This window comes from Pinus tabuliformis, chromosome Q (genome assembly GCF_031772625.1).
Source record: "Pinus tabuliformis cultivar Carrire ecotype Pingquan chromosome Q, CPIR1, whole genome shotgun sequence".
In the NCBI taxonomy this organism is placed as follows: Eukaryota; Viridiplantae; Streptophyta; class Pinopsida; order Pinales; family Pinaceae; genus Pinus; species Pinus tabuliformis.
This window is the reverse complement of record NC_142296.1, coordinates 507,727,741-507,799,829: the sequence shown is the minus strand read 5'-3', so window position 1 is coordinate 507,799,829 and position 72,089 is coordinate 507,727,741.

The window sequence follows — 72,089 nt, the reverse complement described above, 5'->3', positions numbered from 1 at the left end:
ATTAGCGTCTCGATTTCCATGGACGTTCATGGCTTCTCCATCCCCTGGGCACAGTGACAAATGAGTTTATATAAACTTTTTCAGGCGGATATTACAATGAATTAGCCATTGGCCCAATGGTAAAAATTTTGAATTATAATGAGGTCAGGTGGTCAAACCCCGACCCCTCCATATTTACACGCCTTTCATTTTTTTAAAATTGCATTAATATTTTTTTTAGGGGTCGGGTCCGCATTGGGCGGCCCGCCCCGTAACCTCCACAGCACATTGGTATTAGGATTGGGCGGATTATTTGTTGGAACGATTAGCGTATTTCATATTGGTTGGGGTGTATTGAATGGGTTGTACATGGGGCCACCCGGTGGGGGTCATCCCACGTGTGCTGGGCAGGTTCAATCCCCGTCGGCCTTGCATCAATCATATGGCATACGGTTAGGGTGGTTTGGGGGTGTGGGTTGGGTCCACCGGAGGTGGCCCGCCCACCCCATATAGTTTATATGTATGGTGTGCGGTGGTTGAGGGAGGGTTCGAAGGGGTAATGGCTACCGACCCAAATTAACATTGATTTATGTGGTTGGATGGGGAGGCCAGCGGGGGTCATGGCCCGTCAGCCATTTTTAAATATGATTTTGTTATTTAGTTTGGCGGTGGCAAGGGTGGTGGCTTGCCACCTCATATATATACATATATATATATATATATATATATATATATATATATATATATATATATATATATATATATATATATAGATATATATATATATATATATATATATATATATATATATATATATATATATATTAAATATGGTATATTTTGATTTTGTCTAATATAGGGGATATTAGACAAATTAACGATCCAACAAATTCGCCCACTTTCGGGACCTAGGTTTCATGCCCCGGGGTCGGTCAAATTGTAGGAAACTTAAACCTGGCCCACGACCCAACTTTGACCAAAACTTCGACTGGCTCGTTCTCCCTCATACGAGCTCAAGTTGACGAACCGTTCACACCGCTACGATCAGGACGATAAGATCTACGCTTTGGTCCTGGTTCAAAAGCATTCTAATCACTTTTATTTTTTTGAGCTTCCATAAGCCCTCTTTGTCCTGTGTGTGTCTCTGGAGCCACCTGGATCAGTTAATAATTTAAATTATGGTCATATATGTATCATAGCATTTGTTTTTAATTTTGTAGCTATTCCATCTATAATTATGTCTAATGAATTATCTTGTGTTCCAATGTTAATTGGTGATAATTTTGAAAACTGGAAGGATAAAATTATCCTTACAGTAGGGTGCATGGACTTATATTTGGCACTCCATGAGAATGAACCACCCATTGGCTTTGAAATATAGTATGCCAACAGAAAGGGCCTTATATGAGCAGTTAGAGCAATATAATCACTCAAGTTTACTGTTTATCAAGAACCATGTTGGAAAAGGTATTAAGGTTCTTTTCCAAAATTCTCTAAGGCAAAGAAATTTAGTAATGTTGTTGAACATCAATACATGATTTTTGAAAAGGTGTTAGCCATTAACCTAATAAAAAACTATCATCAATGACACTATTCAGTAATAAGGGAGTACATGAACACATTATGGAAATGAGAGATATAGTTGCTCAGCTGAAATCTTTAGATCTCACATTCTGAGACTCTTTTCTTTTCCAATTTGTACTCGACTCCCTGCCTATAGAATATGGGCCATTTAAGATTTCTTATAACACACATAAGGATAATTGTCAATTAATGAACTATTGATCATGTGTGTTCAGGAGGAAGGGAGATTGAAGTAGGAGAAACTAGAAAGTGTTCATCTAGTGACTCATGGAAATGTGTATTCAGGGAAAGGAGAGGGTGCTCACTATAAGAAAAATCATAAGAAGATGGAAATTGGTAAATTCGACAATAAGGATACCATAAAAAAAAAATTGCAAGAAAGGACACAATTAAGAAACAATGATCCTAATATAAAGTTTGGCTTGAAAAGAAAGGTAATCTTGTTCCTTTACTATGTTATGAATCTAATATGGTTGATATTTTTCATGACATTGACTTTGATTATACAATCCATATTTCTGATACCAGGTAGGATTTAATCAACCAAACGAAACAAATGGAAAGTTAATTCTTCATCTATTTAGGAAATAAGATGAGTGCACATGTGGAATCAATTGGGAACTTCAAACTTATCCTAAAATCTAGCTTTGTTTTAAATCTTGAAAGGACATTTTGTTCCTTATTTCACTAAGAACCTTATTTCAATCTCCAGACTTGTTCCTCATGGATTTAGTTTCAATTTTATTGGTTTTACTATTAGTTTTATCAAAGACTCACTTGTTGTTGGTGATGGAACACTTGTTGATGGTTTATATAAACTCCAATTAAATCTTACTTTTGATTCCAATTTTTTAACTTTGCATGGAATGTTAGCATTAAGATTGGTATTATGAATGAAAAATTGATGACCTACCAGGTCTATCCTCCATAATCAATAGCCTTAAAACACTAAGACTACACTACAAGTCTTAACAAAGAGACTTCAACCCTTCCTATCCCTCACTCTCTGATTAAAACTGCGCTCATATCAGTTATACATAAACAAGGAAGGATTGGTTTTCAAAGTTTACCAAGTGCGATGCTTATGTAGGCTAATGCAACCCTTCTCTCACTTGGCACGACCTATCTGTCTCAGGTGTGACCTTTCTGTTCCTGGGCGACCTTTCTATTCCAAGCGTAACCCGCGGCGTGATTCTTCTGTTTTTCTGGTGCGGCCCTTTCTCAACGCATTCAAAATTCTCTGGAATTCATTCTTTGATATTCTAAACCAAAGGACAATCAGAAGAGGTGATCTTGACTCAATAAGAACTTCAAACGATTTAGCTTCAACCTTTTCACTGACTTATGACTTCCTCTAACGTTATCTCCAGATTTTCAATGAGTCTTCACTGAACAATTTCATTTGATTTGTGTATGGATGGCATCAAACTTATAAGATTCAAAATATCAAATTTTGACCCTGATTCGCCCAACGTTGAAACTGGATCTAGTAGTGTTACCCTTCTAGTTGATTATCCAACGAGCTAGCATCACTTTTCAAGCGTCAATTATTTATGCTTCTAGGAAAATCTAGAGTATAATTTTCAACAATTGAACGATGATTTGCAGGGATTAATTGAACTCAACATGGTTCAATTGACACATTGAAAATCTATTTCTGGGCATCCAACATAGATAACACATAGCACATTTAAAACCCATTTTTACTTGTCCCATAGTTAATCAATGTTTCTGGCACTTGGATATTTGCAGTGATCTTCAATACCGAAAAGGCAACTTCGATTTGCCACAATTCCACTCATCTTCTTCTGTCATTCTTGATATCAATCCATGCATTATTGACCTAATTTCACACACCTTATGGGGTGTTCTCTGTCCTAGCCACTTTCTCCTCACTACAGATTGAATTCTCAACTTGATTGCAAATATTGATTGCTGGAATTGACAATCATATGCATCGTAAGTTACAAACTAGCCACTCCTTCAGAAACAATTATTCTATTGACAAGATAAACCAGAGATATTTGCCATACCATAAGCACATAATTTTCCATCTATTAATTGAATTCAAATATACATCAAACTTGACCAGATATACCATGTGGGCACACAGCTCTGGTCTCTTCTATTCATGCTCATTCCACACACACCTCTTCTCTACATGCCCCTTAGGCTTACAATTATAGGAACAATTACATAGATATGGATCATTCTGGTTCCTAGTTCTTCTCCATAGATCTCTCAACTAGTTCCTAAAATCTCTTAATGATCTCTTGAGGATCTCAACAACGGTTCTATATCTAAATTTTGTCTTTATGAGCAGATTATACCAAATCTCTCAATCTACTTTTAACTCAACTAATTCCTATTCTAGGATCTCCTAATCTCCAAGATTTTTATGAGATCTTCACAAGTCTAACATCTCTCATATTCTCACATAATTGAGAATATTTACATTTAAAACCTCACACGCATATTTCTCACTCAAATTATTAAAAATATACAAAATTTCTTATTAAGAAATCAAATTCATTATCAAACATTAGATCCCCTAAGTCAACCAAATGTACAATGATTTTCTTGAGCGGGATGCTCCTGCATCAGAAACCCACAGTAGGGAAAAAAATCATAGACTCATGTCTATGAGGTCTGACACTTTTTTGTAGTAATGTGACAGCTACAAATCTTAATGACTGACTACCTCCAGGATCCCAAAATTTGTTTTGTTGTTGGTCCTTCAGTCTTTCTTCTTCATGCTTCTGTGTTTTTATTCCTGTCATCTTTCTTTCTCCTGGTCTCCAAATTTTATGTTGTAGCCTTCCTTTCATCCTCTTGATCAATTCTATTATCATCATTTTCTTTTTGCTATTGTTTATCTCCTTCACATTCAGGTACCTTTTGTTGGGTACTTTTCATCGTCAGCTTCTTTAATTATTTTCAACATTTAAATAATAATCATTTTGTTGAAAATTACTTATAAGAATTTTAAAATTATTATTTTCCTCTTCATCATACTTCATTTCATAAAAATTTAAGACACTAAAATGTCTTCTTCCCTGTTGATTTAAAACAATTTTTAAAGTTGTTGTTGCTCATAATTTTATGCAAATTATCTTCATTTGTACCACTATTGTGTGGTCCTACAATCTGAGGTTCCTTTTTGACACAGATTATTCCAACAATCTTTCTAGCAAATCTATTTCAGCATCATACCTCTCAATCATAACATCTAAATGCTTTACTTCATCTGTTCTTAGAATGAAATTCAAATTTTGTTCTTCTTCCTCTCCCTCTGTCTTCATATCAGTTGTAGATGGTTTTCCTACACCTGTAACAAAATCTTTACACAAATGATCATATTTTAGAATATAAGGCTTTCTAGCCTCATTTCATGTTTCAGACTTCAAATCTCTTCCAACATCTTTGTTATTCTCTCCAAAGATTCTTCTTTGTTCTGGTTCACATATGTGATCATCCTTTACCTTTGTTTCCTTCTCTAATTGAACTGAAAACTCAACTTCATGGAATGTAAAACAATCATCCCAATTTCCTTCAAGTTCACAAAGAACATTTTGTTGACCATAATTTCTTTTTGGATTTTTTCTATGGTCATTAGTTGTCATAGTTTTCTTCTCATTCTTAGCAACAAACTCAACATTTAGTATTGTGCCTGCATACATAAACAAGCTATCAGTTTTAAAAATACAAGACCTTTTAGCCTCATTTGAGCTTCCAGCACCAATCTTTCACAATGGACTTTCTGGGTTTCAACAAATCTTCTTGGCTGTGACTCAATTCCTTTGAGTCTCTCCTTCTCCAACAAAGAAATATGTCTTTGTTCAAGTTCTCTAAACTTGTTTATCAGCTTGGCATTCCATTTCTTTTGCAATAGGTTCCATTTGACCCGTTTCCTTATTCTCCATCCATATCTTTGGTCTTCATTCTATTTCTCTTGTAGCCATTCCTTTAGCATATCCAACTGTGCTCTTATCACTGCAAAACTTATCTCACGATCTTCATTACTCATCTTACCTTTATGGCATTTATTTAAACATTTTCTATGATCCTCCATGATCGTTTTTCTCATGATCTCATCTTGGTGATCTACAATTATCCTTTGCTACTAAATACCCTATCAAGCTTCCTCTCTGAGCTTGATCTCTTCCTGGGTATTCTCTCTCTTGGTTCACTCTCTTGAACTTCTAGAGGTTCTCTTCTCTTTTGCACTTAGTCACCTCTCTCCTTTCTTCCAACCTCCAGTTGGATAGGTTCATCATCATCATCATCAAAACTTTATTGTTCTAGCTACAATCATTAAAGCATCCTCATATTGTTACTTGTAATCAGTGATTCATCAATAATTAATAAGAAGACCATACCTCATTGTCCAATCTCTGTTGCATACGTTGTTGTTGTAGTTTCCTCTTCTACTAATTCTACTTTTACTGTTGCAGTCATCAATTCTCTTTATACCTCATAACAATCTTCTCAATCTGTCTTTAAGGAAAATCTAATCTACTTTCTCTCGGAGTATATTTTCCTTCCATCTCTCTTCACTGTTTCTTCAAGCTTAAATCATGAAATCGTCAGTCTCCCAGATTCAATAACAGAACAATATTTACCTCAATCAGATTCCAAATCTGATTCCTCTTCTTTTCTTCTTTGCTTCTGCTACACCTCTGATTCTCTAAAAGCTTCTTCCTGCTCTGGCCTTTTCAAATGACACAACCACAAAATCTCCATACACAAGACTCTTCTTACTCTAATACCAAATGATGGTAGAGTAACTGCCAATACTTTGTGTTCAAACTTCTATCTCAAAATCGTTTTGACTAGGCGCGACCCATGGTGCGACTCTTCTATTTTTCTGGCGTGACCCTTTTTCAATGCATTCACAATTCTCTGTCATTCAATATTTGCTCTTCTAAACCAAAGGACGATCAGAACAGGCGATCTCCACTCAATAAGAACGTCAAACGATTTAGCTTCAACCTTTTCACTGACTTATGACCTCCTCTAACGTTATCTCCAGATTTCCAATGAGTCTTCGCAAAAAAGTTTCATTTGATTTGTGTATGGATGGCATCAAAATTATAAGATTCGAAATCTCAAATTCTGACCCTGATCTGCCCAATGTTGAAACTGGATCTGGTAGCGTTACCCTTCTAGTTGATTATCCAACGAGCTAGCATCACTGTTCAGGCAACAATTATTTATGCTTCTGGGAAAATCTAGAGCATAATTTTCAACAATTGAACAATGATTTGCAGGGATTAATTGAACTCAACATGGTTCAATTGACACATTGAAAATCTATTTCTGGGCGTCCAACATAGATAATGTAGAGCACATTTAAAACCCATTTTTACTTGTCCTACAGTTAATCAATGTTTCCAGCACTTGGATATTTGCACAGATCTTCAATACCAAAAAGGCAATTTCGATTTGCCACAATTCCACTCATCTTCTTCTATCATTCCTAATATTGATCCACACATTATTGACCTAATTTCACACACCTTATGGGGTGTTCTCTGTCCTGGCCACTCTCTCCTCACTACAGATCGAATTCTCAACTTGATTGCAAATACTGATTGCTGGAATTGACAATCATATGCACCGTAAGTTACCAACTAGCCACTCCTTCAGAAACAATTATTCTATTGACAAGATAAACCAAAGATATTTTCCATACCATAAGCACATAATTTTCCATCTATTAATTGAATTCAAATATACATCAAACTTGACCAGATATACAATGTGGGCACGCAGCCCTAGTCTCTTCTATTCATGCTCACTCCACACACACCTCTTCTCTATAGGAACAATTACATAGTTATGGATCATTCTGGTTCCTAGTTCTTCTCCATAGATCTCTCAACTAGTTCCTAAAATCTCTTAATGATCCCTTGAGGATCTCAACAACAGTTCTATATCTAAATTATATCTTTATGAGCAGATTATACCAAATCTCTCAATCTAATTTTAACTCAACTAATTCCTATTCTAGGATCTCCTAATCTCTAAGATTTTTATGAGATCTTCACATGTCTACCATCTCTCATATTCTCACATAATTGAGAATATTTACATTTAAAACCTCACACACATATTTCTCACTCAAGTTATTAAAAATATACAAAATCTCCTATTAAGAAATCAAATTCGTTATCAAACATCAGATCCCCTAAGTCAACCAAATATACAATGACTTTCTTCAGCAGGATGCTCCTGCATCAAAATCCCTCCATGCTTTGGCACAGGAGATTGGGACACATCTCCATACAGAGAATTATAAGATTAATAAATGATGGAGTCTTTGAGACTCTTGATATCTCTGGTTTTAGTGTTTATGTGGATTGCATAAAGGGAAATTAGACCAAAAGAAAACCAAGAAAGGTGTCAAGAGGAGTTCGAAAATATTAGAAATTGTACATACCAATATTTATGGACCATTTCTGACTCTGTGTCTAAATTTTCAAAAATACTTTATCTCATTTATAGATGATCATATGCAATTGATATATCTTTATTTTCTATTTGAGAAAAGTAAGGTATTAGATGCTTTCAAAACTTATAAGGCAGAGGTAAATGTTATGAATATATTATATAAAATACTATAAATAATAGTAATCGGAATAATTATTAATTCAATAGCAATTAATTATTGAAGAGACATGTCCCAAAGGATATGACTATTTGTGAATGGGAACCTTGCCTAGTATATAAGGAGGACCTTCATTTGTAACTAGTCATATTCTTCATTCATATATTATACAATATATTCTTTATTCCTAAAATGGATTCTTTTATTGTATTCCAAATATCTTGGAATATTTGACGTGCGTATACAAAACTTGTTCATTACAATGGTACCAAAGTTATTCGACCCTCTAACTTCTCAACCACTGCATAGAGCCATCCCGATCCAGCCTTTGGCCATCAACCCTTTGTTAAGTTCATTGTCGTTGTGAATTGAGGCTTTTAGCCATGTAAATGGTTGGAGGTTCTCCATTATGTCGTTAGGGCCTTGGCCCTTGGAGGTTCTCCATTATGTCGTAAGGGCCTTGGCCATTAAAAAAAAAGAGGAGAAATAAAATTAAAAAATTATATATATATATATATCTATATATATATATATATATATATATATATAACAAAACAAAACAAACCTGAGTTGCTCAAAGTCGCTACAGACCGTCGTCAATTGTGGCCACTGTACATTGATCATAACCCTGTCATCCTAGGCTGCCATCATGGTTGCAACTACCACTCTCACCACATTTCGCTGCATTCATTTATCGCCATTGATATCGTCCTCCCCTTAACACTGCAACACTTGTATGATGCTTGTATCGTCTAGTCTTGTCCACACACAATTGTGATTAATTCAGTGTAAACCAAGTCGAATACCCTTCCATTGACCGTTGTCATCCGTCGTTATGTTGTTGCTACATTTTTCCTAAGGTCGCATCATAAAATAAATCGTGGGTACTAATTGGGTGGGCGTGATTGTATGTGTCTATACATTAATCATAAACTAATATTTTCAAAATAATTAAATTTTATTTATAAAAAAAATGGTTCGAAGATGACATAAATAGAAATACATCGAGAAAAATGACAATTCCTGAGCTGCCTCCTGCGGCGTCCCCGCCTGGTAGCCTCCTGCTGCTGGGCTCGCCCGTCCCTGCCCCATCCTTCCTGAGCTCCACCCCGCTTCAGCCTGATCGTTGCTGCTCCTTGCTGTGCGATTTGAGTAGCTGCGCCTAGCCATGGCGCCCCCAGGGGGCCCGGACCCTTTGGATCCTCCTCTGCCCCCACCTCCGGAAGTGACAGCATTCAAAGCAATGATCGCTTCGAGCTGCAAGAGATCGCCCTCTGTCAATCAGCAGAAGTTCGTCAAGAAGATGGATTCCATCCCCACGGTAGCCCTTCCTGAAGAAGAAACATGCAAAGCAGCTTTGAACCTCGCTGAGAGAGGCCTCATAGGCCAGTTCACGGGCCTCTGGCCTTCACCCAAGTCGGTAGAGGACTGGACACAAAGGAACTGGAAGCCGTTAATCAAAGAAGGTATAAAAAGCTACTTCGTAGGCAAAGGCTTTTTCATCTTTGTATTTGAAAGTGTAGAGGACAGAAGCTTAATCTTCAGAAACGGACCTTATTTTATGGGCCCCCAAGGGCTATACTTAAACAAATGGTCGCCAGACTTCGACCCAACCCAGGATGTCCCATCAGCTGTACCGGTGTGGGTGCGGCTCCCTCATCTCCCCTTACACTGCTGGAACCAGAAGTCACTCCAGATCATCGGCAATGGATTAGGGAAATACATAGATCAGGCGGTAAGAAAAGATCAATATTCATGTGCACGCATCTGTGTCGAAGTCGACCTGGAAGAGGGCTTGCCGGAAGCCATAAAACTTACAGTCGCAGGCTGGACGCATGTCCAAGAGCTGGACTATGAACAACTGCCATTTAAATGCAGACACTGCCATGGCTACGGGCACTTCGCCAAACACTGCAAGAAGAAGGCAGAAGAACAACCAGACAAACAGAACGGCGAGCAATGGATTCAAGTACAAAAAACCACTAATCAGAAGAAAGGCAACGGGAAAGGCACTCAGAGAGAGACTCCAAGCAGCTCCAATCCCACTCAAGAAAAGATCTCAAATGTTAAAGAAAAGAGCCAGAGCAAGACAGTCACAACAACCCCGGAAAATGTGGACCAGATCGACCCTCCCATCAACAACACAGAAGATGTAGAAATGGCTCACCTGGAAGCCCCCCAAGGAAGCCCCTCCAACCCTTCATACGCAGAAGTAGCAAGGAAAAAACCAGCTGAAAGCTCTGACTCCTCGGATGAGGAAACCCTCGAGCAACCCACAAGAAAAGTTGGAAGGAAATCTCGTAGAGAAGCAAGGGAAGAGGAGGCGGAAAGGCTCAAAACTCAAGGGAGCCAGCCTACAATAGAGATGTCAATCGGGAGAAACTCCAGGAACAGGCCCCCAAAGGGGGGCTCCCACCCCACCCCTGGTAAATAATGCGCCTCATCTCTTGGAACTGTAGAGGTCTGGGAAACCCCTCGAAAGTAGAAGCGGTTAAGGATCTCCTTAAAATAGAACCCTCAGACATTCTAATGCTCCAAGAGACTAAGATAGAGGGGAAAGCCCTGCTAGACATCAGCAAGAAGAAATGGAAGAAAAGTACAGGAAGAGCAGTCAGCGCAAGAGGCTCATCAGGAGGGCTGGCAACTCTCTGGACAGAAGACCTCTTCCAGCTGAACAAATACCATGAGACCCAGCACTGGATCTACACGGAACTTACGCACTGCACAAGTAAGTTAACCATCTCCCTTTTCAACCTTTATGTACCTGTTCTGTATTCTGAAAAGAGGGACTGTTGGAAATCTCTCACTGAATTCCTTGAGCAGCACTCCCCTAGTAATATCATTCTTGCTGGGGATCTAAATATAGTATTAAAAGCAAAAGAAAAAAGGGGAGGTACTAATAACAGAGACCCCATGCTCCCCATGGTGGAAGACCTCATCCAGCAGTGGGATCTCCTCGATTTCACTCCGGTCAAAGGGTCCTTCACATGGTCCAACAACAGAGTGGGTGAGGACCATATCGCTGCTCGACTGGACCGTTTTTTAGTCCAAGGTACACTGATGATGAATAAGAAGATAATCACCACCAAAATACTGCCCAAACTGACCTCAGATCATAAGCCAATCCAGCTTATTCTGGAAGATGAAGAAGATCTCGGCCCAATCCCCTTTTGATTCAGCTCTCTTTGGATAGAAAGGGAAGACTTCATAGAAACAGTGAAAACTGCATGGGCAAAACCAGTCACAGGATCCTCCAGTTACGTGTGGGAACAAAAGCTCAAAGCCACAAAGCAAGCCCTGAAGGATTGGATTAAGAAACCGGTTCCAAATCCAACCAGCCAAAGAAAAGAAACTGTACAGTCCCTTGAGGCCCTGCAAGCAGAAATGGAAAGAGGAGAAATCACCCCAATGCTCCTTGACAAAGAAGTCAAAACTCAATGCTCAACATATCGATCTCTCCGGATGGAGGAAGAGTATTGGCGAACTAAGTCTAGAAGTCTGTGGCTGAAAGCTGGTGACTGGAACACCACTTTCTTTCATCGCCAATATCGAGCAAGACTCTCCAGAAACCATATTTCTGAAATAACAACCTCAGAGGGGCAGATCTGCAAAGGGTTCAGTCAGATAAAAGAAGCAGTCGTTGAACATTTCAGACAGCTCTACACCGCAGATAACCATGTCAATGAGGAGGAAACTGCTGACCTCCTCTCCAACATCCCTCATCTGGTCAGCCCTGAAGACAATTCCGTTCTCATCAGCCCCATCACTGAAGAAGAAGTCAGCAAAGTCATTTGGTCTATGGATCCGGACAAGGCCCCTGGGCCTGACGGATTCACCATTCACTTTTACAAGACCTGCTGGGATATTATCAAAACTGATCTGCTAAAAATGGTAAAAGGCTTCATGGGAAAAGCCAAGGTAGGGGGAGGAACCAACTCCACTTACCTCGCCCTCATCCCAAAAGAAACCAACCCAGAAACATTCTCCAGATTCAGGCCAATATCGCTTTGTAATGCCTCATACAAAATTCTGGCAAAGCTGCTAGCTAACAGGATCAAGCCACTGCTCAACAGGCTGATATCTAGCAATCAAGGTGGCTTTGTAGAAGGCAGGCACATCTTAGATAATGTCATCCAGGTGCAGGAGATTATCCACTCAAGCAATCAGCGCAAAGAAAAAGGCATGCTGATAAAACTTGATATGGCCAATGCCTTTGACCGTGTCAACCGCTCCTTCCTCTACAAAGTCCTCCTCTCCTTTGGCTTTTCCCCTCATTTTGTCAATCTTATCTCTGCCTGCACCCACAACCCCTGGATTGCCCCTCTTGTAAACGGCCGACCCTCCTCCTTTTTTCAAGCCCAGAGAGGCCTCAGGCAAGGATGCCCGCTCTCCCCTTTCCTTTACATCCTGATGGCAGACTCCCTCAGTAGAAAGCTAGCTGCCGAAAAAGCCTCAGGCTCCCTCCCTGGCCTCAAACCCTCCTCATCCTCCCCAGAACCATGCTCTCTTCACGGACGACTCCCTCCTCCTGGGAGGTGCCTCAGCCAAAATATCCAAAGCCTTTGATTCTGTTCTCAATTGCTATTGCAGGGTCTCGGGAGCCTCTATCAATAGAAAAATAAAAATAAAAATAAAAAGCGAAGTCTATGGCTGGAACATTGGGCAGCAGGAGCTCACAAGTATCTCCAACCTGATAGGCTTCAAAGGACATGCTAAATGGGAAAAGATCAAATACCTTGGCCTCCCCATCACAAACGGCTTCAACAAGAGGTCGTTGTGGACTGAAATCATCAGCAAAATAAAAACAAAAATTACAGGTTGGGGAGGATATTGGCTTACAAAAGCAGGCAAACTCATCCTGATCAAGACTGTCTTATCGGTGCTCCCTATCTACCAAGCAGCCTTCCTTCTCGCCCCCAAAAGCGTAACAGATCAAATCTCTAAAATCCTCAGGGAATTCCTTTGGAAGGGTGGGAAAGGAAATCAAAACAAGTTTCATTTAGTGAAATGGGACGTGGTCAAGTGCCCAATCTCTGAAGGAGGCCTCCAGATTCGTGATCCAGCATTAGCCAACCTGGCATTGGGAGGCAAGATCATTTGGAAACTCTTCAAAGAGCCCAAACACCCTGTCAGCGACATGCTGAAAACAAAATATGCGCATAACGTCCAGCTCAGAAATATCCAGACAGCGCATTCAAATCACTGCTCCCAGGTATGGAAACTATGCAGTAAAACAATGAGTTTCTTCATGCGCAGCGCGTACAGGATCCCAGGAAGCGGTAAACACACAAATCTGTGGCAAGACAGAATCATGAATCGTGACCCCCTTGCGGAAATTGACGAAATAACAGAGTTAAAATGTTGGCTTGAACGCGCAGGTATAAAAAGCCTCTACGATCTGTCAAACTGGGATTGCCACGATAACTGGAAAAGCTGGGATTTCTTTGGAATTCCAGAGCGATTATATCAGCAGAAGAGCGTCCTAGAAGATCTGCTAGAAGACGCAGCCCCAGTGAACAGAAAGATGAAGGATAGCTGGGGATGGGGGCGTTCAGGAATTTACACAACAGCCGCAGCCTATAATTCCCTTCAACCAAACAGGAACAGCAGTAAACCGCCAGAATTCTGGAAGAAAGTATGGGAACCGTTAGCGCTACCCAAAGTAAACTTTTTCTTCTGGACGCTGGTCCACAACAAGTTGCTAACTGGAGACAATTTGATGAAGAAAAGCATAGCAGGGCCGCATAGATGCGAGTTGTGTAGAAGGAGCTCAGAAACAACCAGACATCTCTTTATGGAATGCAAGTTTGCCAAAGAAGTATGGGGTCTCATTCTACAAGAGTTACAAATCCCAGCCCCCTCTTATAATTCTGTTGCTGATCTATTCGACTCATGGAATCAAAGCTACCCCAGCAAAATTCCCAGCAAGTCCATCTGGAGAAAAGTCTGGAACGCTATCCCCAAGTTTGTATGCTGGCAGATTTGGTTGACCCAGAATGACTTGATATTCAATGACAAGCAGCAAACTCCTTTCGTGGCAGCGGCAAAGGCCAAATCCCTTCTCCTTGAAGCAGTCCATCAGCAACATTCTCCAGAAGATTCCTTGCTCCTCCCCGAAGAAGAGAGGTGGCTGGGCCCCCTCTCCCCTCATCCTTGGAAGCAGTTAACAGCCCCTCACTCAGCGAACCCGGAATGGCGCAAAAGGGACTCTGAATCCAACTTCCATGAATGGTGGCATCAACAAAAAACAACCACGATTTTCTTTGACGGAGCCTCCAAAGGCAATCCCGGGACAGCAGGAGCCGGAGGGGTCATCTATGCCCCGGATGGCACTAAAAGGGACAGTTTTTGCTGGGGCATCGGGCAGAAAACCAACAATCAGGCAGAGATTCAAGGTCTCCTTATAGCTTGTCAAATAGCTAGAGACAGAGGTGACAAAGAATTCCAAGCATTTGGAGACTCAGAGATCTTAATAAAAAATTTAAACACGGGCAAACTGTTTAACAATGCATGCCTCAACAAATCTCTAAACAAATTAAAGAGCGTCCTGCTTGACTTTGACTCCTACAAATTCCTTCATATTCTCAGAAGCCTGAATAGTGAAGCAGACTTGATGGCAAACAAAGGCTGCATGTTGGGGAAAGGACAACTCCTCATAAATGGCGAAAGCTCTTATCATCCCTGTAATCCATGAGGATCCTGAATATGGTATCAGCTTAAGAAACAGAAATGGATGTAATGTAATGATGGCCGCCATGGCGTGAGACCATTCTATTCCTCATATTAATAAAACATACCCGTTTCAGTGAAAAAAAAAAAAAAAGCTTTGAGGACAAAGATTTTCTGAAGAGGAACACAATGTTATGAATATAATAATAATAATAATCAAAATAATAATTAGTTATTGAAGATACATGTCCCAAAGGACATGACCCTTCGTGAATGGGAACCTTTCCTAGTATATAAGAAAGGCTCTCATTTGTAAACAACCATATTCTTCATTCACACATTATACAATATATTCATTATTCCTAAAATGGATTCTTTTATTTTATTCTAAATATCTTGGAATATTTGATGTACATATATGAACCATATTCGTTACAGAGAAATAAACGTAAAAAGTAATTAAAATCATGAGATTAACAGAGGTGGAGAGTAGAGGTACACAAGCATAAGACAAAAACCATGTCCATTTACGAAATTTCATAAGGAACAAGGTATTGTTTCTCAATACATGATGCCCAACTCACCATATCAAAAAAATTTAGCTAAAAGGATAAATCATATGATAATGGACATGGTGAGGAGTATGATTAGTAACTCCACTTTCCCATTATCTATATGGAGTGAGGCTTTAAAACCGTTGTATATATCCTAAACAAAGTTCCCACTAAGGAAATTCCTAAAATTCCTTTCGAGTTATGGAATGGTTGGAAATCAAGTTTAGGACATGTACACATATGGGGTTGTCCTATTGAGGTCAGGATATATAATCCATTAGAGAAAAAGTTGGACATAAAGATAATTAGTGGTATTTTCATTGGTTTTGTAGAAATGGCTCCAAAAGGTTCAAGCTTTATTGTCCTTCCTATAAACCTAATATCATTGAAGCAAGAAATGCAAGGTTTCTTGAGGATAATGACATTAGTGGGAGTGAGCAACCTCAAAATTTAAATTTTGAGGAAATGTAGGCTCTGGTTATCATACCTACAAATATGGATTGGTTAATTGTACTTCAAGATAATCCACAAAATGTCATTATGGAAAAACAACAAACTAATGAAATTCCAACCCATGAGGATAAAGTTGTCAATTAACCTATTATTCAAATACCACAAAATGTGGATGAAGAGATAGGATTAAGAAGATCCTCAAGAATAAGGAAACCTACAATTTATTTTGATTATGTTGTGTACCTACAAGAGTCTGACCAAGACATTGGAATTGAAGAAGATCCAATCTCGTTTTCACAAGCCATGAGCGAAGGAAACTCTAAGCTCTGGCATGATGCTATGTTAGAATACTTGGATTAAATGGTTAAGAATCGTGTATGCGATTTAATTGAATTTCCTAAGGAATCCAAATCCATTGGCTATAAATGGGTCTAAAAAACCAAAAAAGACTCATCTAGAAATATAGAATGGTATAAATCCATACTTGTGGCTAAAGGATTCATTTAGAAAGAAGGTATTGAATACCATGAGACCTTCTCTCCAGTGTCTATAGAGGACTCACTTTGGATAATCATCACATTAGTAGTTCATTTTGATCTAGAGGTACATCAAATGGATGTGAAAATAGTGTTCCTTAAGGGGGATCTAGAGGAAGAGGTCTACATGAGTTAGCCTAAAGGGCTTTGCTTGAGATAAAGAAAAAAATTTGGTTTGTAGACAAGAAAATCCATATATGGGCTAAAAAAATATTCACATCAATGGTATTTTAAATTTCATGGTGTCATTTCTTCATTCGGTTTTATGGAGAACATCATGGATCAATGTATATACCTTAAGGTCAGTGGGAGAAAATTCATATTCTTAGTCCTATATGTGGATGATATTCTACTTGTCAATAAGGATTTTGGCTTGCTACATGAGGTCAAATAGATTTTTAAATAGATTTTGATATGAAGGATATGGGTGAAGCCTCTTTTGTCATTGGCATAGAGATTCATAGAAATAGATCTCGAGGGATATTAGGGTTGTCTCAAAAGTCATACATTAATAGGGTTGCAGAAATATTTCACATGAATGAGTGTTAACCTTAGTGAAGACAATTGCTTTGCATCTGCAATCAGAAGTCTAATGCATGCTCAAGTTTATACAAGACTAGACATTAGATTTGGAGTAGGAATGTTAGGTAAATATCAAAGTAATCCATGTATTGATCATTGGAGGGGTGCAAAGAAATTTATGTGGTAGTTGCAAGGAACAAAAGACTACATGCTCACATACAGACGATCAAACCATTTGGAAGTGAACGAGTGTTTAGATTCAAACTATATAGGATGACTCAACTCTAGAATGTCTACATTGGGGTATGTATTCCTACTTGCAAAAGGTGCCATCTCCACGCCATCTCATGGGGAGGAAAGAAACAAAAGTTGATCACTTCTTCAATTATTGAGGCAGAGTATATAGCATGTTATGAGGCTAGCTCATAGGATTTATGGTTATGTAATTTCATCACAAGGCTTAGAGTTATAGACTCCATCTCTATGCCATTAAGGATTTACTGTGATAATTTTAATACCTTTCACTTCACCAAAAACAATAAGAACAGTAGCTAAAAAAACACATTGACATAAAGTACATTGTTGTTAAAGAATATGTTCAAAATCATGAGGTGATTATTGAGAAAATTGGTACTAAGTCAATGATTGTGGATCCCATTATGAAAGGGTTACCACCTAAGTTATATGGAGAACATGTGGAGCATATGGGACTCATTAGCTTGTTTCATGCTTGATTTGTTATGTACATTTGAGATTCCATTTAGTTTGATAATTGCAATTATGTTTTCAATTATTCCTAATATATATATATATATATATATATATATATATATATATATATATATACTCAAATTTGTATACATAAAGGAGTAATGAATGACAAATTTTCCATTGGGAAAATAAAGTTGGACCTTAAATGGGCATTTTGTTGCACATTCATAAAGAATTATGCCACATAAAGTGTTTATTTAGAGGGAATCAATGATATTGTAATACATGGAAGGTAGTATTAGTTTAATAGATTACTATTACCACCATGATTTATTCATTGAAACTATTTCTTGATGATGCCAAATACATCCATTTATCCCTAAAATTTGGTGGCCTAACTTTGATTTGAATCAAACTATGCTTGTTCTTTATACTTTGGTGTGGGATATTTTTCAAATCACTTAAGAATCATGACTATGGATTTCTTTTTATCAATGCATAGTGAAAGTTACCACTTCTCATAACTCCCCAAAGGAGCCACAACCAACATCCCCAATAATGCACATAACCCGCATGATCCTAAATTTTAAATCCTTCAATACCAGGGCTTAACTCTAACTAAATCCTATGATCAATTACTTGTTTCATTGCATACGTCCCAACGTGGTGACCAAGAGTGTGAATGAAATGTGCTAAGGGTCATTGGGCATCAAGTCACCGATTATTTTGTGTATTGCAACTCCTTCACAACAAACTTGATAGCAATCAACCTTACATTCTTTAACCCAATTTGACATGGAACCAAGTTCATGAAACCTTGACCAAATTAACGTTAGCTCTGACATGACTTGAAAACACTTAAAGATAGTCTTTTTTTCTACTGGGGCCATTGTTTAATAGATCGATAGTCTTTTTTTCTACTGGGGCCATTGTTTAATAGATCGATAGTCTTTTTTTCTACTGGGGCCATTGTTTAATAAATCGACTAGTCTTTTTTCTACTCAAGCCATTATTTAACAAATCGACATGATGGTCTCAACGATAGAATGCTCAATGATGGAGCAATATACAGTCTTGGAGGTAGAGCACTTGGAAATAAATGAAGAAGCAATTGATGGGAATATTCCTATATTTTTGGCTTGTTAATAGACATATTGGCCCATGTGGTGTCAAATCGGCACTCATAAACAAAAGTGACATTTAATTGAATTATGAATTAGCATATGGATGAAAGATGTGAATCTCTTGACAGGAATTTTTGTGTCCATTTATTAATGAAGCTTCGAAACAAATTGGTTCCTTTTTTATACAGGTGGCTTCAGAGATGCTAAGAGGTCAAAGAAGGCTCATAATATCTCAAAAATAAATTTGGTCAGATTACTCCCAAACCATGACCAGATCGTAGTGCTCGTCGCCCTAATTCCAATTGTGCGAGTGACATTCAATCCGAGTTTGTATGGTTAATTTATTCACATTAAATTTTTTGTCAAACTTGACCAAGTGGCAGGCTTAACGAGGCAACAATTTGGCCAAGTTGCGGCGCACAGAATCCAGCCACAGAAACAGGCAAATTTGTAGGATGCTTAATTTGTCTTATATCCCTTATTTTTCGTTTAGTGAATTTTAACCAATGGGTTGTATATGTATTAAAATTAAAATTAAAATTAAATGTAGTAGGTCGGGCCCGCCGGACCCGCCTACCCCCCCCCCCCCCCACCCTCTGGTCATATATATATATATATATAGATATATATATATATATATATATATATATATATATATATATATATATATTTTTAGTAAAAAAACCCATGTAATATGATGTGGCAGGTAGCCAAACCCCGCCATCCCTCGACCAGACCGCATACCATAAACCATAACAACATATATATATATATATATATATATATATATATATATATATATATATATATGTGTGTGTGTTAAGTTTGGTAGGTGGGTCACCTCTAGTGGACTCTCCACCCTCCCATTGCACCATTTGTCAACAAGACCGGAGGCTGCGAGGATTGAACGGCCCACCTCCCGGGCGCCTCCACCAACAAACGCTCACTGTGTAATATGAATGTCAGGCCAAATAACACTGCTAATGGAGTTTGTTACCGTCACCCCGCCATCCCATAAAACGACGCAGCATAATCATTAACCAAAAGTGTTAAAAGATTGTGTTACATGTGACCAACGTGTTTGTTAAACAGTTTAAGAAACATGGCAAATAAAGTTATGTTATGAGGATTTGACCTTGGGTCTCATGCGAACCATTTTCGACTTTTAACCAACGTGCCAAATGGCGATCTTGTTTTTTCCACCCACCTATACCATATAAGAACCCTACTATTCATTTGTCCAGAGGAGGAGTTGAGGTCTGACTAGCGGAACGACGAGCGGAACCATGAACGAGAATCCATAAGATGTCAAGAATGATTCCCTTGAGGGCCAAAGGTGCCAGTGACAGAATTTGACAAGTGGATAGTCATTTTTGTACATTTTCTCACTAGGAGTCCAACCGTACAGTCGGAATCTCTATATGAGCAGCAGAAATGAAGGTGTCCAGTAGGAACGAATCTTTGGAGAATCTTGTGGAATCTTAAAGATTCCCTTGGAGGTTGATTTTTGACCGAGGAAGAATGTTGTCAACTTTTTAGTCATTTTTCTCAGAATTTCATAGGGAGCGCAATGGTGTGCTCAGAATATTCATCCAAGCAGCAGATTTTCCAATCATATTCAGAAAGGAATCTTTGGGGGAATCTTCAAGGTTCCCGAGGGTCCAAAATTTGATGGTGTCATAATTGGACAAGTTTGCAGTCAATTTTGCACCATTCCTCTCTAGGAATTCAATGGTGTTGTCCATTTCATCAGATGAGCTTTGCATTTTCCGGCCATCTCCGCGTGTGGAGGTATATGATGCAGTTATGTCATGTTTTTCTTCTAATTCGCTAAGATGATGTTTATATTGTTGAGATCCCTAATTATTATTATGTTGAGGGATGATTTTTGCCACATTATGTGATATTTAATTAGCTTGTCTTGTTGAAGGAAGACCCATTTGAGTGAGAGTTCCTGTAGGGAGAACATCCCGTGGAGAGACATGCCACTCTTAATGAGGAATTTTTCCCATATGAGTGAGAGTTCCTGAGAACTTCTCGTGGAGAGACATGCCACTCTAGTTGACAGTATCATCCTTGTAATGACAAATAATATGTCATGTACATCATCATCATCTTGTAGCATTAATGAATCGGCCTCCACTCTCTCAACCCCAGGCCCGGAGATGTAACCCACACTGGGTGAACTTCTTTATCAATGTGTTTGTGTTCTTGATTTGTTGATTGCCATTATGTTTCATCTTCCTTAAAGCATTCCCATGTGGTTGTTTTATGCTCTTTCATATGAAATAATCTTAACATCATAAAAGTAAAAGATCTTGGATAATTCTGGTAGCTGAAGAAATTCGGATCAAGTTTTGCAATCTTCGACGTTAAACATCTTTGGTTGTGATATGTAAGTTTTAACCCCGTACCGAAATTGAATGCATACGAATTCTAAAAACAGAGAATAAACAATGGTGAGAGCATAACACATTAAACAAATATACATAGAGATTTTCCCCTGGATCCCAAAACCAGGACTACTAGATTGATTTTTCATTATGTTCCTTTCAATGTTACAATACATATATATATACATGCCAAAGCATCCATTAACCCCAATCCATTAACCCTGGATTATAACATAATTGTAGTTCCTTTGACCGAATCTACAAAATACCATGGACCAAAAACCATCGCGACCAAAACCATGTGAGATATCCATGCACAAAACCATAACTTCACTACTGGGGCTAGTCGTGGAAAGAATATAACTCAACTCAACATTCTCCAACTTCTTGTTTTCTTTCCACAGGGGGCCACAGAAGATCTTATTCATTGATCTAGCCCTGCAATGCCCATTTTTTCTCTACACCAAGGGAACTTCTCAGTGCTCACAGACTTTGTCAATGCATCTATAGTATTCTTCAAAGTGTCCACCTTTACTAGCAACACCTTTTTGCCTTCTACCATATCCCTCACAAAGTGATACTGAATATCAATGTGCTTTGTCTTTAAATGTTAAGTAGGGCTCTTTGCCAAGAAAATTACACTTTGGCTGTCACATTCTATCCTTCTAGCTCGTTGTACTAACCCCATACTTGAACTCAATCTCTACAACCAAACTTTGTCCTTGCTTGCATGAGTGGTTGTCATGTATTATGCCTCTGTAGTTGACAGTGCCACTATAGATTGTCTCTTACTCATCCAACTGACTGCACCTCTAAATAGGTTAAACATATACCCACTTGTAGATCTTCTTTGATCCAGATCTCCAACCCATTCTGCATCAACAAAGCCACAGATGTCCAATCTCGGTCTTCCTTAGTAGCACAAACCATAATCACTAGTGCCATGCAAATACCTAAAAACCCACTTCACTATTGTCTAATGCTCCTTCCCTGGGTTTGACATAAACCTGCTCAATACTTCCACTGCATGTGCAATGTCTGGTCCAGTACATACCATTGCATACATCAGACTATTGACTGCACTTTCATATGGAACATGGGACATGTCCTCTTCCTCTTCTTGTGTCTTGGGACATTGTTTAGCAAATAACTTTACACCTACAGGAATAGGAACCTTCACTGGTTTACTATCCTGCATATTAAACCTCTGCAGTATTGTCTCCACATACTTCCTCTGGTTTAACCAGAGCTTTCTCTTTGCCCGATCTCGTTTAATTTCCATGCCCAAAATATAATTTTCAGCATCAAGATCTTTCATGTCGAATTTGGAGGACAATTGGGTCTTCAAATCTTGGATAATTTATTTGTCATTTCCAATCAGCAACATATCATCCACATACAAGAACAGATAAATAACATGGTCACCAATTAATTTAAAATATACATAGTGATCTACATTTCTTCTGGTGAAGCCAAGTCCCCGTATAAATGTGTCAAATTTCTGATACCACATCCTTGGTGACTATTTTAACCCATACCACGTCACCGCAAATCCTTCAGGTTGCTTCATGTAGATCTCTTCTTCTAGATCCCTGTGAAGAAATGTTGTCTTCACATCCATCTGTTCTACCTCAAAATGAAAAGCAACAACAACAGATAAAAGTAATCTAATAGAAGCTACCTTGGAAACAGGAGAAAAAATATCACCAAAATCAATTCCCGACACCTGGGAATAACCTTTTGCTACCAACCGAGCTTTGTATTTCTCCACCTTTCCTTCTGCATTCATCTCCGTCTTGAACACCCATTTTTTGCCAATGGGTTTCCTTCTAGCCAACAAATCTACCAAATCCCAAGCCTCATTTTTGTGTAAAGACTTCATTTCATCAACAACGGCCTCTTTCCAGAGTTTTCCTTTCTATGAATCTATTGCTTTCTTCACAGTTCTGGGATCATTATCAGTAATAGATAAAGCAAAATTTGAACAGAAAGAAGATGGACTATACCTTTCTGGCTACCTTTTTCTCGAACTGATCTTCTCACAACATAAATTGGTGGCTCTTCATCTTTTGATTTCTCTTCTATTGTAGAGTCTAATTCTTCCTCCTTTAGCTCAAACTCTATCTTCTCATGTTCCTTTGGTAGGAATTCATGTTTAATAACATCTTTCACCTCTATAAACACCACATCTCGGTTGTACACAACCTTCCTTGTTACTGGGTTCCAATCTAATAACCTTTTAAACCATCCTTATACCCAATAAAGATGCACTTTTCAGTTTACTATCCAAATTTGTTCTTTTCCCCTCTGGAACATGTACATATGCATCACATCAAAATACCCTTAGATGCGAAAGAGAAGGTTTCTTACCAGTCCATACCTCTTGTGGAGTATTATCATCTAGCGTTGATGAAGGTGATCTGTTGACCAGGTAACATGTAGTCTCCACCGCCTCTGCCTAGAATTCATGTCCTAACCCAGCACCACTGAGCATACTTCTTGCCCTTTCCATCAACGTCTTGTTCATTCTTTCTGCAACTCCATTTTGCTCAGGTGTGTATGGAGTAGTATTCTGCCATGTTATACCACACTTCTTACAGAACTCTTCAAATTACTTCTTGAAAAAATCTCCACCATTATCTGTCCTCAGCACCTTTATCTTCTTCTTTGTCTGGTTTTCCAGCAGAGCCTTAAATTCTTTAAACCTGTCAAAGACTTCAAATTTCTTCTTAAGGAATTATATCCATGTATTCCTTAAGAAGTCATCAATAAATGATACATAGTACAAAGACTTACCAAGTGATGGAACTGACACAAGTCCAAACACATCACTGTGCACAAGCTCTAATATTTGTTTTGTCCTCTTACCACAAGAGGGGAAACACACCCAATTCTGCTTCCCATATATACAATTTTCATATAAATCAAAATCCAGAGAGCTATTAGACATACCTTCTACCATACCTTTACCATGAAGTATTCGAAGGCCCTTCTCTCCAATATGTCCAAGCCTTTGATGCCATAGCATGGTCTTTTCTCCGTAGACCACTAGATTTTCTGCTCCACTTTCAGGAACCACGGAACCGTTGCACCCATTAATAATAGTGCTACCTTGCAACTTGTACAGAGTTCCAATCTGAACTCACCGCATCAATACCAGTGCTACCCGAACCATCTTGCAGGTATCTTTCTCGAACGTTGTTTTTACACCTGCATCATCTATCTTGCTTACAAAAATCAGATTTTTGGCTAATGCAGGAATATGCAGAACACCCGGAAGTGTTCTAATCCTTCCACCTTACAACTTCAACTTTAATTTTTTGTGACCAATGATTCTAGCCTTCTTTTCATCCCCTAAGAAGACATCACCACCATCATATTTCTCATACTCGCATAACCACTCTCTATGGGGAGTGAAGTGAAAGGACGCACCTGAGTCAATCAACCATGCCTCATGATCTACATGTGTACTTGAAGAAGAAGCCAAGTACACATCCCCACCTTCATGTGAGGTGGTTTTCATCTCTACAGAAGGATCATCATCAGATCCCTTTCCTTTCTCAGGAGCTTTAGATTTACAGTCCCTTTTGTAGTGCCCTTCCTTTCCGCATTTCCATCACACCTTTATAGGTTTTCCTAGAGATTTAGATCTCCCTCTGGATTTAGATCTCCCACTCGAGGAGATATTTTTGTTTATGTTCTGAGACCGTCCTCGTACGAACAAGGCATCACCATTTTGGCTCTCCATATTTTTCTGTCTCATCTCCTCCATCAACAAGGATGAGACTATTTCATCAAACTACAAGGCAGTTTCATTGCTACCTCTTGCAACAACCAGACTATCCCACGAATCTAGTAGAGAACACAACAAACTAATGCACTTATCTTCATTTGAAATTTTAATATCAACAGATAATAAGTGGCTTACCACAGTATTAAATGCGTTCGGATGCTCTGTCACCGAGTCTCCATATTTCATCATTAGGTTATAAAGCTTTTTCCATAGGAACAGTTTATTCACTAGAGACTTAGATTGGTACAAAGTCCCTAACTTGTCCCACAAATCCTTTGTCATAGCTTCCCCTAATACATTCAGCAATATTGAATCTGAGACACACAATCATATTGTGCTTTTTGCCTTCCGATCCAACTTCTTCCATTCTTCATCGGACATTGTTGTTAGTTTAGTACATGGATCTAATGCGATCAACTGATCTTTATCCACCAGCAGATCCTCCATCTTGAGTTTCCATAACTCAAAACTCTGACCATTAAATTTCTCAATCTCTATCTTTCCACTACTAGCCATATTCTTTCACCACAAGGATCGATCCTGCAGATCTCCCACTGAACAGGGTCTACCACAGGCCCGAGCAAGACCTCTCAGCAGCAAAGGTGTCCCCTTAAAGCTAAAACAGCTCTGATACCACATGTAAGTTTTAACCCCATATAGAAATTACCTACATACCAATTCTAAAAAAAAAACAATGGCGAGAGCATAACACATAAAACAAATATACACATAGATTTTCCCCTAGATCCTAAAACCGGGACTACCAGATTGATTTTTCATTGTGTTCCTTTCAATGTTACAATACATATATATACATGACGAAGCATCCATAAACCCCAATCCATTAACCTTGGATTAGAACATAACTATAGTTCCCTTGACTGGATCTACAAAATACCATGGACTGAAAACCATCGCACCCAAAACCATGTGTGAAATCCATGCACAAAACCATAGGTAGGTCCACCCTTCTAATATAGGGTATAATCCCCTTGGCTTCACTATTGGGGCTAGTCGTGGAAAGAATATAACACAACCCAACATGATAAGGGTTGAACCCCAACTTTATTGTTATCGAAATTAAACATAGCAAACTTGATATGGATCCCAGTGTGCCCCTTATCGTTTGAAATAGGATTTACATGAATTTTGAACTCAAATATGCACCATACGTTATTATATGAAAGATAATAAGCCAAAAGACCAAATTATGAAACTATGACTCTAACTTCTAAGTTATATGATGGTCATATGCACAATTAGCTCTTCCTCATTCTGATTTAACAAGTATAATTAACATATATTATTTCAACAAATCCATAGAAATCAACACATATATGCTAGAATATATAATCACACATTTTTAATTCATGCAATTTGTACAAATATGGGTTGGTTATACAATTAATTGGCCCCTCTATTTACTCTCTTAGACCTTTTGGGTCATGTGGCCTCTTTCAGATTTCTCGCTCCCACTCTCACACTCTTTACATTATCATTTCTTATAAAATTTCATAAGGGAATCAATTTAGTTCCCATTGGTGGAATCCAATCCTCCATTTTTAGGAAAATCTTACCTAAACCAACTATAATTTAACAATATGCCTAAATAGAAATATTACATGGCAAGAATTTTCTTTCTCGTCCAAACCACTATAACAACTCTATATTCTCATCTAAAACTTATAATTACATGAAAATAAAAAATTTCATCTCCTAAATTATCCTAATTTTTATTAAGTGAACCAACTCCCTTTAGTAAATTCCAAGACCCCTTAGCTCTAGTCAACAAGGTTGCTTTTTTTGAGAGACTATGATCCTACATCAAGCTCGTAAGGTGGAAAAATTTCATGGCCTCCTGGTCATGTGTCTTTTATTGTTGAACCCTCCAGGATCCTAAACTTGACTTTGTTGTTGTCCACTTGCTCATCCACTCTATTGGTTTTTGTTGTTCCTTGACATATTCCTGAAGCCCAAATTTTAAGTGTTCATTCTCCTTAATGCTCTTATGTTGTATTGTTATCTTCAATTTTCCAGGATCCCATATCATTCTTACTTGTTTTCCATCTGTCTTGTTGAACCAATGCTTCATTTCTTCACTCACACGTTGTATGACCATTACTATTATCCATTTCTCCATCATACATAACCCATAGCTAATGGCATTCCCTAATTGACATGCTTGCATATGTTCCTTCAAACTTGTGATCATATAATAATGACCATGTAGTTGTTCATCTCGGACTCTATGTTTCATGTTGATGTTAACAAACTCTTAAATTTCTTTGTTGTCTTCTAAAACAATCTCTAACCTTGAATTTTCTAGTTATATGGATGTCAACATCTAGTTGGCATGCCTTTTCCTTCATTCTCCATCATCATATCCTTTTTTCCAAATTTTCGTATCACCATAATTTCCATTATCCTCTCCTTCATGAGGATATCCCCCATCTGCCATATAATACTTGTTTTATGTCACAGGACAATCTTTCATAATTCCTTTAATTACAATTTGGAACTCCCTTTTGTGCTCATCATTTTTTATGTCTTCCTAAGACAACATCGCAACCTATGCATCATCCTCAATATTCTTTTCACATTCCAAAATATGGTCATGTCCATGCATATTGTGCTTCTTTACTTTAATGGTACTTTGATGTGGAGGAGTTATAAGGATTCTTCCTTTTCCTTTACACCTTTTGTTCAGAAATTCATGGATCATTGAGCTGCCTTCTCCATTATTTTTGCTTTTGTATGAAAACTTGTTTACATCCAACTGTAGAGACTATGTTTTCTTTTATTTTTATATAGAAATCCATTGTCAATTAAATTTCAAAATTTCTTTTACAACCACAAACATAAATGTTAACGTCGTGAAAATAATTGTTACCAATATCTATTGGTCCCCCTTGTTGTTTGCCATCATCATGTATTTTATTGTCCCATTTGTACATTTATCCTTCATTACTATATATCCCAACGCACTTTGTTGGTTATAAGTTACACCATCCCTCTATTGTTTGCATAAACATTGCTTCCTATCTATCTTCTTATTGTGCATGCTTCTGGACTTCTTGGTTATCTCATTGCTTTTATTTTTTCATGGTTTCCTTTGGATTTGCTAAAATATTTTGTGTTTGAATTCTCCTTATCAGCTTCATCCTAACTTATGCTAACATCACTTCTTTTTGGAGCCCTTTCCCTTATCAATTATTTATCATTTCCCAAGAAAATTATTTGTTCATCCATTGTCATCACATGCTTATGTTCAGTAAATGAACTTTGAAAACATAAATTAACTACCTCATCCTCTTTCTTTAGTTGTCCTACTTTATCATCTTTTAACAATTTGTTGTTGTCTTCCTTTGTCACAAAGCTACTTTTCTTTCCATCTTTCAATGCAACTCTTGGAGGATTATATTCTTCTTTCAATTTATCTTTAAATTCCTCCTTTGGACTCTGTAGTTTCTCCCATTGTCTAAGCCCTGAGGGTTAGCTCAATTGGTCAAGTTCCCGTCACTAAAAGAACCTCACTGATGGGAGGTCACGGGATCAATTCTCTTTAACGCCCTTCGGGGTTAGGCTCTACTAATAAGCTAGTAGGATGCGATCCCTTTGTGTAGAAATTTGAATAATATAACACTTATTCATAGAGATTATCCTGATTATACACTATTTGCAGAATGCATGCAAAATACATAACCTCCTCTACCATTGATCATCAATTTGCAGAATTAAAAAAACAATCGCATGAGCACATTGAAACATCAATCACACATATCAACACAGTATGTAATGGGGAAAGCATACAGCTGAAAACCCCAAACTATATGTATATTATAATGATAGAGAACATGTAACAATACATAGTACAATACTCCTCACAAGTACTCAGTACTATCTCCACATGGTACACACAAACTAGCTCATATCTGAACAAGTCACAGGTTCAAATCTCCTCCACTGTTTGCCTGCCTCTACTGCACAATCCAAGTTGAGAATAGATCAGATCCAAGTTTGAATTCCCTTGGCTTGTACTGCGCAATCCTCATTGGAAATCTCAATCAATGATTGTGCAAATCTCATGCACATCTATAGTCACAACTGATAGTAGTCTCACCCTTTCACCCACCTCTAACACTTGTCTCCACTGAACTTTCCATGCACTGAGTTAACTGATGTATTCTTTAGTTGATTTATGAGTTAATAATTAGTGAATTAATTAATAATTAATTCACATCACTCATCACTAGTGTATTTGGCAGTTAGACTAAATACAACTAGTTCAACTAAGTCAAACTGAACACAACTCCATCAACTCCTCAATCAACTCCACCAAACTCAATCACTTGAGTTCTAACTGAAGTCCATCATGCAATAGCTCAACTAACCCATAGGAAAAGCGTATTTCCTTCTAGAAGTTGCATGTGCCACATCCGTAGCTCAAACTGAAGTGTTGCAAGAGGATAAGATAATGTTTATAGTCCAAATATTGTTAAGAGCTAATAATATTCGACTGTTCTATTTTTTGACTGGCAGTCTAAAAATAGACTCTGCCCATATGTTTAAAAATAGAGGTCCATCTATTTTTACCAACATGACCAATCATCCATAAATAGCATCCTGCAACTCATAGACCATTATCCATATGTCTAAAAATAGACTTTGCGCCAAAAATAGCCTGCGGGCCCACTTAGTGAAGGCGATTTCTTTTCACTAAGCTCCATCATCTTGTTGCATTTTCAACACTCCCTCTCAACAAGATATGGATTATCTGCAAACCCTATCCTGCCTTTGTGGTATTCGAATTTTCCCCTGGTGAGCGCCTTCGTCAAGATATCACCATCCTGATCCTCCATGGGAATGTACGAAAGTAACATGATTCTCTGGTACACACAATCTCTGATATGATGGTACCTGATGTCGATGTGCTTGGATCTATCATGAAATAATGGATTAGCCGAGAGTTTAATGCAACTATGGTTATCAAAATAAATCACAGTAGGATCCAAGTGTGACCCGAACAACACGACCAGGATCTTCCCCATCCATATAGCCTCGCATGCAGCCAAACTTGTTGCCATATACTCAGCCTCTGTTGAACTGAGTGCCACAGATCTCTGCTTCCTGCTGTACCAAGAAACTGTTGTCGACCCGGTACTGAAGATCCCTCCAGAAGTGCTCTTTCTGTCCATTTGGCTCCCTGCCCAATCTGCATCCGTGAAGCCACATAGCTTCACCTCATCCTCTTGTCTGTACCACAATCCATATCCTGATTTGCCTCTGAGATAACGCAATACATGCTTGCCTACCTTCCAGAAGAGCTTGGTTGGCTTAACCATAGCTTGTGAAAGCTGGTTAACAGCATAGCATATATCAGGTCATGTATTGACCAGATACATAAGTGACCCCACCAACTGTCGATAAACAGTGGCATCCACTACCTCCGCTGAAGTAGCATCCTCCTTCCTCCAACCTATAGGAAGAGGAGTATCAACAGGCTTGCAGCCATGGATGTTGAACTTCTCCAGTATCTCCCGGGCATACTTACCCTGAGAAACAAATAGTCCATCACTGCGCTGCCAAATTTCCAATCCCAAGAAATAATGAAGGAGGCCCAATTCGTTCATCTCAAACACTCTAGCAAGATCCTCCTTGCATGAAAGTATCAACAGCTCATCTCCCGTCAAAATAAAATCATCTACATAAAGTACAATGATCAGCAACTTACCCTCCACCACATTCTGGTATAGGTTAGGATCCGCCTCACTCTTGGAGAATCCAAGTCCGGTGAAATAACTGTCTATCCGTATGTACCAAGCACGAGGTGCTTGTTTCAACCCATACAGCGCTCTCTTGAGCCTGCACACATGCGACTTGCTACTGAAGATCTCGAAGCCTTCGAGTTGCTCTATGTACACCTCCTCCTCAATGACTCCGTTGAGGAATGCATTCTTCACATCCATTTGATGGATGTGCCACCCCATCTGCGCTGAGAGAGCAAGAATCGTCCGTATGGAAGAATACCTTGCGACAGGTGCAAAGGTCTCCTCATAATCGATCCCCTCTATCTGTGAAAAGCCTCGAGCAACAAATCTTGCCTTGTACTTCTCCACACTCCCGTCAGCTACCTGCTTCACTTTGTAGATCCATCTCGAACCCACCACTGATTTCCCCTCCGGTCTTGGGATAATCTCCCATGCACTGTTTCTGACAATTGAATCATACTCTTCCACCATGGCATCTACCCATGCGGGATCCTCCACAGCTTCCTCGAAAGAGGATGGCTCAGTCACGACACATTTTCTCATAAGAGCCATGTATCCAGAGTACCGATTAGGTGATTGTCTCTATCTGCGTTGTGTTGTAGGTGGTCCTACAACCTTCTCTGCATCTTGAGCCAATCGCTCAGCTTCTGTAGTGCGCTTTCGCCCTCTGATGGTTGGTGCTGCATGAGTGGTCTCTTCCACTCCATGAACTTCATCTTGTGGCTGATCCACATCTTGAAGCTCATCCTTAGGAACTAATAGCTCCTCATCTGCATGCAAGTGTGGCTCCCTCTCAATCGAACACTTCATGGCTTTCTCCTCCTTAAATTTGATATCCCGTCGCACAACAGTCTTGCGACTGTTTGGCAAATACACACGATAGTTGTGGGGCGTATCAGTGTACCCCACAAATATCCCAACCTCTGCGGTCGGCTCCAGCTTCTTCCTAGCATCCGTCGTCACATGCATGTAAACACGAGAACCAAAAATCCTCAAATGGGAAATATCAGGCCTCTTACCAGAATAAGCCTCCTTGGGTGTACTCATGCCAAGTATCTTGTGAGGACAACGGTTTTGCACATATACTGTAGTATTGCATGCCTCCGCCCACAAGTGAAGGGGTAGGCCCTAATCATGCAACATCACCCGTGCAGCACCCACGATCGTTCTGTTCTTCCGCTCAGCAACCCCGTTCTGCTGTGGGTTATGGGGAGCTATGAGCTCTCTTCGAATCCCTTTTGCGCTGCAGAAGTCCTTGAACTCGCCATAGATGAATTCACCACCATTGTCGCTCCTAAGAGCCTTCACCTTTTTCCCCGATTCCTTCTCGACCAGTGCTTTGAACTCACAGAACTTTGAGTATGTCTCGCTCTTCTTCTACATGAAGAAGATCCAGCACTTTCGAGAGAAATCATCAACAAAGATCACATAGTACTTGTGCTTTGCTATCGAAGCTACTAAGAAAGGTCCACACACGTCTGTGTGAATTCTCTCAAGGATCGTTGTGGCGCGACTATCCTTCTCGTGAAAGGTGGCTTTCAAAAATTTTCCCAAAGTACACCCCTTGCACTGATCTGACTGTGCAAGAGTGCCTTTAGGAAGCCTAGTAGAAATCTACTGCAGTATCTTCAACGCTCCATGGTGAAGGTGGCCCAATCTCCAGTGCCACAGCTCACCAATCCTTCTACCTTACATGCAATTGCTGCGCAGCCATCTACATGCAATTGATAAAGGTTCTTGACTCGAACCCCTATCTTCTGGGTTTTTCCAGTTGTCTTACTGCGCAGGAAAGCCTTTCCCTCGCTGAAGACAACATCATATCCCTTGTCTTCTAACCTCGCCACAGAGATAAGATTCTTCTTCAATCCTGGAACATGCATCACTTCCTTCAATACGAAGGGTTTACCAGACTCCCTCTCAAAGGAAATGGTACCGATACTGGTCGCACTGTATCTACCATCATCACACATATCGATGTGCACTCCAAGATCTTTCTCACCCAGAACAGAAAACAAATCTCGATCTCTTGTCATGTGAAAAGAGGCACCACTATCCAAAAACCATACCGATCCCATCACACTTGATACCAAGCATGCGATCAGCGAAAAATCCAGCTCAAACTGTGAGGCTAAGGCCTCTCCTGCTGCAGATCCAGCAGCTTGCTTATTTTTCTTCTTCTGCGGACAATTTGTGGCATAATGTTTGTGCTGGTGACAGTGAAAGCACTTCACCTTGGACATGTCCTGCTTCTTGCCTTTCACACCGGAATGAGAAGCTTTCTTGTTCTTCCCCTTCTTTGCTTTGGCAGCCAAAGCGCAATTTTCTTTATCAGATGCCTTTGATGAAGATCTGTCCCTGGTATTCCGCCTGATCTCCTCTTGCACCAGATCAGACCAAATTCTCTCCCATCCTAGCAATTTCTCACGACCACTGACAGAGTCCTAATAGGAATGCCAACTCTTTGGAAGACCAAGGAGATCCAAGCTCACCAAGTCCTCATCATCGATAATTACCCCCACACTTCCTAGCTCATCCCAGCATTGGGTGAACTTCGTGAGATAATTGGGCATACTGTCTCCTTTCTCACACTTAATGTTTCTGAGTTTATCCTTGAGCGCCAACTTCCTCTGGTCGCTCTTGCTTTGGAATAAATCTGTCAACGCTTTCCACATCAAGTATGGAGAAGCCTTTCCATGCAGGCTGGATACAATGTGATCCTTCAGGCCCTCCAACAGAATCCTTCGACACTTTGTTGTCTTCTTTTGCCAAGCCTCAACCTGAGCAACGTCAGTAGGCTTTGGGACCTCAGCCTCTATGAACTCCTTCAACCCATTGTCATCTAACACCGCCTCCATCCTGTATTTCCATGCAATATAATTCGAGCTGCCTTCAAGGGCATACTCCAATCGCAATCCGTTGAAAGGCATTTCAACTTCGACACCAAGAAAACATTGCTGCAAATTCGAATTCCACCATCTCAAAACTCAACTGCTTCTGATCTAAAATTCATGAGAACAAAGTATTTCTCGTACAAATATTGACTGTATGGGCATTTATCGGATATCTCACCTTCCAAAAGAAGTATGAATCCAGAGGCTACTTGGCCTGATTAGAGACTCTGCTTGAAGAAATAAAAATGTAATAACTTTCTGAATAATAGATCTGATGATCAACTTCGCTCCAATAGCATGTGGAAATTTGAATAATATAACACTTATTCACACAGATTATCATGATTATACACTTTTTGCGGAATGCATGCATAATACATAACCTCCTCTACCATTGATCATCAATTTGCGGAATTAAAAAAACAATCACATGCGCACATTGAAACATCAATCACACATATCAACGCAGTATGTAATGGGGAAAGCATACAGCTGAAAACCCCCAACTATCTGTATATTATAATGATAGAGAACATGTAACAATACATAGTACAATACTCCTCACAAGTACTCAGTACTATCTCCACATGCTACACACAAACTAGCTCAAATCTGAACAAGTCACGGGTTCAAATCTCCTCCACTGTTTGCCTGCCTCTACTACACAATCCAAGTTGAGAATAGATCAGATCCAATTTCGAATTCCCTTGGCTTGTACTGCGGAATCCTCATTGGAAATCTCAATCAATGATTGTGCAAATATCATGCACAGCTATAGTCACAACTAATAGTAGTCTCACCCTTTCACCCACCTCTAACACTTGTCTCCACTGAACTGTCCATGCACTGAGTTAACTGATGTATGTTTTAGTTGATTTATGAGTTAATAATTAGTTAATTAATTAATAATTAATTCACATCACTCATCACTAGTGTATTGGCAGTTAGACTAAATACAACTAGTTCAACTAAGTCAAACTGAACACAACTCCATCAACTCCTCAATCAACTCCACCAAACTCAATCACTTGAGTTCTAACTAAAGTCCATCATGCAATAACTCAACTAACCCATAGGAAAAGCGTATTTCCTTCTGGCAGTTGCATGTGCCACATCCGTAGCTCGAACTGAAGTGCTGCAAGAGGATAAGATAATGTTTATAGTCCAAATATTATTAAGAGCTAATAATATTCGATTGTTCTATTTTTTGACTGGCAATCTAAAAATAGACTCCGCCCATATGTCTAAAAATAGAGGTCCATCTATTTTTACCAACATGACCAATCATCCATAAATAGCATCCTGCAACTCATAGACCATGATCCATATGTCTAAAAATAGACTTTGCGCCAAAAATAGCCTGCGAGCCCACTTAGTGAAGGCGACTTCTTTTCACTAAGCTCCATCATCTTGTTGCATTTTCAACACTTTGGGTGGATCTACCCAAATATTTCTTCCAAACAAAAAACCCATTTCTAAGATCTAACTGATCTTTTTTCTTTTTGGTGTCACTTTCTTGGCCAAATCCATTGTCTTCAATACTTGAATACACACACTCACACAAATTCTTAGTTTTAAAATATGACTCTCTAGTCTCTCTAGATGCTTTTGAACTTTCTAAGCACCTCATGAACTCATCCCAAATTTCATCCTCTTCTTCAAGCATACTTCCCTTCTCTAGTTCATAAAAGTGAACTAATTCTTCAAAAAAAATCAATTTATACTCAACTTCTCTATGTCTCATCTCTCCTTTCAACAAAAAAATCATCCTTTGTCTCAACTTCCTTGCATACAATTTCTTAATAGGCCATTTGACCTTTTCTTTCAGAATTTATCCACTTTTCTGGGCTTCTTCACTTTTATGTAGCAGCATCATCAATACACTAAGTTGTACCTTCATTTCAGCGATCTCTCTTTCAAATTTCTCATCGCTCATCTTTATGCGGATTTTTCTTGTACCCTTCATTTAAATATTCATATTCATCTCTCTCTCTCTCCCTTTGTGAGCTTCTCCATACTCACTATGAGCTACAAATAACTTCCCTCTATAGCAAACCTTTGCACCTGCTACCCAGCACTTCACTAAGCTTTCTCCTAAGCTTGACATTTTGGTATTTCAAGTTCCTTCCACTAGAACCTCTTGCGCACTCCTTGATCTAGGCTTCTACACTTCTCACTTCCTCTCAAGAGCTTGATCTTCTCTCTTACTTTGGAAAACTCTACCCATGTTTGCAACTATGGAGTTGTATCAACAAATTCTACCCAACCGTAGATGGAAGTTGTTCTCCTCTCTATTACATTTTCCATGTTGTAAAGGTTGCCACAAATTTCCTCCACTCTCCCTACTCCTACGTGCATAAAAAATTAAAATATAAATACCATATCTCATTTGATCTATGATCCCAAGGACTTTTGAGTTCTTTGCTCCATATTCTTTCAAGATTCTTCTACCACTAAAGTTCCCAATTTTTCTTTAAAACTATTACCAACAATTTTTCTTTAAATACTATCTTGCAGGCCCGTTAAAAGATGGATCGACCCATGTGGTCTTGGATCGTAGTTGAGAGATGATTTTCAACACTTCATTGATTTCCTAATCAATCGATGATCGAATGATGGGAATCTCTAAATAGGAAATTTTATATCCATTGATTTGCAAAGCCTTAAATCAATTTGGTTCCTTTTTGCAATCTTCCACTCTAATAAGGGTTGAATTATTGAAACTACATGTCATAAACCTAATATCGATCCTAGTGTACCCATTGTCTTCTAAAATAGGATTTACATGTGTTGTAAACTCGGATCTACACCATACGTGATTATATGAAAGATGAATAAGCCAAAGGGTTGGGTTATGAAATTAGAACTTTGACTTCAAAGGCAATAGTAATATACATGGCAAGAATTTCATCAAAACCACTATAATAACTCAAGATTATATCCTAAAATTTATAATTACATGCAAATAAAATTTTCTCATCTCTTAAATTATCCTAATTTTGATTAAGGGAATGAGCTCCCCTCAAGTCTAGTCAACAAGGTTGGTTTTTTTGAGAGACTATGCTCTTGCATCACTTGAGAAATTAGGAAGGGAAGACAATATTATGTTTGTGTCAATTTGGAACAAGAGTAGAATTTATAAATATTTCTTATTAATGTTAGAGATGTTTCTTAATGTGGCCCAAACTGCTACAAACCAATATGTGGTTACGTAACTTAACACGAAGTGTTGGTTATGACCGATAAAAAACACCACATTATCCTCGAGGGTTAGCTTAGTTGGTTGAGTCCCTATCGTTAAAGTGCCTCCATTATTGAGAGGTCATGGGTTCAATTATCTCAACACTATCAAGGTTAGGCTTTGTGATTTTGCTGATAGGAAGTGATCCCTTCAGGTGGATCTGCCTAGTACAAATATTCCATGGACATAGCGGTCATCGATATTTGGGAACCGTGAACCATATTAAAAAAACAAAAAACAAAAAACCATTAACTCCAAGTTAATTAATGATCTTTGATGGAAAGGTTGTTATAAAGACTAGTGGATTAAAAGGGTCCCAAATTTAACAAGAGAAAAAAATTCTTTGACTCCATCATTTGAAGCATTAAGTCTTTGATAGATCACAATATATCTCTATTGCATTCATAAGGATTTTGTACATCAAATATAATCACCATGCCTGGAGGTATGTTTTGTTTTATTCTACATTAAATTTTAAGTTTATATGATATTTGTAACCTTTACATTCCAAAACTTCATATCTAAATTTAAATAATAAGCATATAAAAATTCAATATTTACGATAATCCTTTTTTCTACATTATGAATCTATTTATGTATAACATGCATGTCACATTAAAAAATTAAATTAATGTAGCCATAAAAATTAAATGGTTGGTAAATGTCGATATACATCAAAACACTTACTTCATGAGACATCTCACATTGCCAAGAGTTTAAAAAAATCATAAAAATTAACTAAATTATAACTTTATTTTAAATATTTTTAGGTAATGTGAGTCCTGAGATTACTTGCAGGCCTAACTTGTGGCTTGAGTAGTCATGACCCAGCATCTATGATCCAGGTGGATATTGGTGGCTACCCGCCAATTCCACTGGGACCCCTTTGTTTCTTTCATTTTTTCAGTTTCCTTAATTGTAGCAGAGTTTACTATTTTTAGCAGTTTTTCGGGTTCTAAACTTCTGGACCGTTTTGAGGCCCTAAACGACGTTTTTTGGGAAAACTAGGAGCAACATGGGCCCATGAAATAATGTTTCTCTTCCCGAAGTTGTATTCCTCGGATAGATCTTTCTAACGAGGTATTGTGCACATCAAACGGAGATCATATGCCAAAGTTACGACCCCGGGAAGTTCATGTACCAATTTACCCAAAACGGGGCCCATAGTTTGGCGCTTCATCTCCTAGGGTTAGGTTTTTGGATGTTTAGGGTTTTCCATTGTTCCTCAACAATAAATAGGCCTTATTTCCTCATTGTAAGATAGTTCAAAGGCATGTAGCAGCCACATCTCTTCTCGGAGATAAGCTACCATCGCCCTGGCTAGTTTATTTCCATTTCTGTTTGTAAGCATATTTTAGTATTTTACAGTAATGAAATGAAGTATTATTTATGCTGCATCTCCGTGTGTATGGTTATATATGTAATTTGTTGTGTTCCTGTTTAAATCTGGATCAGTGGTATCAGAGCGGTTTGCTCTTTCTCTGTCTTTTTTTGCATGTCCCCAATGAGGTCAGGATATAAGGAGTTAGGGCTTGAACTGGTTGAACCATTGCAAGACCAGCCTCACAAATCCTGACGGCCTTCCATGGCGGACGAAAAGAAAGACGAGAGGGTAGGAGATCCTATCAAAATCTTGCTCGAAGAGGCCCTCGAGCAACAAAGGAAGGCGATGATGGACAACTTTGCCCAGATCCTTCAGCAGCTACCTAGGGCGACACATCTACTTCCAGCAACTACTCTGGAAGCGCCACACCCTTTAAGGTATAAGTTAACTTTGACAATCCCATATTTGAGGGTCAGATAGATGCAGATGTTGTAGATAAATGGTTGAATCTCTTAGAAGGGTATATTTCTTTTCATGATTTTTCCGGTTGGGAAATGATTACTTTCACTCTTCTCAAAGCCACCCCCCACATCAAGGACTGGTGGAAAACATACTGCGAACAGAAGGATGAAAGTATGGCCTCATTGTTTTCAGTCGCACCCACTTGGAATTCATTCTAGGCTGCCATCAAGGAGCAGTACTATCCTGTCGGAAGCTATGAGGATCAATACATAAAGTGGACCACGTTGCGACAGGGAAGGGACCAAGACGTTTCGGAGTTTACCAATATTTTCCATACTCTTCACATAAAGTTGGGTATCAAGGATTCGAAGCAGCATTTTATACTCAAATATGTGGCTGCCTGCACAAGTACATTTAGGACGAAATAGAATTCCTGAACATTTCCTCACTCGGCACGGCATATCGATATGCCATCAAGATCGAGAAAAATTTTAAACAAAAGAAGCGGGACTTTGGATCTGAAACAAGGGAAAGGTGCCCCCCAATCGCAAAAGAAAGGACAAAGCCAAGGTGGGACGACCCAAGACAACCTACCAAAGCCGCAAGCAAAGAACAACAACGTGAAGCCGAAAAAGGACACAGGAAACTGGTGTGAGTTCCATAAGAGCTCCACTCACAACACAAGTGAGTATCGGGCCAAACAGTCACTAGTGGCTAAGCTAAAGGTTTCAGAATCATATGCATGTTCTGACTCTGAGTCAGAACCCGACAGGTGGAATGACAAAGGGAAGCAGATTATTGATGCGGAGCCCAATGCCACCGTTGCCACCATGAAGATCCAGAAGGAGGAACTCGAAGATCCAGAGGAGGAGGAGCGCCTCTTCCACTCCCAGATGTGGGTAAAGGGCTCCCTGCTATAGTTCATTGTCGATAGAGGAAGCCAAAAGAATCTTATTTCGGCAGAGTTCGTGAAGCGACTGGGCTTACCGACCACAGCGCATCCACAACCGTACACCATCGAATGGCTTCACCAAGGACTAGATCTCCGCATGAGCCAGCAGTGCCACCTTCCATAGAACATCAAGGTTATATCTGTAATTTGTTGTGTTCCTGTTTAAATCCGGATCAATCTAAGTCATGAAAATCATCTAAGGATTGCACCTAGCCTAGGCCATACCAGCCCTTAACATGGTTGGATTTTTCCCATGGAGTCTCAAATTGGTGACCTTTACACCATTAAGTGCCTTAACAGAACACTTTATCATCGCCTACTCTATGCTAGGCGTTTTAGATTATTATTATTGTTATTATTAGAATAAGAAGAAAAAGAGAAAATAATATATCAGTTAAACATATATACATTTAAAAAAAAACATGTAACAAGATTCTTAACCATGGAGACTCTTAACCTATAAAGAAACTTTGTTACAACAGCATGTGCCAATATCATAGTTTATACACACCACATGTTGAAACAACCACAACTCATTTCATATGACACTTGTTCAGTTGATAATTTTTTTTAATTAATCGATTTCATTAAAAGGGTAGAAAGGGTATAACTACTTTTGAGATAAATCTCAACGGTTATTGTGACTATTACTAAGAATATCCTAAAATATTCCATGGACATTAATACATATGATCCACATAATAATTATTGATAGTTAAACTAAAATTTTGGAAGTCATATTCCATAATAGACAGATATTGTAATTAAAAAAAAAAAAAAACATAAAATTGGTCATATAAAAATGCCGCATAGATATGTAATTATATGTATTACCAGCCTAGATCCATCTTAACTCTGACTCTACCAAGCTCCAAGAGGGATAAAATATATTTTCACTCTAAAAGAGATTTGCATCTCAAGAGGTTTGATTTCTCTCGGTGCTTGGTAGATCTGGAATTAAGATGGACATAGGTTGGTTTAATTATTAATTATAATTATAATTATTAATTTTATATTTTTAATTTCATTTCATTTTTATGTAATTTGACTGAGTCAAAATGTTAAAAATGACATCACATTACAACATCTCCATAATATTGGGTTGGAGAGTGCTGGGGGTTTTAATAAAATAAAAATAAAAATATTTCTATATATAGATATGTGAAATTTATATAAAAATATACATAATTTTATTAAGAACCAACATATATCCATCTTAACTTTAAATCTACCAAGCATCTAGAGGAATCAAATATTTCAAGGTGCAAACGTTTCCTGAACTTTTGCACTCAAAAAGTTTGGTTTACATCTTGAGAAATTTAATCCCATTGGTTCTTGGTAGATATGGAGTTAAGATGGATCTTTGTTGATTATAAGAATATTGGTTCTTGGTAGATATGGAGTTAAGATGGATCTATGTTGATTATAAAGACATTGATGTTTATTATGTTTGAGATTTTTAATTTGTATTGTTTTTCCTTCTAAAATTAATAATATATGAAGAATTATATTATTTCATAAATCATGAAAGAGGTTTCAATAAATATATGACTTTTTTTTACATCATATAGTGATTTGTCACAATAAAATTTTGACATTTTACATCTTTTGAGTTGAAATTTTTGAAATTCATATATGTTTTATAAATTTTGAAGTAAAATTAAAAAATGTTTATTTAATTTTTATTTTTATTTTGGAAAAGTGTATTTTCCATTATTTTTTAAAATTAGTTTATTAATGTTTAAACCACATTTTGTATAAAAAAAATTCGTACTAATTTTTTCTCCTATTTACATAAACTAGAAAACTAAAAATACCCCTTTTAACAATAAACTTTAATAATATTCCACATATTTTTAATCATATTAATGTTTCCTCATGTGCTTTCCAAATAGTGACAAACTGAAAGTTAATTAAAAATAATAATAAATAAATTTTATATATAAGTCTTTAAACAAAATAAATTAAGAATTTGATATGAAAACAAAAGTGGGAAAATGATATATCATTATATAGAGGATTCAATAATGAATTTATTAACTTCAAGTTTGTCTCCTGATATGAAAAAGAGGAAGTAATTTCACCTCTGGGAAGTTAACTACAAAAATCCTACAAAGAGGGAGTGGGATTCTTGATTTTTAAATTGACAATTAAGGATTATAAAAATCTCAATCAAGGAAAGGAATTTGATTGAGATTTTATAAAATCCTCAATCAATATGATGTCATGCTAAGTTGTAAATGCTTAATTGGTGTATTGCCCTTGAATGAGATTATAAACAAAAACTAAACAAGAAAAAAAAAAAACAAAAAAATATAAGTGTGTCAACTCATATGCTTATTCTGTCATGGTTAAAAGTTTTTTAAAAAAGGTACAGTGATTATAACAAAAGATTTAGTGGGTTTGCAGATGAGGTGTCAATACATGAGATGAGAATTATTCACATGTGGCCCTCCTAGTTAGTATCATGCTCTAGCTTTGTAGTATATATGGTTCTATGCTATTATAGTCTAAGGTTTTGAAGGGTTGTTTGTCTATTGAGGAATAGTGTTTTTTTACAAGAAAGGGGTGGGATCTAGGGAGTTAATCTAGTGGATTTTGTAACCTACCTCCTTGTCTTTTAATTTCCCTTAGTCTATGTGTAATTGCAATCTTCCTAGTGCTATCCTTTGTCATTATTACTCATAATTTTAGTGAGAACTTGGAGAAAGGGGTTTCTTTCATTCCAGGGATTTGTATTTTTGAGGATGATCTCCCTTTGGTTTACTCTTTGGGTGTCAATTCCTCTAAGGTGTGTCCAAATCATTCTTTCCTTGGTTTTGACTATACTTTTATTATTAGTTGTCTCTCTTACAATATTTCTTTCTCATGTGTCTACCATATTACCAACCTCTATCTCAACATATTCAAAGTGTCATTTCCTTCATTAGGTTCTCTTTGGCATCAAATTTAAAGAAATATTTCTCAATAAAACTCATAGGTAGAGGTGACATCTATATTTGCAACAAGAGGGGTGTAATCAATGCCACTTTCCATGTATCCCCTCCTTCTCAAACTCCTCAACACTTTACATGAGCTCAAATGGATGCAATGGAGGTGACTTCAAACTTCCACTATCGTTTCTCTGAGGAAACCAAACATAAGATGGCCCACATGAAGAAGGTCGTCAAAATTTAGCAAAAGTAAATTGGTAAGGAGCAATTGGAAGTAGAATTAAAGAGTGGTTTATTGACTCCTGTTATTTTGGGACCAAAGAAATAAAAATATCTAAACTCATTGAACTTTAGTAGATAAACACAATTTTCATTGCTCAATTTGTTGGAGAAAAAACCAACCAAAAACAAGTTATCATGCATTATTAAGCATAATGGATTAGAAATGTGTTCCTATGTGTAGATAGGTCTTCAACATTGAAATCATGGCCAACAACTAGGTAGAATCACCAAGCCAATGTATGGATACCAATGACCAATTCCTACCATTAGTAGTCACTCCCTCAATCCCCATCCTACTAGATGAGGAATCGAAGATGCAAAGCCCCAAACATTTTTTTCAAAAGTGAGATCATGGTTTTCCAACTTAAATCATCTTATTTATCTTGTTATCTAAGAATGAGTAGTAGATTTTATCACCTCAATCATTGAATTTATGTTTTACTTTATGTTGCTAATAGTATAGGGAAGCATGTATTTTAGTTTCTAGATACCTTTAGTTACTTTAAGAAATGTTGTAAGAAGAAATAATCATAGTCTAGTATTGTCATGGTCCTAGTTTCCTAGGTGTCAAGCCACAAATAGTGATGCTTGTACTATTTTTTTGTTATACTAATATTAATACTTCTAGCTTACAAAAAAATGATATAGTATGGGAAATTTCAACAATTAGGATGGGGAATAGGGAAAATCACGCAAGAATATATGATCACAAATGACCTAATGAATGAAATGTGAGAGAAGGATAAATGAAGGATGAGAAAAAGATGAGTATAATTGAGAGATCATGGCAATTCCATGTACAAAGTATGAAACCTCATGGAAAATGTAGGGGACGTCATGTAGGAAGAACCAAACCCACCAAAAAACATATGTGATGATGGCATAGACATTTTTGGGGATTATACATACCAACCCATTGGTCAACATCCATGTCAACCTATCTTCCAACCTTCAGTACATCTAACTAGAGAGTCTTTAGGGAATGCAATTGAAGACAACTTCGATAACCATATTAACCAAATTGATATCATACTCACAATTTTGATTTATATTGATTTTTTTAAAGGCTAGGAAAAACCTTATATTAATATGAACAAAAAATGAGACATAAAATCTTTCTTGTTACTACTGACCTATCACTTAGGTAACCATACAAGTAGCACAGAAGTAGATATTTTGTCCATACTAGTACAAAATATGATACCCTCTTCTAGAAACCTGATGGGTTGAGAAATTAGCCTCTTTTTTTCAATTCATTATCATAATTTTGACCATTTCTATCTCTTACATGCCTCCATAATTATCCTTTCTACATATGTTTGTCACCATCCATATGTATATATGCCATTAGAGCTACAAAATCTTACACAAAAGATTTCAAAGGTAATGTGTCCACTATTCTATAATTTTATATGTTTTCTTTATAAAAACAAACTAATATGTGATGATTTCATAAAATAACAAATTTTATAGCTCTTTTGTGGACCTGTAGCTTATTTATTGGTTGGTCCATCTGCAAGTGCAACTCATCTAAACCAAGCATAGGGACAAATGGTGAAATATACCAGAATGGTTATTTCCCTACTTGGTGCACCAAAGAAGTAAATGTGTCATCCTTGGGGTAGAGTCAAAGTCAACGCAACAAACAGTCGTGTGGCATAATGCAGAGGAAAATTATTAGAGGGTTGTGACATGGCACTATGTAACAACATCAAGAGATCATTATATCTATGCGTGATTAAGCATTGAAAGAACTAAAGAAATTCATGCACTCACACATGAGCTAAGTCATAAGCTTTGAATCTAGATTATAGAGATAAAACACTTACTTATCACTTTTGATTCCAATTTGTAGTAATTAAACTCTGAATATTATTATTTTCATAGACTCTATATATTGATCTCGCTTAGTAGAGTGAGAGACATACAAAGAGATTTGATTTTTGACGTAATGTATGAATTATTTCTCTATAATATAGCTATAGATATCCAATTTCTATTTCATTACGTGTATATGCATTCTTCAGTTCATTTACAATTAGTTTATGAAGTTTTTCCAGGCTTGTTCGACAACCAGGAGGGCCCCTGTGTAGGACGTATGATGTTATTTTTCATAGTATAATTTTTTTTAATGTCTCTTTTCATTTTATCTATTTCTTAGCATTGATCCTTGTACTTTGCTTTTACAGTGTGAATAACTAGTGCTCTATTTTCATTGCAACATTGACTTATATGCTCTATTTCTTAATTGTATGCTTTATTTTCTTTTACATTTATCAATCAAGCGCTTGAAAAGGGAAACAAAACAAAGTTAGAATTAGATCAATGATCATTAGGTTTAATTATTGTAGTGTGAATTTCAATTTCAAGTCGTTTGAATTTTAATTGCATTCATTGTGTCAATATGATGTAGGTTGATCATACAGATCTTCCAATTGAACAAGGGTCCAATATTTAAAGACTTTAAACAAGTATATTCAAATATTTTAAGGATTTTTTGTTAAAAAAAATAATTGAATTTCTGCATGGATGAGGGTCTATAAATGTTTCAGAATCATGATCATATTGAGTTAGATTAGATTTACTCGCTTTCATAGAATAGAATTTCCTTTCATGCCAATTTACTCACTTTCATAAAATAGAATTTTCTTTTATGTCAATTTACTTTCGTTAGAATTAGAAGTTGAATCCTTGCATATATATTTTTTTTACACTTCATAAATTTACAAACTCAAATTGATGAGATAAAATATTTTGGAATTCTAGTACAATTGGATTAGCTGACATTTTTGGCATCGCTTCCAGGGAAGTGCACATAGGTTTTAGCTTTTAATATAGATTACCTTTTAAATTACACAACTTTGGAAAGGATAAATGATAAGACGAGAGGTAATAAACTGAGCATCACATTGTGAGGTTTCTCCTAACCTTACTTGTTGATGTTGAGAAATCTAGGGCATGAAGTTTAGGTGATTTCTCTTGTAATGATAACTGCTTGTGAATGTTTTTTACTTCTTTATATTAGGATCTTCTCTTTACTTAGATTATTATAATGTTCTTCTTCATTAAACAACTACCAAAGCATAAACAATAAAGAGACAAGAGACACAGAATATAGGCGATCAGCCAGGGCCAAAACCTCTCCAACTTGATAGGAAAACCCAAACGAATTCTTCTTCTTATAGATACTTCAATTGATTAATACCAAGACCATGACCAAGACCCTTGACACGACAACCTCTCCAAGACCAAGTCACAAGCCTCTTTGAACCAACTTCTTCTTTCTTGTGTCAATGATGGTCAAACTTATGGCTTCCCCTTTTTCCTCAGCTATACTTCAGACTTCGACTTCCTGAATCAGACCTGCAACTTTTTCGACCTCCTTAGAAACCCTAGTTGCAGCATGTGTGAGATATCTATGGTGAAGTGACCCCTTTATCTCCTTCGCTTGGATTGAATGACTTTCTCCTTTAACTCGGCTTAACTAACTTGTTTTCTTCTTGATTTGGCTTCTAGTATAACAGTGAAGACTTCGACCTTTTCTGCAACAGGTGGCACTCCTTTTCCTCACACGTGTGAAGGTATTTACCCTAAACATACCCAACATACTTTGACTTGCTTTTCTCTTTCCTTTTTTGGATGAGAGGCTTCCTTCTTGTCCTTTCTTCTCACTTATTTTTGATTTCATTTGCTTGACAAAATTGTCTACAAAGTGAGCCCAAGTTTCCCTATATATAGTGGTTTTTCCATGATATAGGTTGACTTGATCTTGGTCCTAGGCCGACATACCCTTCTGGAATTATCTTTGTTCCCTTTTGTAGGCCGACTTCAAGGAGGGCTTGTGATAAGGTATTGGAGGGATATTAACACAATCAAAAATACTTTTTACAATATGTAACATGTCTTCAAGGAAAATTTTAAGGATGGAAAATTTTCTTGAAGTTTAAAACATTGGCGAATCTCACTAATCCCTAATATGCAAATTATAAATGTTTATTGATATATTTGTAAAATTAATCAAATTTATAATTATTTTATATATAGTCTCTATATAATGTTGGCGATTTTTAAGGTAAAATAATTTTATATTCTAAAATTTGGGCGAATCGTCTTTTATAAAATTGGAAATTGGCGAATCTTTTTTGTGGAAAAATCATGGAAAATTAGCCCACTGGGCGAACATTAGCCCCTAAAATTTTCCATGCATGTCTTCAATACATGACATTGACTTCCTAGAATTTTATGACTTTATGACCAAACCCAATAGCTCAAAATGGGAGCTTCAACTAAAAATAAAATTCCTTGATAATGAAACCCATGATTCAAGTATTACAAAAATAATTTTATTTTCTTCTTTACATAAATTACATAAAATCACAATTACACATGTCATTATGAAGACTGGACCTAGTTACGCTTTTCAACACTCCCTTTTAACTAGGGAGGTATTCATATTCCATACAAGGTACTTGGACATTCTCAATCTGAAGAATTCTCATAAGAAGATTCAGATTGGTAACACATCTGTATAGCATCATATCAACTAGCATTGTCACATAGCAAGGCCTTGACTAATAGCTCTATCTCTCCACAAGATTAGAGATCAATGTTGGTGACATCAATGATGTATAGACACCCCCATCATTGTCTCTCTCAGAACATACCCTACCCGGGTTCTCAATGTTCCACTAGGTTTATTCTAATCTTGGATTCCTAGTCCTCAAAGAATATTGGTCCTTTACAACTACTCTTATCTTGGATGCCCTAATTCATCCTCAAAGAGTATCAAATGCCATTTGTTTACCCAATCCTCCATTTTGTCTTCCCAAGTGAATACAAGAATGATGTGTCTATCTATCACTCTCAGTTTAGGGAGGACATACCCATTCCACTAAAGGAATGTACCCAAGCTCCCTCTTAACTAGGGACTTGACCAAGCCCCCTCTTGACCAAGGACTTGCTTTCAGCTGCTCTTCAAGTGGAGATCATGGGACAACCAACTTCTTGTATAACTCCTTCCTTTGATGTCATGAATTTATTCTTTGTCATAGAGTCTATATCTTTTGGGACTTCTTCATAGGGCATAGACCATCCATTACTTTCATCCATGATTTAGGCATGTCGTCATTCCTTTCATTGGAAAGTGATCGATTAGCCCATGGTTGGTCTTCCTTCGCGTCGTGATGCCGTATCCATATCATGTTTCCTTAAGGATCTTTCATCCTGCCACATTTTTTTTGTAGAAGACCTCCATAGTTCTTCCCTTAGCAACCATGCATAAGCCCATCCAGATATCATTCAAAAATAAGAAATGGATCATGAAATTAATATTACCTTTGTGATGGAATTTCATCATGACATCTTCTAGTTTGCATCAGCATCCTACATACACATTGGCACATATCCAAAAGATATATATTGTTAAGGGTCTTTTTCTTCTTCCAGACTTCATCAAAGTCTTCATATCTTTCATGGAGACATCCTAATCAAATCATTCAATCCTTGGATGTTGATCAACTCTCCCATAGTTTCATATTTAATGATCTCTTTCTTTCTTTCTTTCTTTCTTCATACATTTCTTTTCCAGGAACTTCCAATCAGAGTTCCTCCAATTATTGTCAACCACCTCATTTTTCATAAGAGGACATATTATGTTGATTTCATCTAGTTGATGTGTGACCTGTTCCTTCCTGCATCCTTTCAAAGGAAGAGATCCTTCCTTTTGATCATGTTCTCATTCATTCATGTTACCTGCAACCATATGAAATGACTCTATTTTATCAAATACAAGCATACACACCTCATTTTACTTTAGGTCATCTTAGATTTCCTTCAGCAACTTCCTTGACTGAAATTTCTTCAATTCCTTGATCTGCTTCACTTCTTTTGACATCACACCATCCTTCCATGAATTCCTGCAATTTGGAATTCTTGATGAAACACTTTCTTCCTTTTGATTAGTGAACCTTCCAATGAATATTCCAATAGAGGATCTTGAGTATCCTCATCTAACATATGTTTCCTTTTAACGGATGTATGATGAGCTTCGTACTACATTACTTTTTCTTTTTCCGTGAGTATTACTTATGCTTCTAATGAGGTTACTAAGAGTTGTATCCTTCCATAGGTGACTGCCATAGACTTCTACTTCAGTTATCTATCATGCTTCCCTATGTTGACATCATGAGTTCTTGTTTTCAATGCTTCTATGATGCCATCCCTTGACATGATACACCTATCATGCTTTATTAGTGACTCATGATAGCCATAGCTTATACTGGAAAAACTTGAAACAGAAACTTGAAAAGAACTAGGTGAGGAAGACTATCACAGTCATAGTAGATATCTTTTACTTTCTCTTCCTTGGACTTCTTCTTTCCATCTTCCTCCACTTCTTCAATGATATGAGCTTCTTCTCTACCTGTTTTGTTATTGTCCTTCTTAATGTTAGGACAATCTCTCTTGTAATGTCCATATTCTTGAAATCCATAGCATTAAATATTATCCATGTTCTTCTTCTTTTTCTGAGGACCAAATTTCCAAAACTTTCCTTTTCTCTTTGCCATAGCAGCATATGCTTGATTTTGTTCACATGATCCCACATCAGTCTTTACCTTCAGTCTGGTTTCTTCAATTTTTCATAGATACCATAGATCCTGGAATGGAGTAGCTTATTTCTTCCCATAAATACTTGAAGTAAAGTTACCCCACTCCTTTGGTAGTGCATTTAGTACTACAGTGGGCATCTCCTTGTCAAACATTATTTAACCCAAATCTTGAAGTTGATCCCTTATTTCAGATATCCTCATGAAGTATGAGGTTATCCCTTCTTCTTTAGCTTGTATAGTTCTTTCTTTAGAGAGAAAACTTCTCCTACAGTGCTTACAGGAAAAAAAAACAAAACAAAAACTCTACCCATTTTTCATATATTTTTTTGAAGTGTCGAGTTTAGATACATATGGAATGAGGGGATCCTTGATGGACTATGAGAATATTTTGAGCCCTTACTTCCCCTTTCAAAAACTTAACAAGTTCTTGAGCATATTCTTTTGATGGTTTGGAGATAGAACCTTTGACATGATCCATAACCCCATTCTCAATGAGATTCATATATGTCCTCTTCTTCCATTGAAGATAGTTTGAAGTCCCAACCAATTTGTTTCTTTCCTTGCAAAAATATATTTTGACAGATTCAAACAAATATACTTACTTGTGAATATGCTTCTTCCACTTGTGTCCTCCTTAAATTTGATGATGATATATTTAATAGAAAACTTGTCCTTAAGGAAGATAGTTCTCTTTAGGAATTATCCTTGACCCACAAAGAGGGATATCACTTTATATCCTTTGATGGTGATGTCCTAGTTGATGATGATCAATGATGACTTCTTGATGATGTCCTTCAATGGTAAGGACCTTGCTTCAATGAGAGGGAGATTTCCTTATAACCTTTTGAAGATGATGACAACATCCTTGATCTTGCTTCTCTAAGATGAATAGTCTTCAAGAAAATTTGATTCGTAGGTCCCCCCCAACTTGAGTAGGGTCTTTGTGGTATTTTGAGGATCCCAAGGCTTTTTCTGGTGTAGACTTTTTTTTCAATCTAGGGTTTTGACACTTCTTTGTATATATTTACTTCACTTTGATATCCTTCAATATTTGATCCTTGATGAGATGCTCGTTCCTTGATTTGTCACCTTAGCTCTAAAACCATGTTGAGAAAGCTAAGGCATGAAGTTTAGGTGATTTCTTTTGTAATGATAACTACTTGTGAATGTTTTTTACTTCTTTAGTTTAGGTTCTTCTCTTTACTTAGATTATTATAGTTTTATTATTCACAAAACAGCTACCAAAGCATAAATAATAAAGAGACAAGAGACATGGAATATAGGTGATCAGCCAGGGCCAAAACCTCTCCAACTTGAGAGGAAAACCCAAACAAAATATTCTTCTTATAGATACTTCAATTGAAGAATACAAAGACCATGACCAAGACCCTTGATACAACAACCTGTCCAAGACCCTTGACACAACAACCTCTCCAAGACCAAGTCACAAACCTCTTTGATCCAACTTCTTCTTTCTTGAGTCAATGATTGTTAAACTTCTAGTTTCTCCTTCTTCCTCAGTTTTACTTCAGAATTTGACTTCCTGAATCAGACCTGCAATTTTTCCAGCCTCCTTAGAAACCCTAGTTGCACCATATGTGAGAGATATATGGTGAAGTGACCCCTTAATCTCCTTCACTTGGACTGAATTACTTTCTCCTTTATCTCGGCTTGATGAACTAGCTTGTTTTCTTCTTGATACGGCTTCTAGTATAGCAGTGAAGACTTTAACCTTTTCTGCAACAGGTGGCACTCCTTTTCCTCACACATGTGAAGGTATTTTCCCTAAATATACCCTACATACTTCGACTTTATTTTCTCTTTCCTTCGCTGGATGAGAGGCTTCCTTCTTATCCTTCCTTCGCACTTATTTTCAATTACAGATGCTTTACCAAATTGTCTACAAAGTGAGGCTAACCTACCCTACATATATTGGTTTGTCCATGATATAGGCCGACTTGATCTTGATCCTAAGCCGGCATACCCTTATGGAATCATCTTTGTTCCATTTTTTAGATCGACTTCAAGGAGGGCTTATGACAAGGTCATGGAGGGCTATTGACACAATCAAAAATACATTTTACAATATGTAACATGTCTTAAAAACATGACAATGACTTCCTAGACTTTTATGACTAGATGACCAAACCTAATAGCTCACAATGGGAGCTTCAACTAAAAATAAAATTCCTTGATCATGAAACCCATGATTCAAGTATTCCAAAAATATTTTTATTTTCTTCTTTACATAAATTACATAAAATCACAATTACACATGTCATTATGAAGACCAAACCTAGTTACACTTTTTAACAATTGAACTACACTCATTTTTAGCTGCATCCAATTTTAGTTGCATAAGGTAGGATGTATAGAGAAGAGATTCAAGAGGTATATTCATTAGAGGAAGAAATTCAATACCACAATCACCTTCCACACCCACTAGATGTGTGTTGCAATAAGAACCACATCATATATTACCACTTTTATAGGTAGAATAAGGCATCATGAGGTAAAATGACTTGAAATCAGAACTAGAGAGGAACCAACTTCTTCAACAGAAGTGGTAGTAGATGAACCAACATCTTCAATTTAGGTAGATATATTTCTTTCTTGTTTAATAGGAGAACAAATTTTTGCACAAGAACTTGAGATATGTATTGAATAAGAAGAAGAAGAGGAAGGAATATTCTTTGGAAGACCAATAATTGAAAAACTAGAAGGAAATCCAATAGAAGAACCATATTATCTCAATTCTGAAGAATCAATAGTAGAAGGAGTAGGGTAATTATTCCCTCCTACCAACAAACATGAAAGAATATTAGGAGGAGGAGGAGGTGGAAGAGGAGGAAGAAGACCACCTCCTAGAAGTGGAAGAGGTGGAAGAGTTGGAATAGGAAGAAATGAATATGGAGATGATGACACTAAAGAAGATCCTTATGTATTTCCTATCCAAGACAACGATATAAATGTCAATATGAAGAATATTTCTCCATCAGTACTTCCAAATTTTTATGGCATGCGAACAAAGGACCTAGAAACTTTTCTTTTTGAGTTTGAAGTAATTTGTAGAAGTTATGATTATTTACAAGATGCTCAAAAATTAAAGTTGTTTCTTGCTACATTAAAAGATGGGGCTCTAAAATGGTTTATGGGATTAGTAAAAAATTATGTAAGATCATGGGATGCAATGAGATAACTCTTTTTAGAAAAATATAAATATTATTGCATATAGAATGATGTTAAAGAATAAATTTTCAAAATGAGCCAAAGAGATGATGAAAATATTGATGATTTCGTAGACAGATTTATTTATGATGTTAAAAGGAAAAATAACATAAGCTAGGATTAGATACTTTAAAAACCATTATACTTTGAGAAATTAGGGGTGAATGGATTGATCTCCTAAATCTAATGGGTAAAGAGGATGTATCTCAACTTTCATTTGAGGAAATTTGTGAATTGTGTCAGCATATATCACGAGGAAAATATGGTAGAGGTCCTTAAGACCCAACCATGGAAAGAGTAAGTAAGTCAGCATCTGGTATATTAAGTAGAGATGAACTTGGTAATTTGTTAGAAAAAATAAAATATACATTATTGGAAATCTAAGTGAATATTATAGATATGCTACGAATGCAAAATAAGCAAAATGTTTAAAATGTTGCATTATCTATATTTTGTCCTAGGCATAAAAACAAACATCCTTTGAGAGAATTCCCTTTAGATAGCATTAAAATATGTGTTGTTTGTGCAAAAACACATGCTACAAAGGATTTTCCATCATTACTAGGATTGAAAGTAGTCTACCAGGATGATAACAAAGAAAATGAATCATTGGAACAACTCTACTTTATGGCACCAAGAAGATCTTGCCAGCCCCGACAACCAGGTACTATGTAGGGCACTACTCAATGATTTCAAGCTTATCCACAACAACTCCAAAGTACTTGGAATACACCATTACTTGGAAACCTTGGCCACCCCATCCTCAAAATCAGTCTTGGAAAAAAGGTTGGTGAGGATCATATGGAGGAAAAAATCCACAATATTATCCATCATATCCTTAATATCATCCTTAATAAAATTACCATCCACCTCCACCACAACCTCAGCTACACCCACAATTGACTTATTTTCAACTTTTCCAATTACCCTCTACAAACCACCTCAAAGGCCCACTCAATTACTTGTAGAACCACTTTTGAACCTAAAAAATAAAGTAACTCAACCCACCTATAATGTTGAGGTACAAAATTTCCAAACATGCATGATTGTTCCTCTCTATCTAAATGACATTCATCTTAGATCAAGAAGAGTACTTCAAAAAGATCCCCCCTGTTTCCATCAATGAACAAAAAGAGGAAGAAATTCTTGATAAAATAGATGACACGTGAATAAGACAAACTCTCCCTACTCCTATAGAAAAACAACCTTTTATATCTTCACAAAATCCTCCTTTTCTGGAGAGATTAAAAATAGATAAAGATGTAGAAAAGCAATTGATTTTACCAGATTATGATATGCTAGATGAGTTATGAAAATTCGTATTAAAATTCCTTTGTTGCATGAAATAAGAGGCATTCCTATATATGAAAATTAAAACAATAAAGGAATTATATATTAAAAACGAAATAAGAAAAATAAAAGAGCCTCCAAAAGTTCAACTTATTAGAAAGCTAGTAGATATCGTGATGGGAAAGACTTACATATAAAAATATCTAGATCCAAGAAGTCCTATCATGAAGATTCATATTAATAACATTGCAATCCCAAATATGTTAATTGATCTAGGAGTAGCAATAAATGTAATGACTAAAAGTATTATGGATGAACTACAATTAAAAATCTTCGATATACACCAACTGTGTTACAATTAGCAGATAGATCTACCATAAAACTAAAGGGTGTACTAGAAGACATACTTGTATCTTTATATTCTTGGGAATATCCAGTTGATTTTATGGTACTTACACCAAAAACAATCTGGGTGGTCATCCATTAATATTAGGTAGGCCTTGGTTAGCCATGGTCAATGCATTTATTAGTTGTATATCTAGTGATTTGACAATCTCTAATGGAAATTCAACAAAGAATTTTACATTGTATCCTCTAGCTAAAGCAATTACTAAATTTGAAAATAAGGAATGGATTGATAATGATGAACATGAACATGAAGATATGCAACCTATTCTAATAGTCTCTTAAGCAATGTACTTTAAACAAAATGATGAAGAAAATCAGATAATACATCTTATAAATAATTATGATTTTTCTCATTATTTTGAACAAAGTTTTCATGTGAATATGTTAGAAAGGGATTTCCAAGAAAATTGTAAAATGGAGGAGTTTTCATCATATCATTTTATTGTATCATTAAATTCTATGGATAAATTTGGTAGTATTGTATAAATTTGTCTAGGTAAAACTTTAAACTTTAATATTAACCTGGAAGAATTCCAAAAAGATCAATAAATAAAAATGCTACAAAAACATCCCTCTGCTTTTGCATGGGAATACACAGATATGAAAGGAATTAATCCTAATATATATAGAGAGAGAGAGAGAGACACACACACACACACACAAGAATGCTAGACCTATTAGTCAACCTCAAAGAAGGATGAACCCTAACTTGAGGGAAATCATAAAAGAACAATTGCAAAAATTACTAAATGTTAACTTCATTTATCCAATTTTGTATAACCAATGGGTTTCACCATTGGTTATTGTACCAAAGAAGAATGGTAAGTGGTGAGTCTACATAAATTACAAGGAATTAAATAAAGCTACTTTAAAAGATCATTTTCCACTTCCTTTTATTGATCAAGTCTTAGACACATTAGTAGGGAAAATGCATTTTCCTTTTTTGATGGCTTCAGTGGTTACAGTCAAATTCAAATAGCACTAGAAGATTAAGATAAGACGACATTCACATGTCCATGTGAAACGTATCCTTACAGAGTACTTCCTTTTGGACTATGCAATGCTCCCGCTACGTTCTAAAGAGCAGTATTAGGTATTTTCTCTAACTTGATTCATGATTGTGTTTAGGTATATATGGATGATTTCATAGTGTATGGAAATTCTTTTGAAGAAGCTTTAGAAAATACTTTAAAATTTCCTTATTAGATTTCAAGAAATTAACCTTTCTTCGAGCCATGAAAAATGTTTTATGATGTTTAATGAAGTTATTGTTTGGGGACATTACATTTCAGGAAACAAAATTAAAGTTGATCCAACCAAGATTGAGGTCATTGTCAAAATTTCAGTACCTAAATATCAAATGGATGTAAGAATTTTCCTTGGATATGAATGTTGTTATAGGAGATTCATAGAAAAATTCACAAAAATAACTTTGCCAATTTTTAAATTGCTTAATAAAGATTATGAGTTTTATTGAGATTATTCATGTCAATTAGCTTTTGATTCTTTAAAACAAACAAAAATTGAAGCACCTATCTTAAGAGGGCCAAATTGGTCCCTCCCATTCCATATCTCTACAAATGCTTCAAATACAGCTCTAGGGGTTGTACTTGGACAAAAGATCAACAAACTCCTTATGCAATTTATTATATAAGTAAAAGCTTAACTCCTGCGGAGTTGAATTATGTAGTTACTAAAAATGAGTTTTTAGCAGTAGTCCATGCCATTAATAAATTTTGGCATTATATCACTAGGTATAAAACCTTTTTTCATATTGATCATTTCTCCATTAGATATTTAATGAATAAACCTGTAACTAGTGGTAGAATTACTAGATGGATTTTATTTTTATAGGAATTTAGCTTCACTATATTAGAAAAACCTATAAATGAGAACACATTTGTTGACTTTCTTTCCAGACACTACAACAAAATATGCCATTAGCGCTGAAAAATGGCATCAAAATCCAGTGTTTCTAAGCACGTGAATTGGCTTCAAGAAATGTTGCAAAATTCAGTGAAAAATGGCATCTTCACATGGGCACTTTGATTTACACTGGGAATAATGCCTGGAATAACATCAAGAATAGCACTAGAAATTGTTTCTTCCATTCTTGCTTCCATTTTTGCATCCATTTGTACTTCTATTTTTTCTCCCAGTTGTGCTTCCTATATACTTCTAGTATGGCATCGAAAACAGCTTTTGTTTTGGCTTCCTAATTAATGCCAAGTTATGCTTCCATCATAATGTCAAGTTTTGCTTCCAATATGGCGTTGCTTGTTGAATCTAGATTTGTTTCCATTATGGCATCTTCTTTAGCTTCTAATATGGCTTCCATACAATGTCTTTTGTTGCTTCTAATATTCTTTCCATTATTGCTTCTTGATTTGCTACCTAAATGGATTCTTTTTTTGCTTCTTCCAAAACGCCAAGTTTGTCTTCTAATATTGCTCCCATTATTACTTCTTTGTTTGTTACCTGAATTGCTTTTGTTTTTGCTTCTCAATTAATACCAAGTTTGGCTTCCAATATTGCTTCCATAATTGCTTCTATGTTAGCTACCTAAATTGCATTTGTTTTTGCTTCTTAGGTAACACCAAGTTTGGCTGCCAGAATTGCTTCCATTATTACTTCTTGGTTTGCTACCTAAATTGATTTTTTTTTGCTTCTTAGTTAACGCCCTATTTTGCTTCCAATATTACTTCTAGTCTGCTTCTAGTTTGGCTTCCATTGTTGCTTCTTTTTTTCATTCCAAAATTGCTTCACTGTTAGCCACATGGATTTCTTCCTTCTAGTTGGAAGGTTTTCTTCATGTTTAGCGCCTAGGTTTTCTTCTTTTTAGGTCCAAGGTTTGCTTCCATTTAGTGTTGGGATTTTCTTCTGAATTAGCCTCTAATTTTTCTTCCTGTTAAGCGACCAATTTAGGTTCCTATTTAGAGCTATAAATAGCTCCAAGCATGGCTTCCAATTTAATGTTGAATTTTACTTCCATTTTACAGCCACATTATGCTTCCACATTAACAACTCATGATGCTTCATTTATAGCTTCCATTTATTAATTTAATATTTTTTATTTCAATTAAATTAGTTAAGTATATCATACCTCTTAAATAACTTATATGATTATAGAGTAAGTCATATTGCATTTGAAATATTTTATAGCATACCATTTATAAAGAATTTTTAGGGAAATGGACATCCATACAAACTAACAACATTTTTTTTAAACTATAACCAATATTTTTATATTATTAATAAACAAAATTGTTGGTCATGACTAGCTACACATAATGTAGGCCCAGATTCACATCATAGATATTTCCATAGCATAGCTCTTTCAGGTTTCTTATAGTTATAGACCACACCACAACATTGGAATAAAATAACAAGATAATTTTTTTTAACTATAAAATATATTTTTATATTATTAATAAACAAAGTTGTTGGTCCGTGACTAGCTACACATAATGTAGACCCAGATAATACATGTCCAAATGATATGAGTCAAAAGATATATCTCAAAATGATACAAATCAATATGGTACTACAGGTGAGAATGATGCATATGATAATAAACATGAAAAGAGGCATCATAACTATTTATCAATAATGATCCATGATGGAGTCTATATGATCAATTTCAACAACTACTACCAACAGATTTCTCATCATCATGTCTATCATCATTATCATTGTCATCAATGTGGTTGTTTGCCTCGGTTTCCTTTCCATCTACCTCATCATCATTGTCTCGAATGTCTAAACCAAACCCAAGATAATCTAGATCGATCTCATGATCAACTGGATCTTCTAGAAGACCTGTGTTCTACAAAAAAAAAACATTTAAAATGAAAAATTATTATTTATTTCATGCAATATTTAATATTTATGTTACATTTTTAATATTACAACATATGAAACGAAACCATAATCATATTACATCATATCTAAGTGTACATATATACCATAATACATTTCAATTAAGTTATAGCTAAGATGGCATTCCAATGATGTAAAACATGCAACATTAGTAAATCATGGAATGGCGCCATACCTTTCTATTGACTAGCTTATGTATTGTGTAGTGTAGATGATCCAGGTTCCTTGAGTTACTGAATCATCCAAGATATTTTACTTATGTGATGTTGTTATAATTTCATTTAAAAGAGCATAAATGAACATATATGCATGATGTAAAGAAGAGGGAACATGACAAGAATCAGCAACATAAAACACAAGATATTGATAATGGAGTTCACCCAGTGTAGGCTACATCTCCGGGCTCAGTGTCAAGATGATTTTGGTTGCTTCATATAATGTTGGAAATGATGATGATGTACATGCACAACACTTTGTCATAGCAAGGTCATATGCCCTCAAACAAGAGTGGCTTGTCTCTCCACGAGACGTTCCGCTTATAGGAATTCTCACTCAAGAAGGCTTCCTCTCAGCAAGACAAACTAAAATGATCTCACACAATGTGGCAATGTACATCCCTTCAACATAGTTACATAGGGATCTCCACAAAAATAAATAGCTTGACAAGCTAAATACATCTCACATAATGTGGCAAAACCGATCCCACAACATAACATCAAGCAGGGATCTCAAAACATAATACATCATCCAACAATTATGAAGGAAAACATGACATGACTAATTCATGTACCTGCACCTCTGAAGTTGGCCAAAAAATGGAAGTATCAGCTACAAAAACTAACTGCACCACTGAGTTTCTATCATCGAGAGGTGTAAAATCGACTATCCCTTTTTCAAATTTCAACACCATCAAACTCTGGGACTGTAGGATCTTTTAGATTCCCCGTGATTCTCCAAAGATTCTATTCTTTGGGCTGACTGGAATCTGCAACTCAGATCACAAATCTGATCTCAACACCATGATCCTTGCAAGCTTCTGAGACTTCTGAGTATAAAGTTGGCTACATTCTGACTCTGGCGAATTTCAGCCTCCAAGGAATCTGGATGATTCCATCAAGATTCTTCAAAGATTATGCTCTGCTAGGAATCTAAAATATGTTGCTCATGTGGTGATTTATATTTCACCATCATGTTCCCTGCGAAATTGTGGTTAAAATGACTGTAAACTTCATATTGTTCTAACAAAATAAAAAATTACCTCCTCAAAGAATCTTCAGGTATTAAGGAATATTCTCTGAGAATTTATCTTGAAATGTGTGCCATCATGGTTCTGCCTCCTGGAACTGCAAATCATGGTTACATACTGCTCAAAATTATGTAGTTCGTGTTCCGCACCCGCTCAGGACTCCACTATGTCTGAATTCCTCTCTTAGTTCTCCTTACGTTCATATGAGAAAATACTATTTTAAATAATGGTGCATCGACGGACTTATCAGCATTCCACTTAGCAGCGTTGGTTAGGGCAGAGCCTTTGAGGTGGGGAGGTCGAGGTTCCATTCCAACTGACCCCCCATCGGAGACTTGTAGTTTTGACTGCATATAAAATTGGAGCATTTTGTTTTAACCACTGGCTTAAAATGGTGTGTCCCATGGGCAGCTTCAATGGTTATATGATGGACCGCTACATTAACATATGTTTTGTGTGTTTGGCGGTTAATGCCACATGGGGTCGGCCTACGTGGGTTGGGAGAGTTCAACTCCTGCCGGCTGCACATAACATAATTCTAGGCCGTGTAATGTGACGGTTATGAATGATGTTGGTGTGCGGCCCGAGGGTGGCGAGGTTTGACCGCTTGCCACCCCAACATTATGTTATATTAACATGATAGTTTGGGGGGGGGGGGGGGGTGGCAGGGTTGGTGGCCCACCACCCGACTATTTTATATATATATATATATATATATATATAAAATAGTCGGGTGGTGGGCCACCAACCCTGTATATAAAATAGTCGGGTGGTGGGCCACCAACCCTGCCACCACCCCACTATTATATATATATATATATATATATATATATATATATATATATATAAAATAGTCGGGTGGTGGGCCACCAACCCTGCCACCCCCCCCCCCCTATATATATATATATATATATAACAATAGTGGGTTATTTTTTTATTTTGTCTAAAATAAGGGTTATTAGAAAAATTATGCGTTCAACAAATTCACACGCCCGGTGGCCGGATTCTGTGCATCAATTCTTGATCAATTTGTAGAACCATTAAACCTGCCACTTGGCCAAGTCAACCTTGAACTTTGACTGGCCATATCTCCTCCATACGGACCTGGATTTGAGTGTCGTTCACACTGTTGGAATCAGGGCGACGAGCACTTCGCTCTAGTCCTAGTTCGAGAGCAATCTGACCACTTTGAATTTTGACCATTTCTGAGCCCTCTTGGACTTCTACATGTGTCTGGAGCCACCTGGATCATTCCTCCCCACTGAGGATATTTTGGTCCTCCAAAATCATGAAAATAATCTGCAACTTCTTTATACATCATCTGCACCACAAGTGTCCTAATAGGTCACCCTTCCTTCTCCTTCACCTTTGTTCTTCGGAGCCATAAGTGATGAGGCGACACCTGCATCCCCTACAAACCTGTAGTACATTTTTACAAATTACATGCTTAATTTACATGACCAACTAATGACCCAAGCATCCCATACTTGCCACAAGTTTATAGCACATACTCTATGGTCAAGTTTACAAACAAAATGGAAATAGTACCCCAGCAATGAAAATAAGGCCAAAATATCGTTGTTGCTTAACAAGTGATGGAAAACACATCGTCACTTTTACATTTTACATTGCAACACATGATTTACAAAAATAAGGCCATGACAAGCTAACACGTCTAGAAAAGCCATCTCTCACTTATCAAAGTGAATGGTTTATCTTCTTGTGGCGACTTTGCTTGTCGAACAACTTCTTCAACCGATTTCTGCACTGGCGCTTTGTCCGTAGGGAATTGCTCTAAATGGAACCTCCAACACATGGCTCTTTGATAACCACCTCTATTGCAATGATTGCAATAAGTATTCTTCCTCCAAATATTCTTAACATGCTTCTTTCTATGCTATAGAGAAGGCCTTTCACGCCTCATCCTCTTTCGTGTTGCCATTCTCTTCCAGCACTTAGCAAATACATGGTTATGTAAACCACACAAAAGTAAATGTTTTTCGATTCCATGATTTATGTTCATCATTAACAGCATGATTGTAATCGAAATGAACATTAGAATATTGAGGCTTGTTATACCTTTCCTAGTTGTCTCTGGTGTAATTACGGCGATGAGAGCTTGCATCAGCTCTTTTTGTGCAATGGGCACTGCCATGGGATGATGGTGATGTGTTGCCATCATTCTCTTTCCTTGACAGTTTCAACAATGTCTTAGAATATTTTGACGCCTTTGAGCATTCTCCTTCAGTGTATCCCAAACCTACAAATCGAGGTCTCTACACAACCTCTAATGGTTGAATCATGCCTTGGCCATTAACACCAAGTCCTCCTTTGTACCCCATTTTCATCAGGGGTCTCATGCCATTTCCTGTAATTGGTATCTCCACATTTCCAATATAAATAATATCATGTGAAGATGAAACTAAAGAGCAATCAACATTGTTTACCTCAATTTTTTATTCAGAAACAGGTGATGAGGGTTTCTTTAAGCCTTCGTTGCGCTTCAACTCCTCCAAGGTCTTTTCTATGGCTTGTAGCTGAAGCTGCATTCTCTGCTTCTCCTATTTCTCTTCTTGTAGAAGCCTCCTTAGTTCAGCATCCTTTGCTTGAAGGCTTTGGTCGTTTCTCTTCAATTCTTCCAAGGTTGCCTCTGCAGCTTACAACTAAAGCTACAATTGATGCTTCTCCTCTTTCTCTTCTCGTAGAAGAATCTTCAATTCAATGTTATTTGCTTCAAGATTCTAGTTGATCTCCTCATTTGAATGATGAGAAGATGATGATGGCGATGAATGTACACTGGAAGGTGCGGATGGAGCATCACTCTCTGCCCTTTCTTTCTCCCATTCCTCATAAGCTTCATACATCATGTCCACCATTTTTGACATCCTCAGGAAGGCCTGGCATATTTATTTTTCATCCTCCATTGTCGCACATCCAATTGTTCACACTTGCAATTCACATCAGCGAGAAGACCGCTCTGATACCAAACTTGATCTGGGTTCCTTCAGCTACCGGAATCATCCAAGATCTTTTACTTATGTGATGTTGTTAGAATTTCATTTAAAAGAGCATAAATGAACATATATGCATGTTGCAAAGAAGAGGGAACATGACAAGAATCAACAACATAAAACACAAGACGATGATAACAGAGTTCACTCAATGTGGGCTACATTTCCAGGATCGGTGTCAAGATGATGTTGGTCGCTTCATATAATGCTGGAAATGATGATGATATAAATGGACAACACTTTTTCATAGCAAGGTCATATTCCCTCAAACAAGAGTGGCTTGTCTCTCCACGAGACGTTCCACTTATAGGAATTCTCACTCAAGAAGGCTTCCTCTCAGCATGACAAACTAAAATTATCTCACACAATGTGGCAATGAGAACCCCTTCAACACAGTTACATAGGGATCTCCACAAAAATACATAGCATGACAAGCTAAATACATCTCACATAATGTGGCAAAAGCAATCCCACAACATAACATCAAGCAGGGATCTCAAAACATAATACATCATCCAACAATTATGAAGGAAAACATGACATGACTAATTCACGTACCTTCACCTCTGAAGTTGGCCAAAAATGAAAGGCTCGGCTGCAAAAACTGACTGCACCACTGAATTTCTATCGTTGAGAGGTGTAAAGTCGATTATCCATTTGTCAAATTCTGACACCATCAAAATCTGGGCCTGTAGGAATCTTTTAGATTCTCCGTGATTCTCCAAAGATTTTGTTCTTTGGGTTGAATGGAGATCTGCAACTCAGATCACAAATTTTATCTCTACATCATGATCCTTGCAAGATTCTAAGACTTCTAAGTATAAAGTTGGTTTCATTCTGACTCTGGCGAATTTCAACCTCCAAGAAATCTGGAAGATTCCACCAAGATTCTTCAAAGATTTTGCTTTGCTAGGAATCAAGAAATCTATTGCTCATATGGTGATTCTGATTTCATCATCGCATTCCCTGTGAAATTCTGATTAAAATGACTGTAAACTTCATATTGTTCTGACAAAATAAAAATTTACCTCCCCGGAGAATCTTCAAGCATCAAGGAATATTCTCTTAGAATGTGTCTCGAAATGTGTTCCATCATGGTTCCACCTCTTGGAACTACAAATCATGGTTAAAAACTGCTCAAAATTCTGTAGTCCAGGTTCTGCACCTGCTCAGGGCTCCATTGTGTCTGAATTCCTCTCTCGGTTCTCTTTCCGTGCATATGAGAAAATACTAGTTTAAATAGTGGTGCGTGGGCGGATTTATCAACATTCCACTTAGCCACATTGGTTAGGGCGAAGCCTTTGAGGTGGGGAGGTCGAGGTTCCATTCCCGCTAACCCCTCATCAGAGACTTTTAGTTTTGACTACATATAAAATTGGAGCATTTTTTTTTAACCGTCAGTTTAAAATGGTGTGTCCCATGGGCGGCTTCCCATGGGCGGCTTCAACAGTTATACAATGGACCATTACATTAACATGTGTTTTGTGTGTTTGGCGGCTAATGCCACATGGGGTTAGCCCACGTGGGCCGGGGGGGTTCAACTCCTGCCAACTCCACATAACGTAAGTCTGGGCCGTGTAATGTGACGGTTATGAATAATGTTGGTGTGTGGTCCGGGGGTGGCGGGGTTTGACCGCCTGCCACCCCAACATTATGTTATATTAACATGACCATTGGGGGGTGGCGAGGTTGGTGGCCCGCCACCCAACAATTATATATATATATATATATATATATATATATATATAACAATAGTGGGTTATTTTTTTATTTTGTCTAAAATAAGGGTTATTAGACAAATTATGCGTTCAATAAATTCACCTGCCCAGCGGCCGGATTCCATGCGCCGGGTCTCAGTCAATTTGTAGGACCATTAAACCTGCCACTTGACCTAGTCAACCCTGAACTTTTACTAGCCTATCTCCTCCATACAGACTGGGATTTGAGTGTCATTCGCACCGTTGGAATTAGGGCGACGAGCACTTTTCTTTGGTCGTAGTTTGCGAGCAATCTGACCACTTTGAATTTTGACCATTTCTCAGCCCTCTTGGACTTCTGCATGTGTCTGGAGCCACCTGGATCAGTACCAACCCCTACTAGGAAGGAAGGGCCCTCCTTTTAGTAGGTATCATTGTTTAGGAAAGTATTGTAGTTGTTTGATTTATTTCCTCTCAATTATAATTCATGTGTGATTGGTGTTACTATTATTATTAGTCATGTTGATGCTTTAATGATTACAGAATCCTAACCCTTTTATTTTGTAACAGTATAGGTCTTGGATTGGTCCTTTTGTTAGCGTGACATTTATTTCATTCCAATTATAGTTTGATGGTGTGTTCATTTCATTTGAATGTGTGCTTCAACATTTGTTGAGATAATGGTTTCCAAGAGTGTTGTTCTTTTCTAAATAAGAGTGGCAGTGTGAGAGAGTGGTTTTATTCTGCATTGTGTGTTTATTTCTTGAGAGTGTGTTGTCGCTACAACAACGACCCTCCAAAAAAAATTCCTCAATCAACTTTGGAGCCTACCTATGTTTTCATGAGATGTCGCTTCAAGCTATATTTTTTCCTCTTTTCACTTGTTTAAGTTTTCTTAACTATCGACTATCCTTTCAACATCTCTAAGTGTTTATTTTCCTCCTAGGTCAAAGTTACCAAAGTGTCGCTTTCTTATCTTTGGAATTTGTCATGTTGTCTTCTAAAGATAGGAAAATCACTAGCTCTTCTTTGAATTAGCCAAACTTTCTTCACTTAACATGTACACCACACAAAAGCAAGAAAGCACATCTTTCTTCCTTAGAGAAAGTGCACTTTCCAAAGTTAGTGACTACACATGCATTGTTGGAGAAAATTACGCCCTCTGAGCCATAACGCACTTTTCTTTCCTAGTGGAGCGCACTTCTTTCTCACAGTTGAAGCACACTCCTTGTTCATAGTGAGTGCGCACTCCTTGTCAACAACAAATGTGCACTCCTTGTCTTTAGAAATTGTGCACTCCTTGCCTCTAGTAGGTGTGCACTCCATGTCCTTCACACACGTGCACTTCCTTGTTTGCATGCAAAACACACTCCTAGAAAATAGGGGTTATATCCCACTTCATTCACCTAACTCAATGATCAAGCAGTAAGTGGCGATCATGCATCAAAACCCTAATTTTAACTTGCATGCAGTTTTCTTTATAAGGATCCTAGTTCATTCTTCATCCTCTCAATCACTATTCACTTTGAGCTTAAGTGCATTCTCTCATCGCAAGGAGTCCTTCTCACTCTTGGTCACAAGTGCTTCGATTCTTGGTAAGTTTTTCAAATTGTCATTGTTGTTTTCTTTTGTCGTTTTGGTGTCGCTTTTGTTTCCTTAGTGGTGATTTGATCTTCTTTTTGCATATGAAGTGTTGTTTTTATCCATTCTTTCTCCTACAAGTGTCATCTTATTGTCGTAAGTGGTGTTTCTATTAACTCTTCACATTTGATAACCTTTCACCTTCTAGTCATGATTGTGACGGGATATATGACACTTGCAAACTTGTTTCTCTCATATTCACTGTGTTATTAACTTGTTATGGATCATCACTTAGTCATTTTGGAGTTTGTCCCTCTCTCTTTGAGCATAGTGAACTTGAAGGAAACAAGCACTCGATGTGATTGTGACTTGCACCCAACTGAGAAGAATCCCTCCTCTATATCGCATGGTGCACTTCTAATCCATAGTGAGGCATATCTTTCCCACTGCAACTATGACCTACACCCTTGCTGAGCCTCCCTATACCACTGCGCACTTCTTATCAGCAGTATGCCTCACCCTTGCTCACTACAACTACAACCTGCGCCCAGGAGGAACCTCTCTTTCTTACATGTGTGCACTCTTTAGTTCTAAGCTACACTGTTGACCTTCTTGTTCATTGTGATCTTGAATTACGCCCTCTTTGTCCTTCTCTTCCTTGCCTTGGCACTGTGCGCACTTCCAGTGGCTAGTGAAGCCACCCTATCTCATCATTGTCAATCTCGTGCTCCCATCTTGCCTAATTCTCTTATGAGTCATTGTCTTTTGCATAGTTTGCATGTGATAGCTAGGATATTTCCATGAAATAATTTTGTTTTCCATGAGTGGTCTTCCACTTGCAGACGGTTATAGATACAAAACATATTAGCCCTTGATCTTCTGCAAAGACAATGCCTCCTACCACTCGACAAGCTACATCAAAAGAAACTTCTGAAAATAGTATAGAGGATGTAGTGGGATGTTCTAAGCCAATTATTCCCATCTTATTAGACACATAATGTTTCATTGATAAGTATCTCAAAGTCTCATGGTAGGATATAAAATATTCCTTCATGCAAAAGGAATTCTCAAAAAACCTAGAAGACAAGGAAGTATACATAAACATTAAGAGGTCCAAAATGCATAGAGTAGCATGCAGATTTCTAGTACTACCTTGTGTAGAAGTTATTGAATGGATCTTGCTACATATGGATAGCAAGAATCTGGTTCTCAGTAGTGAAAGCAGAAAGGAGATTATTACCTACTGTCCACATGATTTACATTCCTATTATAATATGGTAACTCCCAAGCAGTATTTGAATACACAGTTCTATGCAACTTGGGCTAACTTGAATACTAGGGAGATTATCAAGTCATGGTGGCAAGAGCCTGCAAAGTTTCACCAAAATCCAAGTGCATTTTACAAGACCAAATCCTTGAGAAAATTCTATTAGTATCTTATGGCAATGTGTTGTAGATTGCATGGGTGGAAGAACGCAAAATATTTTGAAGAGAGATGGATTTATTTATTCAACCTGGTTGTTTCTAGAGGCAGGATCTTCAACTGGGCTGGAATCCTCTCTCACCAACTACAGATCAATGTACAACAAGCCAAGACAACTTTATAAGCCAAATAGTCACCAAAATTCTATATTTTCGCTAATCTGTTGGATGGAATCTGCGCTCACTATGCATTCATAGGGATGAAATGGAATTGAATCCCTCAAGAAAAGTTGTTTTTTTATCTTCATTGTAGATTTTTGTCAGAAGTATGTTTCAGAGGATTATATACGAGATTGGTCAAGCACTTATTTCTAGTTTTATATCAGATGATTTATGAAGCGCAACCTCCCTGCATGACATATCAGGTGAAGGAGGCACTTTATGAGATTTCATATTGGTTCACTTCACCACAAGGCACATACATCAAATTTTTTGGGTTCCAAACTACCCCTCACCTTATGTCGAGGTATGTGACCAACAAGGTGGTCTTGCAAGAGTTTTTCTATCAGTTTAACAATAGTTTGTGTGCACAACTCCAAAGGAAGAAGAAGTCTCCTTGGCCCTATTTTCCCTTACAGATTAGATCATATGAGCTTAAGATCCTTAAGGCAACTAAAGTTGAGATTGACAAACTTAAGCGCCTTAATTTTGGAGTAATGAGCTTTCATATATATGACTCTAGAAATGTCTATAGACAACATTGTACCAAGATACGTTACACCTAGTCGTATGTACCTATGACAATTTCAGAAGATGAGAAGATCAAGAAATAGTACAATGCATTAAGGAAGGATTGGCCAGGAGATGAGGTAGGGCCCTCCCATGTTTCACAAGTACCAGATACACAGATGTAGGAGATTCAGCAGGAAGCAACTATGCAATCTGACATTGTATTATCAAATAAGAGGCCAAATCACAACCCAATAATAGAGGGTGGCAGAAAGTTTAAGGTGGATCCTCTTTGCATAGGTGCAATAGAGGTGGAGCGGAAAAGAAAGCTAAAGGAGGGAGAAAATAAAAGGCAATTAGAAGAAAAGTAGCAAGAGGGAGAGCACAAACAGAATGAGGAAAAACATAAGAAGAAGCAAGATGACTTGTTGAAGAAGAGGTGAAGGTACTACCATTATGACCTTGTTCATCATGTTTCCATAGACACATAAATAGTTATAACAACTAACACCAGGAGGAATCCTCGAGCAATCATCGAAGCAATTGTGGCCTTGGAAAAAGTAGCATAAGATAATATAGAGTATCTTTTGAGTCAGAATGAACAACTACGAAAGGAGTTTATTGTCGTAAAGTAGCAGGTTGGTTATCTTGTTGCAGAAAACCAAAGGTTGGATTCTACCAATATAAGCACATCAAAGTTGTGGTCTGCCATATTTGGAGATGTGAAACCAATGGAGGATACTATGAAGCATATTTACAATGAAATGGTCCTTTTACGTGAGGTGATGGTGCCACTGGTTGAAATTCAGAAAATATCTCAAGAATCCCAAAGGTTCTTAAGGTTGCAGGCACAGTTGTGGATCTAATTCAAGATTGGGGCATCAAGTATCTAAATATTCCTGAGCGGTTGGTAAAAAGGGAAGGTTAGCAATTGAGAATGGATAGAGAAATATGAGGCTATACACTCGGAGTTATAACCATATTGGTGAGAATATGACCAACAATATAGTTTCATATGTTTGAATGCACAACAGGTTAGAGTCTAGCACGAAATCATAGAGTACCTTTTGTGGGCTCACTTGGAGAAATGAGTAAGGATGTCATCATGCAGGATTTGAAAGAGTTCATTGAACAAATCAAGAAGCAACAAATCAATAAGGCTTGGAGGTGACCAAAAGTACCATTCTACAATATGCGACTAGGTCAGCAAAATTTCATATGAAGTTATTCATGTTGTGGAGTAGTATACAATCTAACTCCAAATCTATATTATCATATGCATTGGAGGTGAAAATGTGGTACATTGCAAATCTACTGGAAAGAGTCAAAGTTATTGTAGCAGAGTTCAAAGCATGGCGCTCCTACATTACTAATGAGCTCCACTCTCAAGCTATTGATTTGTCTTTTCCTCCTACATGAGGAGTTTTGTCTTATTGTAATTTTGTCCTATATAGCCACCATTTTGAAATGTAATTTATCTTTTATGAGAATAAGAAATTTGATGTAAAAGAATTCCAAGAGATATATGAGGAATATGAAGAGTCACATAGAATTCCATAGGTTGTAGAAGTCAAAGAGTCATGAGGAAGCTCAAAGGTCATTTTCATTTGTTATAAATAAGCCCTCATAACTCAAACAAAGGGCTTGGACTTTTGGAGAATTTGCCTTGGCTTCTCTAGTTGTGCATAGGGGAGAAGATCATTCTTTGGAGAAGCAAGTGGTAGCTTCATGTTCCACTATTGGGGCTAGTGTTTCATCAATGTAACAATGTACTTGGATCTTTCATTTAATTATCAAAAGCTCTTGGAGCCAGAACTCTTTCATGCAATGTGTATTGTGAATGTTTTAAGACTATTCTTTAGATGTTCATGGTATATGTTTAAGTTGTGCATACTAAATAGAATGAACTATTCCGTTAACTTTAGATATGAATCTTATTGAATGGGTGTTATGTGTTCCACAATCGTTGTTATCTTGTGAACTATTTTTGCATGTTAATTAACCATTCTTTTTTAGTTTCTCTCACATGTCTCTCTTAGGATAGTATTATTACTTTTCTATTAGACGCTCATCCCTCATCTCCCTTTCATGGAAGCTCCCTTTACACTTTACAATCGGTGTCACACAAAGCTTACACACTTGCAGTCCCCAAAGTTATGTATATGATCTCATGTCTTTGTTGTTCAATCAAGGCATATCTCTAAGATCTCTTTCAAATGGTGGTTGGACCTAATATCTGAATGGGGCTCCTACTCCAAACAGTGTGAGATATAATTGGGACATCACATTGGAGAGACCCCATGTATGTTGGCGACATCCAACACCATCAGCAGAGTGTGAACCAGGTTTGATAGTGTTATAGCTAGAGTCTTTAATTGTTGAGAGTGTGGTTACAACGATTGAGTTTGAGATTCATTAGCACTAGCCATCATTTGCCTTCGCATATATTTTTTGTGTTAACCTCGCAATAACAAAACCTACCCAGATTGACAATTAATGTGAAGAGTTGGAACTATTTCTCTGAATTAAAAGGACAATTGTTCTGCCCAACAACAAGTTGAAGAAAAACCTATGCACAACTTTCACATAATGCAAGTTGAAGCAAAACTTGGAATGTTGTATGAAATCTGAAGCATAATTATTTAAGGGTCAAAGTAAACATATAATAATTCAAAAGTGTGTAAAATAATTAAATAAATAGTCTACAATTTGAATCAATCAGATTGGCCAATAAATGAAGTATGGGTGTGCATTTTAGTGAAGCAAGGCAATTTTTCATGTTTCACAAAAATACACGCCCAACCTTCATTTAAAGGCCAAATTGAATGATTCAAATTTGAGAATAACTTTTTACTCATAATTAACATTAATTTTTCTCATAGAAATTTGTGTTGTGCAAGAATATGCCAAATTGGATGGATTTTGTAGGGATAAATTCAAAGTTTGTGTGTGTCAAATAAATGCACACCAGGACCTGTATTTAATTGACTATGTGATAATGATCATTCCAACCTAAATATAAAACCATTTTATGCAACATAGCGTAGTCGTTTTCATAAAGGAAATGTTATACACTAAAATCTAAGTCTGTCGAAATAGCAATTGATCATCTCTGGCAATGATCACAGTCAGAACAAATATTCACTCCTAGACCAAACCAATGACACTCTTGGTAATCAAATTTGAAATGGGACATGATTGTACAACTCCTAACCTTAGGATATAACCTTGCATCATGTCTGACAAATATCCTACATGACTATGTTCCCCACTTATACACAACTTTCACATAAGGCAAGTCAAAGCAAAACTTAGATTGTTGAATAAAATTTGAAGTATAAATATTTAAGCTCAAAGTAAATACATAACAGTGTAAAAGTGTTAAGCAAAGTCTTTCGATAGAAATCACATAAGAGAAATTTGAATTTAGAAATGGTAGCTAATATATTCATGGAGGATTTTGAATCAAAGGCCTTAGCTTCTTCTCGTCTACTGCCTAAGATGTGGAAGAGGTTTGTGGATGGCACTTGTGTCATCTGGTCCCATGGTAAAGAAGAGTTGGAATTATTTTTCCTCCATCTTAACAATCAATCTAGTTCCATAAACTTCACCATGTAATTTGAATGTAATGGTAGTATACCCTTCCTTGATGTCCTCCTCTCAAGGAATTATGATGGCTCTTTTTCTCATTAGGTGTTTTGTAAGAAAACTCATACGGAACAATATCTTGATGCTAATTTGCATCATTTCCCAGCTCAAAAGCTTGGTGTTCTCAACACCTTAGCGACTAGAGCTTTAAGAGTTTCTGATGACAACCATCTCAATGAAGAGAAATAACATCTCCTAAGTGTTTTCTTTAATAATGGGTATAGTAGACACCAATATACTAAGGCTTTCCTCAAAGCTAAAAAAGGTCCTAGTTTTAAGAAAGATACCAAGGATCGATTTTCTGGTGTTCATCTTCCTTTTATCCAAGGGACCACTAACAAGATTGCAAGGATCCTAAGGAAGCATAAGGTGGCTTCAACCTTTAGGCCTTTAAATACCATCTGAAGCTCCCTTAGATCTGTAAAAGACCCACTGGACTCCAAGAATATGAAGGGTGTTTACGTTATCCCATGCTCTTGTAGGACTCCCTACATTGGTGAGACTGGTCGCTCGATTAATCAAATGATTCGTGAGCATGCCACTGCCATCAAGCATGGAAGG